Below are 64089 nucleotides of genomic sequence, written 5' to 3' on the forward strand. Positions count from 1 at the left end.
GAGAGCACATTTGAAATAACCACCCTCAGGGGTGGTGAGGATGAGACCAGCCCTACTGCCTTCTTTGCGAGATGATCTGTCGACGTTGAGGGACCAAGAGTGAGGGTCTTCTGGCTCGGTAGGGGGTGGCGGGAGTGGAGAAGCTGTGGTTGGAGTGGGATTAGTGAATTCCAGGATGAAATCGGCAACAGCCTGCCCTTTAATCACCGTTCGAGGCCGGTAGGAGATGTCAAATTGGCTGAGTTCGACCGACCATTGCATAAGTCTGCCGGAAAGCTCTAGTTGTTACATTATTTTCTTCAATGGTTGGTCAGTAAGGACCACTATGGAATGGGCTTGGAAGTAAGGACAGAGTCGTCTGGAGGTGGTGACCAAAGCCAAAGACATTTTTTCTAGCAATGGGTAATTTTGCTCCACGCCTCTGAGAGCCTGACTGATGTAGTAGACCGGTCGTTGAACAGAGCTGTCTTCCCTGATGAGTGATGCGCTAACTGTGGTGTTTTACACGGCTAAATAGAGGAAGAGGGGTTCGCCCGTGATTGCCTGAGAAAGTAGGGGGGGTTGGCCATGGACTGTTTCAACTGCTGAAAGGCCTCTTCGGATTCGGCCGTCTACGCAAAAGTTTGCCGAAGAACTTTGAAGAAGGGGAGGTACTTGTCCGTTACGCGGGAAATGAAGCGGTTGAGGGCGGTAACTCGGCCAGTAAGCCTCTGAACCTCCTTAACCGTTCTGGGTGACTGCATTTCAATTAAGGCCTTGATCTTTTTGGGGTTAACCTCGATGCCCCGCTAACTGACCATGAAGCCCAAGAACTTCCCAGATCCTACGCCGAAGGCGCATTTCTTCGGATTGAGCTTCATTTGATGCTTTCGTAGGATGGTGAAGGTCTCTCGCAGGTCAGCCAGATGATCAATGGAGAGCTTGCTCTTGACTAGCATGTCATCGACATATACTTCCATGTTTTGGCCTATCTGGTGATGAAAGACGGCATTGACCAACCGTTGGTAAGTGGCTCCGACATTTTTCAATCCAAATGGCATCACACGGTAATGGTAGGTCCCCCGATCGGTGATGAAGGAGGTGTGTTCCTGGTCAGGCGGGTGCATCAGAATTTGGTTGTATCCAGAGAAGGCATCCATGAAACTGAGCATTTGATGACCGGTTGTGGCGTCAACCAGCAGATCTATGCAAGGAAGAGGATAACTGTCTTTGAGGCAAGCTCGGTTGAGGTCAAAGTAGTCGACATAGAGTCGTTATTTACCATTGTTTTTATAAACCAGAACCACATTCGACAACCATCTGGGGTTGTCCACATTTGTGATAAACTGTGCCTTAAGGAGCTTATCTACTTCCGAAGTAATAAGGTTATTACGCTTCGGTTAAAAGATGTGCTGCTTCTGGCGGATGGGTCGGAAATGGGGCTCAATGCTGAGACGATGGGTGATGAAGGAGGGGTCAATACCTGGCATGTCGGAGTGGGTCCAGGCAAATACGTCGTTGTGCTCAATTAAGAGGGCGGTGATGTCGGCCTTGGCTTAGGAGGATAGTTGGTTGCCGATCTTGATAGTTTTTGCCGGGTTGGTGGGATCGATGAGGACCTCGACGAGCTCTTCCACTGGTTCCCCTCTGACCAGCTCGTCCTCGTCTCTGACGTCGAGTCCTTCAATGATCATAGCCTCATTGAGCTTGACTTCTTTAAGTGAGGCGACATAACATTCTCTGGCCACGGTCTGCTCGCCCCTCATTGTGTCGACTCTAAGATCGGTGGGGAACTTGATGGCAAGATAAAAAGTGGATGTGATAGCTTGGAAGGCGTTTAAGGCGGTGCGGCCAAGGATGATGTTGTAAGCAGAGGGGCAGTCGACAACAAGGAAGGTGAGTAATTTTGTGGTCTGCTGCGGGTATTCGCCGATTGTGATAGGAAGATCGATGGAGCCGATGGAGGTCACCTGGTCTCCAGTGAAACCGACTAATGGGGTTTGAGAGGAGACGGACTTTCTTCCCCGATCTTGAGTTGGCGAAAGGCATTTAGGAAGATGACGTCGGAAGAACTGCCATTGTCAATGAGAACCCGTCTGACTTTGTAGTTGGAGAGAAGGGCAGAGATGACGAGAGGGTCGTCATGAGGGTAACGGATGCCTATGCAGTCGGCCTCCGTGAAGGTGATGGGCTTCATCCACTATTTGGGCTGTTTGGAAGGGCGGTCCAACGTGGCAACTTCTTTGTCTGAGCCCTGCCTTATTTTTTTGAGTTCTGCCCGCTGGGCCGAGCGGGATGGTCCTCCACAAGCAAGCCCGCCAGCAATAACTCTGATTTCTTCAACAGGTGGGGCGGGGTTACCTTGTGCTCGAGGTTGCTATGGAGGGCGATCATGGCCAGTGTTAGGTTGTGCTGGTTGCCGGGGAGGAGTGCGCCGGCGGTTGTTTCTGATGGGTTCGGTCCTTTGCCTTTGCTGAGGGCGGGTGTCCGTGAACCGACTAAGACATCCCTGACGTATCAGGCCCTTGACCTGATCTTTGAGGTTAACACACTCCTCAGTATTATGACTGTGGTCCTGGTGAAACGGTAATATTTAGACTGGTCTCGTCGATTGGAAGGAGACCGTAATGGTTAGGGCCATTTCAGGGGGTAGTCTCGTTGGATCTGATTGAGGACTTGTTCCATAGGGAAATTAAGGGGTGTGTATCGTTTGAATCGGCCGGGCGGTCGGGCTAGTGCCGACCGGTCGGCTCTGGGGGGTCGGTCAGTATACTGAGGTGTTTGGTTATTGTATTGGGTGTTTCTAGTTTCTGAGTCCTTTCTTTTCTCTCTGGGGGTCGAGTTTTTGGCTGTAGGGTCCTGGCGAGCGGCTAGGGAATCTTTTGCATTCATGTATTTTTGGGCTTTGGAAATAAGGGTTGCCATGGAGGTCAGGGGGTTTTTTGAGAGGGAGAAAAGGAAATCAGATGATCATAGGTCGGCCATGAATGCCGTGAGGATGACCTTGTCATCATTTTCCGCTACCTGCAGGGCTTCGGTGTTGAAGCGGGTGACAAAGTTACGCAGCGACTCCCCCTCAGTCTGACGGATGTTGAGGAGATGGGTTGCCGGACGCTGCTGGCGCTGGGCTTCAATGAAATGGCTAAGAAATGAGTCACTAAGATGCTGGAAAGTGGAGACAGAGTCTGCTGGCAGTTGACTAAGCCAGAGTCGAGCCGACCCCTTGAGTGTCACGGGGAAAGCCCGACACATGATTTCATCGAGGAATGCATGGAGGATCATGAAGGTCCGGTAGGTCTCCAAGTGATCGACTGGGTTTGTTGTACCGTCAAAAGATTCGATGGTGGGCATTTTGAACTTAGGCGGTAGAGGTTTGTCCCGGATGGAGGCAACGAATGGCAAGTTGGCTGTGGTGGATGGTTTATTCGGTATGTTCTATAGGACTCCTTGGAGTTGGAGCTTCATGGCTCGGAGTTCTGCATCCCAAAAAGGGACATTGTCACCGCCGGAAAGGAACGGGGGCTGGACATTGCTGGCCTCTCCCTCGGGGGTGGGTGCATGGACCAATGGATGTGGGGCCCGGGGTGGTAGGTTCATATCGGGGGGGTGGTCGCAACCCCTCCAAGTTGGGGGGATGTGGCTGCTGGATAGTGTGGCTTGGGGCTCGTTCTTGGTAGGGTGGGATATCTGAAGGTGGTGGAGGAGGCATAGAAGGGTTTCTTTGGAGTAGAGTATTAATCAAGGCTTGGTTTTGCTCGGCTAGGCGGTTAATGCTGTTGGTGAGCTCGATGAAACACTGTGGTCGGTTGTTTGGATAGGGAGGGTCGGCTTGGTGGTCAGCAACATTGTGGTGAGAAGCCATGGATCTAGTCGTGACCATACACCTTGGTAGATGGCAGGAAAGGGTTATTGGGATAGGGTCTCCCACGACAATGAGCACAACTGGTGTACGGAGTTAAGCTGTTCCCACAGACGGGGCCAGTTGATAGTACTGCAGGTTCTAGATGGAACGGGTTAGACTGATCCACGCTTCTCAAACTGGTATCCGAGTGACCACGCCCACAGAGGAACCTACACAAGAGTTTAACGGGGAACGGGGAGTCCCCCAGCGAACCCTCCGACGAGCAAGTTAGAGAGAGAGGTGGAATGTAGAGATAGATTGGAGTTAGAAAGCTTAACCTTATTCCAGTTTTCGACGTCTGCTTATATCCTCTAGTAATCATTTCGTTGTCCCTTCTAACCTGTCACCTTGGCCGAAAGTCTATGCTCTAGCTTACCTTGTTCATGGTGAAGGCGTTTTGTCCTGACGGAGAGGGCTTAGCGCAATAAATGCTGTAAGGGGTTTCATTAATGGCGATGTGCAGTGGTAATAACTTTGCAGATCTTTGTCTGCTTATGTGGCTTACCCATCTCTTGTCATGTTTGTTGATGTCATTGGTTCTTATTGCTACGTGGGGCTTCAGCAATGTTGAGTTTTAGTATTTGAGTTATGTATTGGGCCCTAAATGGTGGCCTATAATTTTTATGGGTTTACCCATGTCAAATATATATTTTTTAAATCAATAGTTTAAAAAAAATTAAAAAAAATAATATTTAATTTATTGACATAGTCAAATCTTAATTTATTTTTTTAATAATTACTCTTCAAAATATTTATGTCACTTTACAATTGAAAAGTGCACGCCGCCATATGGGTGGGACTTAACCAAATTTTTATTTAATTTTTTTCCTCTAAGGAAAATGAAAAAGACGTTGTATTGACTTCAGAAAGGTTGGATTGAGCCTTCCACCTTGAGGCGGTCCTCCTCTCTAGTAGCCTTCTCTTCTCTAATCCCACCCCACCCCACCCCACCCCACCCCACCCCACAACCTAAACTACACTCCAAAATACACACACATTAGATCCCATCCTTAAATCTTGCTATTCGATGGCATAGTTGGTAATTTGCATATCTCCTCCTCTTTCTGCATCTGTATAAAATACTTTGGCCGCGCTTCTTTAGTAATAAATTATGTTAGATGGAAGGATGATTAGTGATGAGATTGTTAATATAAAAATTATTAGTGAAGAGATTAAGTAAACATGTGTTTGTTTTGATGATAGTATGGAAGATGGTTAGTGATGATATTGTTAAAAATTATTTTTATATTAAAAAAATTAAAACAAATATTAAAAAAATAGGTGCATTTGGTAATTTTTATATATATATAAAATAGACTTAATCCCTAACTATTTTCCTAATCATACATAAAACCCGGTTAAGCTAATCCCTTATTGAGGGGGGTTACTAAGCCCTTTTGACTATCAATCCATCCTCCCATTTTACTAAACCCCTTAAGTCCCACAGCCATGGTAGTCTAACCCGACTACTCAAATCGTGAAAACAAACATGGCTACTAGTTGTTGGTTATGTAAGACTTGCAAGTAGGTGCGCTGCGTTCACCGATCAAATCGATCTAATTTTATAATATGATTTTAGAAAAATTAAAATTATAATTGACCCGTTACATTTGCAAAATTAGACCCTACTGTTCTAGAAAAATTAAAATGGTAATTGAATGTTATATTTGTGAATTTAGATCATAATTGAACTGTAAAAATTTATGTAGTTTGGTTTGATTTGATTTTATAGTTCTATTCACTGTATTTGGTTTTAATTTTTTTAAAATTGAGTTTTTTATTTTTGTATTTTTTTATTTTTAGTGAACATTTTTTAAATTTTAAACAATTTTTTAACTTTTTTATATGTACCTTACTTAAATGTATCTAAAAAGTAAAATATTTGTTACAAATATTTTTAAAAATAATAAATATACAAAAATACGAAAATGAATTCTCATTTTTTTATTATATATATTTGGTATTTAATAAATTTTTAAAGATTTTTTTCACAAATATTATACTTTTTAAGTATATTTATGTTAGCTATATCTAAAAATTAAAAAAAAAAATTGCTTAAAATATTTTTAAAAAGGGAGCTTTTTTGATAAATCATTTTTCTAAGAGCTTTATTCCATCCAACCCATATTTTTTTTGACTATTCCATTAGGTCCTATTTGAAGTAAGAAGACCAAAATATCCTTTTCATTTACTTATGTTTCATTTAGTCTATATTACTTTCTTATGTTTCAATAAGTCCTATGGGTGATATAATTATCAAAATACCCCTAATGTGAATGTTCATATCATCAATGTGAATGTTCCTATTTGCGGTAAGAAGACCAAAATATCCTTTTCATCTACTTATGTTCCATTTAGTCCACATTATTTTCTTATGTTTCAATAAGTCCTATGGGTGACATAATTACCAAAATACCCCTAATGTGAATGTTCAGATCGTCAATGTGAATGTTTACACTGTCAATGTGAATGTTCACACCGTAAATATGAATGTTCTTGTTTGAAGTAAGAAGACCAAAATACCCTTTTCATCTACTTATGTTCCATTTAGTCCACATTATTTTCTTATGTTTCAATAAGTTCTATGGGTGACATAATTACCAAAATACCTCTAATGTGAATGTTCACATCCTATGGGTGACATAATTACCAAAATACCCCTAATGTGAATATTTACACCGTCAATGTGAATGTTCACACTATCAATGTAAATGTTCACACCGTCAATGTGAATGTTCCTATTTGAGGTAAGAAAACCAAAATACCATTTTCATCTACTTATGTTCCATTTAGTTCACATTATTTTTTTATATCTCAATAAGTCCTATGGGTGACATAATTACCAAAATACCCCTAATGTGAATGTTCACATCCTATGAGTGACATAATTACCAAAATACCCATAATGTGAATGTTCATATCATGAATGTGTAGGGGCTCGGCCCAGCCCGAGCCAGGGCCAACCGATGTAAAGCCTCGTGGGTGCTTGCCAAAATTCGGGCCGGGCTGGACCGGTCCACGAGCCAAAAAATTAGGCCTAGGCTCTAGCCCTAACACAAAGGTATTCAGGCTTTGGGTGCCCCGGTGGGTCGAGCCAAGAGGCTTGGGCCTAGACTTGGGCTTAGGTCGAGCTTGGGTGAGCCTCGCCATTTTTTTTTAATTCGTTTTAATTTTTTCTTCCAAAATTTTATTATTTTCCACAAAAAAGACACCGGGCCTCTGGCGAGCCGGGCCTTAAATGGGCCTTATGCAGGCCGAGCTTCAAAGTGATGGCCTAGGTCCTAGCCCAAGTTTTCGGGCTGGGCTCGGGCCCGGGCCCAAACGAGCTTGCCCCAGGCCGCGGGCCAATTTTACACTCCTATCAATGTGAATATTAACATGTCAATGTGAATATTCACATTGTCAACAAGTCGAACCCGCTCCGGGCCGCGGACCAATTTTACACTTTTATCAATGTTAATGTTAACATGTCAATGTGAATATTCACATTGTAAACGGGCCGGACCGGGCCCGCGGGCGGGTTTCGGGCCGCCTACGGGCCGCGGGTCAATTTTACACTCCTATCAACGTGAATGTTAATATGTTAATGTGAATATTCACATTGTCAACGGGCCGGGCCGGGCCCACCCCGGGTAGCCCACGAGCCGTAGGCGGGTTTCGAGCCGCCCACGGGCCGCTGGCCAATTTTACATTTCTATCAATGTGAATGTTAACATGTCAATGTGAATATTCACATTGTCAACGGACCGGGCCCGCCCCGGCTCGGGGACGAGCTTCGGACAGCTCGCGGGCCAATTTTACACTCCTATCAATGTGAATGTTAACATGTCAATATAAATATTCACATTGTAAACGGGCCGGGTCGGGCCGCGCCCGCGGGCGGGTTTCGGGCTGCCTACGGGACGCGGGTCAATTTTACACTCTTATCAACGTGAATGTTAATATGTTAATGTGAATATTCACATTGTCAACAGGCCGGGCCGGGCCCGCCCTGGGCAGCCCACGAGCCGTGGGTGGGTTTCGAACCGCTCAAGGGCTGCAGGCCAATTTTATACTTTTATGAATGTGAATGTTAACATGTCAATGTGAATATTCACATTGTCAACGGACCGGACCCTCCCCGGCTCGGGGGCGAGCTTCGGACTGCCCACGGGCCACGGGCCAATTTTACATTTTTACCAATGTGAATGTTAAAATATGAATATTTACAGCCCGTCCCGTCCCGCCCCGGGTAACGGGCGGGCTTCGAGCCGCGGGCCAATTTTATATTCCTATCAATGTGAATGTTAACATGTCAATGTGAATATTCATATTGTAAACGGGCCGGGTCGGGCCTGCGGGCGGGTTTCAAGCTGCCTACAGGCTGCGGGTCAATTTTACACTCCTATTAACGTGAATGTTAATATGTTAATGTGAATATTCACATTGTCAACGGGTCAGGCCGGGCCGGGCCCGCCATGGGCAGCTCACGGGCCACGGCGCGGGTTTCGGGCCACCCACGGGCCGCAGGCCAATTTTACACTTCTATCAATGTGAATGTTAACATGTCAATGTGAATATTCACATTGTCAACGGACCGGGCCCGCCCCAGCCCGAGGGCGATTTTCGGACCGCCCACAGGCCACGGGCCAATTTTACATTCTTACCAATGTAAATGTTAAAATATGAATATTTATATCATAAAATTACTAACTGTTCAAAAAATATTTGTAAGGGTATCAAAATTAAATATAAGGGTAAAAGAGTCTAAAAAAAAAGTGTAAATCAAGAAAAAAGACTTTATGGAATAAAACTATACATACATGGGACTAAATGAGTTAATAAATTTCTTCATGGACTTTTTAGGTTAAAACACTTCTAAATGAGATTTATCAATAAAAATCCTTTTGAAAAATTAGTGAAAACAAAAGACCATGATATTTTCTAAAAAGTTAATCATGAATCCTGAAACCAAACAAACTGATTAATTTTATATAACAATAAATATAATATATTTTTCATATTAGTAAACAAACCAAAAATAATTAGTTTGCATAAATTTTTTAGAGTTGATCAATTTCACAATCAATAATAATATTCAAGTCTAATAATAAACTTTTATGTTTCAATTTTTATACATAACAATTGCAAAAATAATAATAAACCAGTACATCACGGTGTGGTTGGATTTAAAACCACAACCATGACCACAACTGAGAGTGTAATTTTTGGTGAAAATTGGGCCGAGCTATGAGATGGACTTCATGGCCCAAAGTACGACGGACTGGGTAAAATGGGCCGAGAAGTTACTCCGGCCTAAGAGAAATAAAGTTACTTCAGCACAGGAATTGTGAAGCTATTTCGGTTTGGACGACTTGGAGTTAGTCCGGTCTCCGAGTTAGTCCGATCATGACGTATTCTGGATAGATCGGTCAAGGCCTTGCTGCTCGGTAGCTTGGTCCCAACATATCATGATTCATGCAAAGGAGAACCGAAATGAGAAGTAAAAGGAAGGACCGAACTAAGGATAGTTCGGCCTACTTTGTGGCTCAGCATGGCCAGTTTTACTTCGGTCAATTGGTAGTTCGGCCGCGGTAAAAACCATCCCACTTGGTTTAAGCAGTGGGGGTGTAAAAGGATAAGCATTATCCTTTAGAAGTATAAATCCTAGGAGGACTCTGCATGGAGGAATAAAAGTCCTACTAGGATTGTGCTACACGAAACTTATAAAAGCTCACAAGCATCACCTTGGAGGAGGTAACATAACACAACATACAATTTTGCTTCTTGAATACATTGAGCTTTGTCTATTTGTGAAGTTTTCTGACTTAGGCATCGGAGAGGTTTCCGGCACACACCCGCCGGCTAGCTCACGTTTGTGTTTTCAGGTGACAAAGCGACGTCGTACGGAGGAGCATGGACTTAGTCAACAGGATTATACGAGGAGAATTATTTCTTCCCCGTACAACAACCATGATATTGTAACCGGAAATCAGATCAATTTGGATAATTCCATCGTTTACATTGAATTCGGTTCAACTATTTTTTAAACTCCCCTAATCACAATAATGGGACCCGTTTCTGCTTATAAAATCATCACTAACCAAGAGGGAGATGGCAGAGAATGGTAATGGGTCTGGAAAATGAAAATTCCCCATAAATTAATAAAATGCTTCCTCTGGCTTATTTTAAGAGGCATATCGCTTACCAACCACCTACAGCTTGTGAGAAACATGGCATCTTCTTATATATGTCCCAGATGTGGGCTGGTCAGTGAGGATATGAGTTATCTCTTCAGAGACTCTACTAAATCCAAGGAAATCTGGGTTGAAGTTACGAACCATAACTGGTGGAAGCAAGGATGTGGAAGACCCTTGTTTGAATGGGTTTCCTTTAATATGAAAAACAAAATGCTATTTTGTGGTTTTAAATGGTACCTCATATTTATTGGCACTCTTTGGCATATTTGGAAGGATAGCAATAAAATGGTTTTTGAAAACATTTTGAACCCCATTCAAACTGGTCTAAAAAACGTAAGGTATTATGTTCAAGAGATTGACCAGGCTTTCCAATCCCCTTTCCACCCCCAACCCATCTCAACCTAGACTAATTAACTGGTGTTTCCCACATGCAGGTATACTCAAGCTTAATATAGATGGATGTTCTAAAGGTCACCAAGGTCAGATTGGATATGGCGGTCTGCTGCGTGATGAAGCTGGCACTTGGCTTTTGGGATATTATGGCAAGCTAGGTCATGGCTCAAGCTTGGAAGCTAAACTATAGGGCATTTACAGAAGCCTCGCCATCCTCTTTCAGAAAGGCACCATGGATGTGGAAATCAAAACAGATTCTGAACAAGCCATCATCCAAATCCAATATGGTCCAAGCCACGACTCACCTCATAAGGCCCTTATTGAAGATACAAAGTTTCCATTGAAAAGATGCAACTACTCCGTTAGTCACTCATTCAGAGAGGGAAACAGAGTTGTAGACAAGCTTGCAAGCATGGGAGTAGCCCAGAGCGAGCATATCATAGTTTTAGAGGACCCACCCAAGAAAGTGAGATCTCTGGTCATTGATGATATGATTGGAGTAAGTATTGCAAGGGGCTAATCTTCTTGATTTGTAATGCTACTTTAACTTCTGTATGCTTTTCTATTTCAGTTGAATAAAATAAAAAAAAGATAGAGCATCCTGTCTTGTTTGAATAATTTAAATTATTCATTTTATATAACATTTCGTATATATTATTCATAATAAAAAATTAGATTGATATGACAATTATGATATTTTTATTTTATTGTGTTCATTTTCAAAAAAATAAAATAAAATAGACAATAATTATATTTTTTGAGACCATACATCAATTTTTTTACAGACAAACTAATAATATGATTATCAAATTGATCTAATTATTACAATATGAATGATTTAGATTATTAAAATAAGACCAATGACAAGCATCACAAATATGAACATACCAATCAGTTTTATATTTTAATTGAGAGAAATCAAACCCAGAATTTGAAAAAAAAAAAAAAAAATTGACTGCAATAATAAATCAAATCTTTAACTTTCTAGTTATTTTAATTTAAACCATGAATTTTTTAAATGGTATAAATTCTAACCATCCGTAAACAATTTAACCATTCCCCCCTTTCACTACTATTGATAGCCATCTCCTAACCTTGCCATTGTCCATCGATATTCCTTTTTATTTATTTTTTTATTTTCCATCCATTTTTTCCCTTGCATAATTACTCCTCCCATTTCCCATCTCACTGTCACCCCTCTCATTTCTTTATTCTGCAATTTATTGCCCAACAATGATAGAGACCGCTAATTTTGAAACTTTAAAAAGATCATTAGTGACATGGCACTAAATAAAAAAAGAAAAACAATACAACATCAAACATTAAATCATTCATGGTGGGGCCTATTACCACATCATTAGTGGTTCTCCTTCATTGCCACTGCCGTTATCCAACACCACTGATAAAAAGTGATTTAAATTGTTTTTTTTGTTTGAGGGCTAAAAACCACAATGGGTTTTTTGACAAAAAAATAAAAAACCAGCTTTTAACTTTTTACTTTATTTTGAGTCACATCACTTTTTATATTTTTTATTAATAAAAAGACAAAATAAATTAAAAAAGCTAAGGTGCCGTTTGGTAACACTTACGTTTTCAGTTTTTTATTTATATTTACAAAAATTTTAAAAACTCAAATAAAAATTTGTTTGGTAAATTTTTGATTTATAAATCAGTGGTCTTAGTTTATAAATTTGGCCAAAAAATATAAACTAAAAAAATATATTTCCGTTTTGAGTTTTGAGTTTTTTTTTTTTTACCATCCAACACTAGCCACCACCCGCCGCCACCCACCACCCGCCCCCACCACTCACCACCCACCTGCCGCCACCATCCACCACTCACCACCACCAGCCACCCGCCACCACCAGCCACCAGCCACCTACCCGCCACCAGCCACCTACCCGCCACCAGCCACTAGCCACCCACCTGCCACCACCACCCACCACTACCATCACTCACCCGCCACCTACTTGCCACCACCCACCACCACCACCACCACCACCACCCACTCGCTACCACCCGCCATCGTCACCCACCCACCCGCCACCGCTCGTGTACCCACCTGCCACCACCCACCACCACCCGCCACCCATCTACAACAACCATCCGCCACCACCACCATCACCACTACCACCCACTCGCTACCACCCACAACCTGCCACCCGTCACCGCCACCGTCATCCTCACCCTCACCCTCACCCACCCACTCACCACTACCACCCGCCACCACCACCCACTCGCCACCACCCACCATCCGCCACCCACCTGCCACCATCACCCACCACCTGCTACCATCACCCATCCACCCACCGCCAGCACCCACAATCACCACTTTCCACCACCGTCTTCCGTCGCCACTTGCCACCACTTGCCATTTCTCACTCTTTTTTATATTTTTAAATTTTTTAAAACATTTTGTCAATTACTAAACGCGTTTGTAGTTTATGTTTTTCTAAAAATTAACAAAAAATAAACAAAAACCAGTTTATAAAATTTTTGTAAATATAAACTGAAAATGTAAACGTTACCAAACAGATCCTAAAAATTCAACTTTTTACTAAATTCTCAAAACACTCCAATATGTTAAACATAAAACTTAATAACATCAGTTGTCAGATCATAGTATGATTGAATTACATTTCTTCCTACCTTAATAATACAAAGAAACTCAAAAAGGGGACTTACGTGTAGGTCCTAATAAGTGGGCTTATTGTCTAATAGGTCCCATGATAATTAATGATATTTTTCATTAAACACTATTAAAAAAATGTCACTAATTGTTAATTTTTAGCGACAGTATGAAAATTTTGTCACAAAAAATATCACTAATTATAAGTTTTAGCGACAGTTTAAAAAAATTGTCATTAATTCACAACTTTTAGCGATAATTTAAAAAATTCGTCACAAAAAAACATTACTAATTGTAAGTTTTAAAGACAATTTATGAAAACTATGACAACAAAAAGTCACTAATTATCAATTTTTAGCGACATATGTAAAAAATCGTTAAAAAAAATAATTTTTAGTGACGATTTTATTAAAACTTATTTTTAATAGGTAATGAGAATTAAGTCTAACTATTAGGAGCCATTGATAATTTATTCTAATACTATATAATAGCATTAGTAATAATTATAATCCGCCATTCTGTTGCCTAGACCTGCCGGATCAGAGTCCGGATCCTCTCTAGCCAACTCTCTCCAGCCATCCTCCTGTCAAGGGCCAGGATTTGGCCACGTCACTTTGGCCAAAACCTGCAGCTCAGATCAGATGCTTGGTAATAAAATTAAAAAACAAAAAATGAATGTCATTTCATTTTTCTCAGCAACAGAGCTTCTCTCCCTTCCACTTTTTCCCTCCATATTCGAAGCTTTGGTGAATGACGATCGGCGATGAATCCAAGTCCGCGGCGAACATCGACCTTCTCTCCCTCTCTCCCTTTGTCTTACACCGAAGATTTGAGCCACTATTTGAGCTGCCTGTCGCTCTCTCTTTCCGATTTCATCCTGCCGATGTGTACCATCCATGAGGCATAGTGATCACAATTATTTTCAGATTCTTGGTTGCAAAAGAAAGGAAATTAAAATCTATGAGAATCTTCTCTTCTCTACAGAAGAGGTAAAACATAAAACACTGAAAAATAAATAAAACAGAAAAGTAAAAGAAAGGAAATGGAAGGGGTTGCAATTCAACACTGACCTCAGTATGCCATTGCAGAGGATTTTTTATTTTATTTTTTAAAAAAAACAAGACAACAAAATGCAAGCAGTAGAAAAATAAACAAATCAATCTAAAAGCAAAAGAAAAACAAATCTCAATAACAACTTTAAAAGGGGTGAAAAAAAACAAATCTCAATAACAACTTTATTTGGATGGAGGGCTGAGCCATAAACACAACAAAACTCTACAGTGGGAAGAACTTTGAGCAAACTTACAAGCTCAGCTTTCTTTTTGGTTTCCATTGTTACACTTGCATCCAAACAAGTTATAATTACACACAACAAAATTAAAGGGAGAGAGGGAGACACCGGCAGATGAAATCGTGGCTGAAATCTTCGGATTACGACAATGGGAGAGAGGGACAGTCGATGTCGATTTACCTATGATCGTCATTCACCACAGCTTCGAAGAGGAAGGGAAGAAGTGAATGGAAGGGAAGTTCTGCTGCTATGCTGAATGATATTTTTTTTTAATTGCCAAACTTGATCTAAGCTGCAAGTTTTGGCCAAAGTGACGTGGCCAAATTCTGACCCTTGACGGGAAGATGACGGGAGAGAATTGGCTGGAGAGGATCCGGACTCGCGGGATCATTTTGACATAAACTTGGCAATTAGTTTTGACAGTGATATACTTTATTCCATGGTCCGCAGCCCAACGAATACGTTCCAAACATGCATTGGTTTCAGCTACAGCAGTGAATTTTGTAAAGGATTAAATTATTTGAAGTGTTTCTATTTCGTTAGTCATAACCATAATCAATATATATATATTTTAAAATCAATAGTTAAAAAAAAAAAAAGGTTTATGAATGTAGTCAGATCTTAATTAATTTTTTTTTAATAATCACTCTTCAAAATATTTATGTGACTTTACAATTGAAAAGTACACACTGCCATATGGGTGGGACTTACCAAATTTTTATTTAATTTTTTTCCTCTAAGGAAAATGAGGAAGATGTTGTATTGACCTCAGAAAGGTTGGATTGGGCCTTCCACCTTGAGGCGGTCCTCCTCTCTAGTAGTAGTAGTCAGTCTTCTCTTCTCTAAACCACCCCCCAAACTGCACTCCAAAATACACACACATTAGATCCCATCTACCATCTTCAATATCCTCTGCACACACCTCAATCCAAACCCATACAAAAACCCATCACAAAACTCCATTGTTCTTCCCATTCCAATCGTCTTCTTCAACTACAAAACCCCATGGCCTCCTACATCGGCGCCAACACCCGCCGGGGAGGAGGGTGGGTCCGCTCTCTCCTCCCCACCTCCTCCGCCACCTCCTCCGCCTCCAAATCCAAACACTCTCGCAAGTACCGCAAACGCGCCGCCCTCAGAGACTTCATATTCGCCAACTTCTTCACTATCGGCCTCTTCCTCTCTCTACTCCTGTTCCTCATCGTCGTCTTCCGCTACGGCGTCCCCAAACCCTTCTCTTCCCATTTCCGCCGCCGCAATCACAGGCCCCGAAAGCCGATTTATCGGAAACCGCCGGCCTTGGCCGACCGCGATGTTGTTTCCGGGGCTGCTGTGGATATAACGACCAAGGATTTGTATGATAAGATCAAGTTCTCGGATGTCGATGGTGGGCCGTGGAAGCAAGGTTGGAGGGTGAATTATAAAGGGAATGAGTGGGATTCTGAGAAATTGAAGGTTTTTGTTGTCCCTCATTCGCATAATGATCCGGGTTGGAAGCTCACTGTTGAGGAATACTACGATCGACAGTCTCGCCATATTCTCGATACCATCGTCGAGACTCTTTCCAAGGTGATCCGAGTTTAGTTTATTGGTCTCAATTTGGCTGGGTCTGTTGTGAATTGAACTGGGTTATTTATTCCTTTTGGTTTGGAGCACAGGATAAGGAGCATTTCTTGCTATTTCGTTTGGGTTTATTCATTTTTTCTCAAAGCAAAAATATTGATAAACCATGATTTTGCTTCAATCAATGTTAATTAAAATGCTGGACAATCTGCTTTGTTCAATCAACCCGAATTCACATTTTTATTTTTACAATTCTTGTTGAATTTGAACAAATTAAAAACAATACTACTAGTTACATGAAGTTTGGTGTTCTACTGTTTTGAAGCCCTATCATTTTTTTAATATTAAAAAAAAAAATTCAGTTGTTCTAAGTAAATTAACTTGGATTGTTGCTTCTGTAACTGGCTTTACAGGAATTTTATATTCATGTAACTCATAAGACTTATATTTTGTTACAAATTCATAGAAGTAAGAAAATTGGTTAACTAATTGATAAGGGGAGACTTGTATACTTTACATTTTGAAGAACCTTTCTGTAGCCATCCACTTTGACAATCATATTTAAGAAACAAAAATTGATAAGTTATACAACGGTAGAAGGAAGAGGAAAGGATGTATAAAGTATTAGTTTTTTTTTTTTTTTTTTTTTTGTCAAATAAGTATTAGCTTCACAAAGGATATTTCAGTCATTTACTTTGAAAATGAAATACTTGTGCAGGATTATGGGTTAGAGAATATTTGAATTTGTTGGCCTTGAAAACAACTAATGGGGCTATAACGTATGAGTATTTATTGTTCTTTAACAGATGCCTGTTGCCAAGTGCTCCTTTTTGGGCGGAAAATCTTAATTATGACGCATGTAATTGAACTTAATTTGGGTTAATTAATAGTTCATTGATATTATTTTTTTCAGGTCTATGGTGAATTGTTTTTAATTTTGAATGCTGCATTGATTGAGATTCTTTATGAACTTGCTTTTTAGGACTCTCGCCGTAAATTTATATGGGAAGAGATGTCTTATTTGGAGAGATGGTGGAGGGATTCCTCAGATATTAAAAGAGAATCTTTCATCAATTTAGTGATGAATGGACAGTTAGAAATTGTTGGAGGTGGTTGGGTGATGAATGATGAGGTAAGATCCATTAAAATGTAGTTAATTTTAAGCTTCTTCTCCCCATATCCTTCCTCCACTTCAGTTGGTTTGAATGTCTCATCTTTTTTTCATTTTGGCTGCCTTCAAAATTTGTTTTGGTATGGATTTGGCTGTGATTTCATTTAAGTTTAGTTCTACTGGTATATGTTGTTTTATGCTAACTTAGATGCGTCATCATCTTGTAATGTCATGCTTATTGGGCACTAACAAATGTATGATTTTATCTCATGTTGGATTTCTCTATTGATCTTTTGGAAGAATTGGTTATCACTATAAAATTACTTGCTGTTTCACTTTCATATTGGTGGGAAATAAAACTAGCCTAGACAATTTAAACTGAAAGGCCGAATGGATGCGTTGAGTGACAACTCAATTGATCACAGTAAAAACAATGCTCAATTAGTACACATTAATGTGTGTTTTGGGGAGGAAAAAGATTGAGTACACACTTAACCTTTGGCATAATGCACAAAGTGATAATTTCAAGACTTGAATACATAACCTCAAGGTTATTTGGCCAAGTCTTAACCATTGAAATAAAAAATGGTTATTAGGCCATCACAGTGATGCACAAAAATAAAAAATGCAAGGCACTCAGCTGTCCCATATGAACACAGGGAAGTGAGGGCAAATGCCTATTGCTTCTTTAGCAATGTTGGTAAAAGCGTGCTTAAAGTGCAACAGTAGGGTAGCTTGTAGTAGTTAAAATGACGCACATGTACAAAAGTGCGTTTTTGTGCTTTTTATTTTTTGTTTAGTATTTAAAAATACATAATTTGTTAGTTTTAGTGTTTAGATCATAACAGGAATAATTTGACCTTTGATTTGTTTTATAAATACCAATGTTTTGGTACTCTTGTGAAAACTTCCATCACAAAAGCTATTAGATCTGGTCTTATCCTAGGATACGTAACTGGCCTTGAAAGGGTTTCAATTAATGCATGTCTTGGGATTTGTGGACTTGGAGTAATCGGTGTCCATCCGTGATTTTGACTTCTTAATCCTTTGATTTGAGTGGTCTGGTTCTTAGCTATGAAATTAAAGATTTCTCCCCATTGAAGACATGAAAATGGGATATATACGTTGCAGCTTGGTTACGAGCTGTCAAGTGATAATGCCTCTCTTGCTATATAATAGCAACTAAAAATCTATTAAAGCTTTATAAGTTACACATGAAGGGCAATTTGTTTCCTTACATTAGCATATGAATTCTTTGGAAGCACATTACTCACGAGGTTTCGGAAATTGACACTCATGATATTCTCTTGCACTGATGTGATAGCCTCCTAGCAACAAACGTTAAGGTTGCGTTTGGTAAAGTTTTGTAATTATGATTTGAGAATATGAGTTGTATTTTGAGTTTGTGAGGTTTGGAATTATGATTTGAGTGTGGAAAATTTGTTTGGTAGAGAGTTTTGAAAAGAGTTTTGATTTGAGTGGGGAATTGTTGATGTAGCATTTGATATTTGATACAAAAATTTACAACTCATAACCAAACATACAACTCAAAATTATTTTAAAGTACATAAAAAAATTTTAAAAATTCAGAAAATGTTTATTTCGATTATATAAAAATTAACATATCAAAAAAAAAAAAAAAATTCACTATTCCGGTCAACCGGCCGGACGACCGGTTAGGCAAAATTTGCCAAAAAAAAATTCCGAAAAGCGCGCCTGAGACAGAGTTCTCTGCAGAGTTTTCTGCAGAGTTTTGGAAAACTGATTCTAAAACTCCTAGCAAACATGATATTCAAATGTAGGTGTAGAATTATGTTTTCAAAACACAACCAAACGGAGCCTAAGTGTTTTATTTATGAAAAAACCTCTTCACTGTCTTTGTCTCTGTCTTTGTCTTCTCTGTCTTGAATTTTGATGTTTGGATTCCACACGAAACATATATCTCTTTAATCAATGTAACATGGAAGAACAATTTGTTGCGCATGGAAGTCAAAATCCCTAGATAGAATGAAGTTGTTTACTTATGTCAAGGGCTGAAGGAAATATTTTTCATTGATTCTCAAAGAAGTACATTGAACAAGCTTGACTTACATTTGTTTAATTTCATTTTTTGCAGGCTAATTCACATTATTTTGCTATTATGGAACAGGTACGGACCTCCCTCTTCATAAAATTTACATTGACATATGTTTTTAGTATCTAAATGGAATAGTTACATTTTCAGTATCTATATTTAATAGTTAATGCATTCAGCCTTCTACTGTACTTATGGTTTAAGGCCTTTTTTCTGTTTTACTGTAAAAAAACTATGCGTATAGATGCCTTATCTAAAGACTATGCAGATGATTATTCATAGTAGATTTCTTATCTTATGACCAGTAATGATTATGTCATTGTGATCTTTTTTATGCTGTTATTTGTTAATAATGTAAATAATCTCAAGCAGAGAAGGCTCAATTTTAATAAGATCCCAACAATAGAACTAAATACCTTTTAACACTGGGACTTTAGAGTGGTAATGCTTTCGCATAGTTCTCTAACATAATGGTATTGGTTTGGACTTCGACCCTTCTGATGAAAAAGTTAGCCCAGGGAAATTTGATCACTCACATCAGCATGTGCAATCATATACTGTTTCCTATATTTCCTGATGCATGGATTTTCACCACCTCTTTTCACTTGAGTGATGATAATAGGTCACTAAGGTTTATATATATATATATATATATATTTTAATATGAGAGTGCTCTCTAAATTTTGTTCCATTGATGTCTTAGATGATGGAGGGGAATATGTGGTTGAATGACACCATTGGGGTTGTTCCTAAAAATTCTTGGGCAATAGATCCTTTTGGTTATTCATCTACCATGGCGTATCTTCTGCGTCGCATGGGCTTTGAGAACATGCTTATACAGAGGACCCATTATGAGCTTAAAAAGGAACTATCTCTGCAAAAGAATTTGGAATACATATGGCGACAAAGCTGGGATGCTGAGGAAACAACTGACATTTTTGTCCACATGATGCCTTTCTATTCTTATGATGTTCCGCATACTTGTGGGCCAGAGCCTGCAGTTTGTTGCCAGTTTGACTTTGCAAGAATGCGTGGCTTTGTTTATGAACTCTGTCCTTGGGGAGAACATCCAGTAGAGACCAACCAGGAGAACGTGCGGGAGAGAGCACTCACACTGCTAGATCAGTATAAGAAGAAATCGACATTATACCGAACAAACACGCTTCTTGTTCCCCTTGGAGATGATTTTCGTTACATCAGCATCGATGAAGCAGAAGCACAGTTCAGAAACTATCAATTGTTATTTGATTATATCAATTCTAACCCCAGCTTGAATGCCGAGGCAAAGTTTGGAACTTTGGAAGATTATTTTCGAACACTTCGAGAGGAGGCTGACAGAATAAATTATTCACGTCCCAGTGAAATTGGATCTGGTCAGATTGGAGGTTTTCCTTCTCTATCAGGTGATTTCTTCACTTATGCTGATCGACAGCAGGACTATTGGAGTGGCTACTACGTATCTAGACCTTTCTTCAAGGCTGTGGACCGTGTATTGGAGCATACACTTCGTGGTGCTGAAATGATGTTAGCTTTCTTATTGGGACACTGCCAGAGATCATCGTGTGAAAAGTTGCCAACTGGTTTTGCCTACAAGTTGACAGCTGCAAGAAGAAACTTGGCTCTTTTTCAGCATCACGATGGAGTAACTGGTACTGCGAAGGATCATGTGGTTGAGGACTATGGAACTCGGATGCATACCTCTTTACAGGATTTGCAAATTTTCATGTCTAAAGCTATTGAAGTACTGCTTGGAATCCGCCACGAGAAATCTGATTCTCACCCAGCTCAGTTTGAGCCAGCACAAGTGAGATCTAAATACGATGCCCAACCAGTGAACAAAGCGATCAGTGCACACAAAGGAACTGCACAATCCATAGTCCTATTTAATCCTCTGGAGCAAACAGGAGATGAAGTTGTGATGGTTGTTGTCGACAGGCCGGACATGACCGTTTTGGACTCAAACTGGACATGTGTCAAAAGCCAAGTGTCTCCCGAATTGCAGCATGATAAAAGTAAGATTTTTACTGGGAGGCACCGAGTCCATTGGAAGGCTTCTGTTCCACCTCTGGGATTGCAAGTATATTACATTGCTAATGGGTTTGTTGGATGTGAAAAGGCCAAGCCAGCAAAACTCAGAATTTTCACAAAGGACAACCATTTACCTTGCCCCGCTCCATATGCATGCTCGAAATTAGAAGCTGACACTGCGGTAATCCAAAACCGGCATCAAACTCTTACTTTCGATGTCAATCTTGGCTTGTTGCAGAAAATAAGCCGTGAAGATGGTTCTGAAGATGTTGTTGGTGAAGAGATAGGTATGTATTCTAGTTCAGAAAGTGGGGCATATTTATTCAAACCCAATGGTGATGCTGATACTATTGTCAATGCTGGTGGGCAGTTGGTGGTATCTGAGGGTTCTTTTATGCAGGAAGTTTTTTCTTACCCGAAGACTTTGTGGGATAAAACTCCAATCTCACACAGTACCCGTATTTATAATGGCGATAACACTGTACAAGAATTTCTCATTGAGAAGGAATATCACGTTGAGCTTCTTGGCGGGGAGTTCAATAATAGAGAACTAATAGTTAGATACAAGACAGACATTGACAACAAAAGGATATTCTATTCTGATTTAAATGGATTTCAGATGAGTCGGAGAGAAACCTATGATAAGATTCCTTTGCAAGGAAATTACTACCCAATGCCCTCGCTCGCCTATATGCAAGGACCAAATGGTCACCGCTTTTCTGTTCATAGCAGGCAGTCATTGGGTGTGGCAAGCCTTAAAAATGGATGGCTAGAGATCATGCTTGACCGTCGATTGGTGAACGACGATGGGCGTGGTCTTGGGCAAGGAGTGATGGATAACCGACCAATGAATGTAATTTTCCATATCCTTGTGGAATCCAACATTTCCTCCACTCCAGATCCTGTTTCAAACCCCCGACCCCTAAGTCCCTCGTTGCTCTCTCATCGAGTTGGTGCCCACTTGAACTATCCATTACATGCATTTATTGCCAAGAAACCACAAGAAATATCTGTGCAGCCACCGCCAAGATCCTTCTCTCCTCTAGCTTTCAACTTGCCATGTGATTTGCATATTGTGAGTTTTAAGGTTCCTCGTCCATCAAAGTATTCTCAGCAACCCACTGGAGACCCTAGGTTTGTTCTAATTTTGCAGCGGTGGCATTTTGATTCTTCGTACTGTCAGAAAGGCAGGGCTCAATGTTCGAGTGTAGCTGATGAACCCATAAATCTGTTCGACATGTTCAAGGGTCTTGCAGTCTCGAATGCGCGAGCTACATCTTTGAATCTTCTGCATGAAGACGCGGAGATGCTTGGATACACTGAGCAAGGAGATGTTGCCCAAGAAGGGCACGTGCTAATTTCTCCCATGGAAATACAGGCTTACAAATTGGAAGTACGTCCTCACTAATGAGTTCAAAGTACCGATCCTGTTGCAGTTTCTTCAACTGGTGCCAAATGCTGGGTTAGTGGCGGTGAAGATGAGCCTGTGTTTGCTTTGAAACTGCCAATTTCAGGAATATCAGGATGACTCATCTGTATACTAATATTTAACGAAAGATAGAGCTGTTCCAGGTCTGTGACTATCTGTAAAAGTGACCAGCTCATCCAAATGATGTTTGCACAGCATTTGGTATGGACCTGTTGTTTTGTCAAGGAAATTAATTTTTCTGCGACTCCTTCCATATTGTATTTGGATAACTGGGATCTGGTGCCTGATAGAATGTGTTGACTGTTGTCATTAGAAAATTTTGCTTTATAAGGGTGATTTTGGTTTAGGACTAATTGATGTTTAAAATGCATATATACAATATTCGTATTGTTAGTGTGATTGATTTTGCAACAGTGTTTCCTGGAAACAATTTGTGATGTTTTTGCGCATGCCTAATCGCCTTTGGAAAAATTGTTGGTCCAAGTGGTCCAATAGAATTATTTGATTCCCTTGTGTTTGATTATATATCAATATCACCATGTTTTATTGATCAATATCTAGTGTCTATGTTCGGTTTACAATTGTTCCCTTTACAAGTTGTATTACATGAGATTCAAGCATAGATTACACAATTTATTATCTTGTACTACTAATTCTGCTTTGGGCTTCTTCAATTCAAGATCTTCACTACTCTAGTCTAGGGTGGAGGATACCACCCCCACAGCTCTTTGGAACTGTACTCCGTAACTTGTCTTAGGCTCAAGTAGTTTTCAAAGCCTCCTGCTATGTACTGTGAACTCAGATCATACGTAAAATTCCGTGTTGTACCCTTCTCCTAACTCAGTGACCAATACCACTACGCTTGTTGCCTCCACATGGGTTTTGTATCTTCGCCTCTTGGAAAATTGTTGACGCTAATCAAGCCCGAGGTAAAGTGGCAACAATCTCATGATTGTTCCAGATTTCCAATGGTTTAATCCCTTACTTTAGGAACATTGACCTAGGCTGCTGTGTAGTCTTCTCTTCGAATCAAGATCCTCTTTTTGAGGTTTCTACTTGACTTCCTACTTGCTAGGTCATTGGGCCCACTTTTAGACCTAATTTCGATAATTCAAACCGTTCACATTTTAAGATTTGTTGAGTATATCATATTTATAAAAAATCAAGTTGATCGGATATAAAAAAATATGTATTCGGATCATCGAACTAAAAACTATTTTTTTTTTAAATTTAATAAACAATTTTCCGAACACATGCTTTCTGATATCTGATCAATTTGATTTTTCACAAGTATGATTTACTTAACAAATCTTAAAATGTGACGGTTTGAATTATCAAAATTAAGCCTAAAAGTGGACCCAATAACCTAGCAAGTAGGAAGTCAAGTAAGAATATCAAGAGAGGATTCTGATTCTCTTCCTGTGTTTTCTGCTGCTTTGTCTAGTTGTCAGGCTTTCTTGTGGGGTTGATGTATGGCATGCTTCCTAACTTTGTAAGTTATCAAGTTGTTTGTGCTAGGGGGTGTTTGTTTGGGTTTTTTTGAGTCAATTTATAGCTTTTAACTTTAAAAAAGTTATTTTGGACTGTTTGATTAAACTTATTTTAAGCAGTTTCTAATTCTAACAACTTATTTTAATTCAGAAAAATTAATTCTGAAAAGCTACTCACCCCAGTTTTTGCTGTGAATATGTTAATTTACAGTTACTCTTAGATTTTTTTTTTTTTTGTTTTTTAAAAATAAAAAAAGACCCAAATGGATTATAAATTATTATTATTTTTTTTTTATGAGAAATTTAGACAAGTAGTGAATAATAAAAAATAAAAATTAATTGAAAAAATTACTTAACAGCTTATTTAACAAACGCTACTAAACAACTTAAATCTATAATCCAACAACTACACCAAACAAATTAACAGTTTCTGATTAAAGTCATAATTTATAATCTATTAAGTTGTAATCTATAATTTATTTTAACAATTACACCAAAAGTAACCATATAATCCTCTTTTTTGTTATCTTATTTTTATTTGCATTTGCTTAATCCCCATTATCATCATGGGCAATTTATTTTCTTTTCACAAACAATGCAATTCTGTTTTCAGTTCACAGGCTTCATTGAAGCTTGTACCACCCAAATATGGTATCAACTGATGGACATGTTAATCCTCATTATCAATATCATCATCGGCATTTCTTTTTCTTTTCACAAACAATACAATTATGTTTTCAGTTCAAACACTTAATTGAAGCTTAAAATCCCACTACTCAAATATGGCATCAAGTTGAAAAAGGGCTCTAATCATCACACCATCTCTCTTGTATGGAAAGACCAGTCAAACAACATTCCATGTAGGTGTAGTTTCAAGGCCAACACAAGAAGACAGAAATGACACAAGTAACACATCTAGATTAAGTAGAAATGCAGCATTTAAGTAATTGTATGTTGCTTTGAATTTGCCACTGAAAGCTAACTTATAACTGACAAAAACAGTAAAAGTATAGCGTACAGATCCACTGCATATTCATTACAAATTCCACTGTGCTGTCCAACGAAAAGTACCATCCTCAACGAGTAAAGATGCATGATGACATTTAAAAACAGCAAGCTTAAGTGTGATACAAATTGACGCTTCAAGATCTCAATCCATCTAGCTGCAACACATTCAAATCCATCTGAATTCAAGTACAAGCACGGTGATCTTGAGGAGCAGAGTGACAAACTTGTAACATTTTTGTAGAAGTTTGTCATAATCACATTCAATTCTCAAAATTGATAAGCTGCTATTTTGATCTGCTCCAAACACTTCAAGAAGGTGAAAACTAAGTTGGAAGCAAATCCCTTAATTACCCTTCGCACATTCTACCTGCACTGTCAAATCCTTGACTCCAGCATCATGTAATATATGTGACACCTGTGCCTTAGCAGAAGCCTTGTCTTTCTCCGTTGAGACGTGAAGATGAAGAGTGCCCACAACATCTGTGCTCGTGAAACTCCACACATGCAAATTTTGAATGCCACATACTCCCTTTATCTTCACAATATCATTTATAGCTTCCTTAAGATCCTGTTCGTGAGCCTTAGGGACTCTTTGAAGCAAAATTTCAGCAGAGTTCCTGAGCAGAGGTATTACAGAAGATACAATTAATACGGAGATAAATATTGAGCAGGCAGGGTCTGCAACAAGCCATCCCTTATACTTGATTAAGAGGGTTGAAATAACAACGCCAACACTTCCCAAGGTATCTGCCAAAACATGCAAGAAGATGCCTTCCATGTTGTGGTCAATGTGGTGGTGGTGGTGTTTTTGCACTTCTTCTTTGTGAGATGGTAGTTCTTTCTGTTGAGAAGTGCTATTTTTTGAAGACAGATGGACTTCCAAATCTGAACTATGAGCATGGTTGTGAAGATTTCCTTGAACATGTGAATCTCCCCCTGAGTGGACTTCAACAGAATGACTGTTGAAGCTTCTTGAAGAACTAACTGTGCTTTCGCGGAAATGCTGATCAGCATGCTGCTGCTTATGATCATGATGATGGTGATTCTCCTGGTGGTTGTGATCATGAGCATGGTCATGGTGATCGTGAACATGATCATGGTGATCGTGACCATGGCACTTGGCACCACTAGTTTTGCGGCATTCTGTATTGTCAGGACCGTGATGGTGATTACAGTCTTGGTGTACATGGGTATCACTGCATGAGTCATTATGGCCAGAACATGGTTTTTCATGGGAGTCATTGGAAACAACTATACATTCATGATCATGACCATGAGCTTTATGATCATGTCCATTGTGATCATGTGAATGATGATGGTGGTGGACGTTGGAGTTGGAGTTGGAGTGGGAGTGGGAACATGATCCTGTTCCACCATGGGCGTGATGATGCTCTTCGTGGAAAAAAATCAAACCGACCACATTCACAAGAAGCCCTCCAACAGAAACTGTCAAAAGACTATTAGTTGATATTTCTTGGGGGTCCAATATCCTCTCAAATGACTCCAACACAATTAGTGCTCCAACAAGAACCAAAAAAACAGCATTAACATATCCTGACAGAACCTCGAATCTCCCACGACCATAATTAAACTGGCTGTTTGCTGGCAGCCTCGAAATATAAGAAGCATATAATCCAATTGCAAGAGCTGCACAATCGAATAACATGTGACAAGCATCGGATATCAACCCAAGACTGTTGCTCATGAACCCGGCAACAAATTCCACAACCATGTAACCCGTGTTGATCAAAAGGAAAAGTGCAATCTTACGGGACTTTCTTTCACTCAGAATGTGGCGGATAGGCTTCATGATTAAGGTAGTAAACGAATCTGAACGCTCTAAACCCAATTCAAGATAACTTGAATACAGAGGATCCAATTCTCTAACAGCGATCCCAAGCAATAAACCACATATCAACAATCCCCAAAGTGAAAGCTCTGGAAAATAGAACAGCTCCAAAAGAAGAATACATATGAAAGTGACAAGAAATTCCCTCTGCAAATCTTTGGAATTTACTAACTTCTCATCACTGTAATTCTCACTCAAAAGTACCCCAAACACAACAGTATTAGCTAAGGGCCAACCTAAACTTCCAATAGAAATACTGTCTCCATCTGCTTCAAACAAAAACATACTAACAACAGCAGGAATGAAAAGCACAACTGTTGTGTAAAACAGCGAAATTAACCGAACCCGTTTTTGACCCAATTCCCTAACACTCACCCAATTCATAGAAACGCGTTCATAGCACCCTAAAAATCCAGAGAGAAAAGGCAGCAACATCGGCCAAATCCTAAAACAATTCTCACTAGGAACCACTGAAAACCCGAATTTAGCAACATTTACAGCAGAGAATGGAAAGCATTCGATTCGATCCCAACTGACCGATAACAAAAACAACCCAATAAACAATAAGAAAAACCCACGAACCTTAGATGATCGAATTCGATCCAGATGGCGATTTCGGCCCTCGAAGAAGAACCGAGCAGCGACGTTCCCGGACAATTCGGCGAGAATCATGGCCGCAGTGCCGCAGTACAGGAGGGCTTGGAATCTGATGAGGAAGACGATAGCAAGAAGGAGAGATTTGGAGAGAAGAAGCCTGTGCTGAGATGGGGAAATCGAGGAGAGAGAGAAGATGGGTTGTAGTTGTTGTTTTTGACGGGAAAAAGATGGAGAGAAGAGAGAGAAGGCAAAGGAGAAGAGGAAGGAAAGGAGGGAGACGAGGAAAGAGAAAGGAAAGATGGAGAAAGAGGAGGGGGAGGAGCGGAGGAAGGGGAGGAGAGAGTAGAGAGAGCGGAGAGAGAAGAGGAGGAGGAAGAGGAAAGAGAGAGAGGTTTTCTTGGTGGGTGATTTGTTGTTGATGTTGAGGATGGAGAGGCGGTGTTTGGAAGGAGTAGGGGTTGGGGTTGATGGAGGGTACGGGTATACAGGGTAGGATCTAGGGGTGGAGGTTGCGGTGGCGGCGGCGATGGTGGTGGGGATGGCGGTGCGTGAAGGGAGTGAGAGGCGGTGAGGGCGGTGGTGGTGGTGGTGGTGGTGATCGGCCATTGCTGACTGACTCTGTAATTTTGGGGAAATCCAAGAGAGAGAAGACCGCAATGCAACCCAGAGAGATAGATATTTGTTTGTTACTCAAAGCCCACTTGGTTAAAGAGGGGCCAACACTGGCTGGCTGTCTCTGGTCCCCTAGCTTGGGTCCAAGTCTACGTGCCTAGTTTTTATTCTATGACTGAAGTAATATAACCGTTGCCGAATCAGATTTTATTATTTTTTTTACCAGTGGATTTCTATTACATTGTTTAAGGATCTGTAATTAGGAGTTTTCAAATGGTCCAGGGATAAAAAAGAAAAATGCTTGAGAGCACTAATTAGTACTCCCACTAATTAGGTGGCAGTGGGTTTCGCCATTAATGATGTGATGTTTTGGTTTTGGAGTTGTATTTTTTTTTTTTTTAACTTTTTTAATGCATTAGTACTATTAGTGGTGGTGTTTTTAGTGGGATGAATCATTATTGGATAAAAAATTTCATATTATTCAATCCGACTAACCCGTCCCAGCTCGCTAGAGTGTCCAGCTCATCCTAATTCATAAAAGATGATTTAGGGTTTTGGATTGAGTTTTGTAATCTAAGTCCGTCCATAATCCCCGGTCCAAGAGTTTGTATAGATAAATCTAATGTTTAGTTTGATTTTTTTCCCCTCATTTTCAAGTGTTTTTTTTTTTAATCCGTTTCCCCCTCTACTTGTAGGTATTATATGTTACTTGATTGTTTTTTTAATTATATGAGATGTAAAAAGGTAAAAAAAAAAAAAATTCAAAATACTTGAATATCTTGGAAAGAAAACAAAAAAAATAACTAATGAAAATATTAAAAATATGTACAATTTAATAATATAAGTGTAATGGAAAATGTGTAGTCCAAATCAGTTTGATTTTGACCATAAGATTTGGGCTTGTGAGTGGGATACGATTTTAACTTTTTAAATAGGCTTGACTCATTGACTGGTTAAATTTCGAAAAATCCATTAAAATATGAGATTTGAACACAATAATTATGGGTTGAGTAAATCTAACATACCTTATTGATGACCCCTATTTATAATGAGTTTTTTAAAAAATAAAAAATAATGATAAATTCTTATGATACTCGCCAAAAAAAATAAAAATAATAGAGAGAATCTCAGTCGGTCATTAATCTTCTAACACTTGTCTTGTTATTTGTTAAATGTATGGTGTTTGAACCAATAAAAATTAATTTTTAGCACCACAAATTCTTCTCCAACCACACTAAACAAAATGTTAGACACCTAAAAAATTCTATCAAATGTGAGATATCCATATAAGATATTTGATAACATTTTTAGAATATCTGACATTACTCAAATAATTTTCTTGAAAATAAAGAATATAAGTCTAGGTATATAATTAAGATTGTTCTAGTGTAGCAGGTAACATGTAGTAGGCAAGTAGTCTTGACTCTTCTCTAAGTTGTAGAGAAATTGATTCATGCAATTTGAACTATTACAACAGGCAGATAACATTTCTCACCGTTTATACATATAATTTTTTTTTTAAATTTAGAAATACAAAAAAAGAAAAAAAAAATCATAAAATCAGATATAATGATAATTTCTACCTTTTTATAAGTTCTATACTTATCTAAAAAAAATTGTATCTGATTTGATAATTAATTTATATAAATAAAAGAATTGATTTTTTGTCGCTCCATTAATTTTTCTTAAAACAACGTCATGCAAATAAACTGTTTATACATATGATTTTTTGTTTGATCAATTCTTATACAAAATGTTTTCGCTCCTATTTTCATAAATTAAAAAGGAAACTCATAACCTTGAAAATTGTAGATAGATTTCCCAAGTTCCAAGACAACACGTGTCCCCTATTTTCGGAATACAAACGAAGTTTGAAAAATTCCAACATGTCTATGCCACCCGTAAGATGCACAACGAACGGTCTATTCTATTCTATTGTAAGCTCTCTCTCTCTCTCTCTCTCTCTCTCTCTCTGAGTTGGCTTCTTCAATCTCATACTCAGAGTTGTTCAAAAAAATCTCATGCTCACAGAGTCCTTATCATTCCCTCTAAATAACATCTCCATATCAATTAATAGCTTCTTCTAACAAGTTACTTTTAGAAAAGCCACGTTTTCAATAGGCTGACGAGCTTGAAATGAACAATACATATGCATTCTTTACTGTAAAAAAAGAAGGTAATGAGTAATGACTGACTTCTGTTCTTATTATGCTATGAATAATTAATATTTCAATTCAATGGGATGATTTTGTTGATGGGTATATCTTCATATTGCTTTTATGTTAAGTAGGAATTCATTCGGTTTGAACTGCTTGAAGTGAAGATTTACCAAGAAAGGGGAAGTTAATATTCGTGGTGGGGTGGGGACTTCATGGGCATGTGCTGCTAATGACTGAACCTGATCCAAACAGGCAAACCTTGAGGGTTTGATCAGGTAACCCCAAAATAACTTGTTTCTAGCATTATCTCATATCAACCATTTAATGATATAAAATTTTCAAAACACTTAAATATTAAGGTATAATTTAATGGTTATGAGTAAATTGAGACACGGGAGTAGAAAATTTTGAAAGCATGTGATCTCAATGCTTGCATACCTATGGTCATTGAAGTATATAAATAGAAGAATATTGCTGTATAATATGAGAAATTTAGCCAAAACTCCTTCATTGATCCCTTGTTTGGTTAAAAGGACATCTCAATTTATTTTGGGCAAATTACATATACCCCTTGAGGTTTGGCTAAATTACAGATACTTCCCTGAGGTTTGAGAAATTACGAATTCCCCCCTGAATGCTATATTTGCATAAGAAATTAGGGGGTAATTTGTTATGAAATATAAACCTCAGGGGGCAAATTGTTATGAAAATACAAACCTCAGGGGGCGGGATGTAATTTTCGAAACCTCAGGGGTATTTGTAATTTAGCCAAACCTCGAGGGGTATATGTAATTTGTCCATTTATTTTGTTTCATAAACTCTTGAGGAAAAAACACATAATTGAGTAAGGATAAAGTAAAATATCTTTTTTTTTTCTTGGACAATATTATCAGAGTAATATGTTACTGTGAATCAGAGTAATATGTTACTGTCAAACAAAGTAATTGTCAAACAGAGTAATATGTTACTATTACTGTTTATATCAATTTCGACGATAAAATTTTTTTTAAAAAGAATTTCATACTCAACATAGATTTTATTTGATAAATTTTGACGAAAGAATTCTAAAAATACTAATTTTATTAAAAATCGTCATCTATATCAAAAGTTATATTATTTTAAAATTTAATATTTTGATAATAGTGGTTAATGTTAGACTTTTTAAAAAAAATCTTGGGTAAACTTCACTTCACCCCCTTGTGATTTGGGCCGGGTGCAGTTTACTCCCTGACATTCAAAAAGCACTATATAACCCTCTGTAGTTGATGGAGTAAAACGCACAGTTAACTTTTCTATCTAAAATAATAGAATGTGAAAGTCACGCTCCTCTATAAATTGTGGGTCTGTTTTTACGACGAAAATATCCTTTTTATATCTTCAAATTTACAAAAGATGCATTCTATTTTGGAGAACCAGTAAAGCAAATGGACCAACCTACATCAACAATTGCTGGTTCAAAAAAAACCTACATCAACAATTGATTGGGTGCTTGATCCTTTTTCCTTGGGGACTCACTGAAGGCAACGGCTCAGGCTCATGATCCAAAACAAATTTATCCTTTGTTGCATTCCGAAATTCCTCCACAAGTAATCTCCGGATTTTCTGTATATTGATGTGTAAGTATGAAGCTGAAACAATTAGGCCGTGTTTGGATCAATAATTTGCAGAGGAAAAGAAAATGTGAAGCGAATGGTGAAAGAAATAGAATCTAAATTTTTGTCACATTTCCCTTTCACTTTCCTTTCAGCCTTTGAGGAGCCTCGTCAATGAAACGTTCCATAAAGAAAAGAACAAATAGGCCACAGTCATAGTCATTTCTCTGTTGTGGAACCTGGTGAGAGAATGAATAGAATAAGGCAGAAAAGGTACAAGTTAGAATAAAAAACTCAATGGAAATGTGAGAAATTCTCGACACCATGTGCTCGAAAAAGAAAACTACTGCCATTAATAAGAGGACGAGGAAGGATCAAGCACCCAATGCCATTATTACATATTATATCATTAAACTTAATGGGACAATCTTAATTCATTGAACTTAAGCTTTGATCCAAAAAATAGGGAACCCATAAAAGATTTGTGCTTATTATGGATTTTAATAAAGGTGTTGAAGAAGATGAAGATAAAGATGAGATTATATATGTATATATATGTATATGTATGTACACATATAACGTTTGAAATGGAGAGAGAGAAGAAGAAGATGAAGATGGAGAGAGAAAGAACTGGGTTTCTCCTAAAATAATATATATGAGAGTATAATTGTCAATTTATAACTTATGTTAACAAAAGTTAGTGTGCATTTTAGTCCATCAACCACATGGGGGTTATGTGATGATTTCCGAATGTTAGGGGATAAACCGCATCTGCCCCAAATCACAAGGGGATAAAGTAAAGTTTGTCCAAAAAACTTTTTATACTTGTTCTTAATGCATTAAAGTTTTATTATGAGGATGTTTTGACCGAATCTCTCTATAAATATAAGTTTTGTAGTACAACTTGAGGTTTGGAGTTGCGTTATCTCTAAGTCTCATATTCAACTCTAGTATTCTATAATTCAGGGTCACGTGCGGGTTCTATTTAAGATTTGTCCGACTTATATGAAAGGGACACTTTACGTGAGTTTCAGAATTAATCGGGATGTACATAAGCTGACTTAGATATCCGATCATGAAGAAAAAATATAAGTTTTGCAGAATTGTTATAAATAATGATGGCAGTTTCATTATTATTATTTTTTTAAATGAGATTGGTGCTTTCTTTTAACCTCCTACACTTTTTTGTGCTTTGATAAAATAAAAAATAAAAAGATTGTGAGAATACTGAAAAAAGAATTTAAATGCTTTTTTCTTTTTGAAAAACAAAGTGGCCCATTAGTAAGGTTCATAATTGTAAAAATGTCAGTTTCTATATATATAAATTTTGATTGTTTGTCATTTCTCTAAATAGAATTCAATTAGTTGCACTATACCTGTTTATTTCACTGGATATAAAATGGAGGATATAATATGACGTGAGATTTAGTCAGGATATATAATGAATAGGATATACGTATTTGATAATATATCCTCAATTCATGTTTGTTGACTTGATATATAAGATTAGATATATATTATCCATGTTTGTTTTACAAAATATATTGTGGGATATAAACAAGTAATTTCCAAGATTGCCCTCATAATATTATACTATATTATATAAATTAAATAATATTATATTATATCAAATTCAAAATTTATATTAAATTATATTATATTAAATTAAATTCAATAATATTTTATTATATTAAATTCAAAATTTGTATTAAATTATATTATATTAAATTAAATTCAATAATTATATTATATTAAATTCAAAATTTTATATTAAATTATATTATATTAAATTCAAAAATTTATATTTAATTATATTATATTAAATTAAATTCAATAATATTATATTATATTAAATTCAAAATTTGTATTAAATTATATTCAATAATATTTACATTATATTAAATTCAATAATATTAAATTAAATTCAATAATTATATTATATTAAATTCAAAAAATATATTAAATTATATTATGCTAGATAGACAAAAGGATAAATTGGATTTTTTAAATCATATCCCAACCAAGGGGATATGATATAATGGGGGTGATGGTATTGTATATCCTCTATTTTTGGGGGATATATAATCCCATGATATATTATATTCCCTTCAAAAAAAAATTACAAACATGAGATATGTGAATTTCACCGAAAATAATATCCAATCCCAATATTCATATCCTGAAATCAAACAGGGCCAAGTTCTTATCGAGCCTGCGAAATGCACAAAACGCAAAGGCTAGATTTGATAATTACAGAATCTATTAGTACAATAATTTACGCAAAATGCAGAAAAGCTATTGTGACATGACACAATCACGTATAATTACAGATATTACATATTAAACCTGATTTTATTTTGTATGGCACAAACCCACATTACTGCAATTATTTATGTAATTAAACCTGATTTTTTGCCTTCTCGTTTTGGCCAAGAAAAGTAGTCAAAAAAATTATTCTTAATTCGGTAATTTTTTTCAGAATAGCAATTCAACACATTAATATAGTATTTTTAGACTAATCAAAACAATAATTGCAAGATGTTTGGAGTCAAAGGTACCTTGATTAACTAGGATATACATGCATGTGATGTTTTTGAAAGTACACATTTCCCAATGAACTTGATGAATCCTGCAACAAATGAAAAATGATTTGGAAATCAAAATTAAAATTGAAGTCCATAAATATGCCTTTGTTTGTATTAAGAAAGATTATGGTGGTCTTACAATTCAAGTCAAATATTTTTATCAATTTTAGTTTTATTTTCAATTTACAAGCTATTATTGAAAGAAAATCCATCTTCATATTATTTAAATATTTTAAAAGATACAAGTTTAAAAGCAGTCAGTCATCCGTCATAATTCATAAAGTAGTCTTGGCAATTCAATAGGGTCCGTATACTTTTTGCATGATTTTTTAGGGCACTACTAGTAATCATTTTACCATATTTGCCAAACCCTAGGAAAGGAGAGGATGTTGGGTGGTTTAAAAGTATTGTTTCACCTCACTGGACGCTTGACATTTGTCAATTTGTCTCTTATTAAGTTAATAAAAAATATTGAATCTCATAATGCTAACCAATCATATTGAGTTAAGGCATCATATTGCAACGTCCCACTACCACTACATAATTTTTCCCAGTGAAGTCCCTACCAAATCGAATGCATATCTAGAGTTATCCAATATACAAGACCAGAATAAGTTGGGTATGCACCACAAAGTCTCATGCACAGTGTGTCCGCACTCTTGTCTGTTTTGTGTTCTTTGCCTGCGTGTCAACTCATCAACTTTTTGAAATGAAATATTATCTTGTCTACTTCATATTTCAAATCAATTCACACTGAAAAAATTTAAGAGTGAAAGACTCATTTTCATTAGATAATTAAGAGGCAAAAGCATTAGGATCTTTTTATTGAGTTGAGTTTTTCTCAGTTTGGATTTGTGTGATTTACGTAGGCGTCTCATTTTCATAATTTGAACTGTTGATTTCGTAAAATCATCTATGTATATTATCTATAAAATTTTATTACCTTTGTTTTTAAAAAATAACAATAAATATATTTTTAAAAATAAATCATCTCATAATAATTTTCTTCTTTTTTGAGCTACTTCCCTATATCATTAGCTAAGCAGTTGTGATAAGCTAACATACGGTCAGGTGAAGGCCCAATCCGAAAAGGCCACCCATCCCAAGTCTAATATCTATCTATCTATCTATCTATACTATTATAAAGTGAACATCTCTTATGGTGTCATGAAGCTTTACTCTCCTCATGCCATGTGGCAGTGTTTTTTATTTTACTCTCCTCATGCCATGTGGCAGTGTTTTTTATTTTTTTAAAAAAAGTTAAACAAAGAGATGGGTAAGGTTTGAACCCATGACCATGGGTTTAAGTATGAGGATTCATACCACTTAAGCTAAGTACACATTATAATATTAATTTCATTATTATTTTCTTTTATTCCTATTTATTTAAGTACACATTATAATATTAATTTCATTTTTATTTTCTTTTATTACTATTTATTTAAATTGCACACGCATCGCGTGTGCGCAGCCGCTAGTAATTTAAAATGAGAACTTGGGAAGAGTTGGCCGTTTTAGTGATTTTTTCTTTTTCATCTATAGTAAAAAAAAAATTAAAAAATTTTAAAAAATTGTATGCTTTTGAATTCTATTTAACTAGACGGATAGGAAACCTAAAAAATAAAAATTGAAAAAACTTCCAAAATGGACCAAAAAAGTAAAAAATAGTTGGGTTTTTTGCTTATTTTTTTTTTTTTTAAGTAAATCATTATTTAAAATTTTTCAATATTTCATTTCACTTTTTAGATTTGTTTGGCCAATATGGACTTAAAAAGTAAAAAAAATTGACATAATTTTATAAAAATTTACTAGAAACAAAAAATTTTAAGTGTGCCAAACTCAAGTAATGTAGGTGACCAAAAGAAACTTGGCTTTGCCATATGTTTTAGTGACAACACTGTTATGTTACTGGAAAGTTATTTGTAGTGGGTGTGTCAAATACGAAGTGATTTCCATCTCATAAAACCACCAAATTGATACAATGCATAATGCATAGAGTATCTGGTGTTATTGAAGTGTCAAAAGCAAATATTTGCTCCTTTTGATTTGCACCTTCCCATGTTGGAGATGATCTGCAATTCTGAAACATTACAAAGTAACTTTGAAAAGTCATCACAAAAAAAAAACAAAAAAACAAAAAAAAAAAAAAAACAAAAAAGCAAAAAAATAGCATAAGGTTTGCTTTAATTTAACAGATTATTTTTGAGTTTTATTTTTGTTTTTAGTGAATATGTTTTTAGAAAAAAAATAGGTGATAAGTCCACTTTTATGGATATATATGTTATTAATGATTGATTTATTTTCATTATAATAATATGATTAATGAAATATATCGGTGAAAAGTACAAATCATTGTTTTAAAAGTTTTTTTTTCTACTTTTATTTTTTTATTTATTATATTTCTTTCTCTATTCTTGCACACTACTATCAATCGCTGTCTATCGCCAACTTGTTGAAAAGGTCATACTGCAAAAGTCATCGACGGCCAACAATGGCTGACAAGTGGACACGTGGAAAGATTGACAGATATAAAAATAATATGATCTTTCAAATTGTTATTTTCTTTTTAAACAGAAATAAATAAAGTGCGAGTAATTACTCCAAAAGTTTCAAATTTAGATTTATGGCATCAATGACTTTATTTATTTATTTATTTATTATTATTTGTAAATTCATCTATCTAATTTGGATATATATAAAAATACAGTATTTATGAAGAAATCTAAAAAAAAATCACTAAAAATAAATAAAAAAATTGAGAAACTATTTTTTTAAATTTTTTTTTTTATCTTTAGTGATTTTTTTCCAGATTTTTTTTCTAAAATATTCTATTTTTTAAGTGCATTTAGATCTAAAATGTTAAAAATGTTTAAAAAAAAACACACCAAAAAAAAAAAAAATCTCCAAAACAATTTTTTGGTTTCAAAACCAAATAGAAGTCATTTTTTTTTTGGAACAACTTTTCAAACTATAATTTTATGTTGAATAACATCAACTTCATCATCAAACATATCTATGTTAGAGATTGACTATGGAGTAATTTGAAAAGTTGGTTAAAAATTAATTTTTTGACTTTTTTAATTATTTTATTCTTGTAAAAAATATAAGAAATGATGTGACCCAAAATAAATTAAAAGCTAAAAACTAACTTTTAGCTAACTTTTCAAATTGCCCCTATGTCTACAAACACAACCATAGAATAAAAAAAAGGAACAGAAAATGGATCTAGTGAATTGAACACCAAGTAAAATGAATATAAAATAAGAATTTTTTAACAAATTTGCTAAAACATATACATTTATATGTATATGTATGTAACTGATTTCAAACTGGTCAGACATAACTCCCTTTCAAAGAATCTCAAGGAGAATGCGCCCATAAATGTATTCGTCATATACTCTCTGCAGTTACAACAAACTCACATGTTGGAGTCCACTCAACATCATTCATGTGTTTAATCTGCACGTACAAAATTAGTTCCCAAAAAATAAAAAAATAAAAAGCAATGATATATCATCTTCACAAACGTGAGATGCGTGTGTGGCCATGTGAATGCGAGCCTTGACAGTTTATTTTCCTAGAACCGTTATATACTATCACTTAAATTTTATCATTTTTTATTTGTTAGAATACCACGTTTACTCTCTTTTTATTTTATTTTATTTTATTTTTTTTAATTTTTTTTTATTTTGTTAAAATTGAGTAAAGATTTAAATTGAAAGTTTCATCTAATATCAAATATTTTAACGTTAAACTTTTAATTTTTATCAAATAACTGGTCAATCGGGAGGACGACCAGGAAGCTGTCCAGATGGTTGACTAGCCTAGTGTAAATTTTCTTTAAATTTTTTCCAATTCAGTCGTTCATCCGGTTGACCGGCCGAACATTTATTCAGTCGTCTATCAATGGTCACTTGTGAGACTTGATGAAAGGTTAAATACTTTCTTAATTTGATGAAAAAAGTAAGATTCTCTTCATTTGAAGCCAATTTAGTGAAACGGTTGGAATATCGTTTTCCCTAAATTTTTATCAAAGTTAAATTTGATGACTCTTACAAAGATTCATTTGAAAAATATCAATTGTTATTGAAAAAAAAAAAATATTCATTGACTTGTATATATTTGTAATGTTATTATATGATATAAAAAAATAATACCGATAACAATGATGATTAAGGGATGTTCAAATTCTCCACCTAAATTTTTTTTTCTCTATCTGTGTTTCTTTATTTAAAATTATTTATTTATTATAAGATAGATAGTTTAAAGAATAAAACATAGAAAGACAAAAGATTCTAAGGTGGATCAAAATTTAAAGAATAAATTTTTTTGGGACCAATTTTGTTCTCAACAATGGAAATTTAACAAAATCAAGGCTTAGTCTAATACTCTACATTTCAGGTGTAATTTTTATTAGGTACTATCAATTTCGTAAGGATCATGTCCGTAGATTCTGCTCAAGATTTGTCCAATCTACAAAGAGAGAGTATTTTGCGTAAATTGATTCCGACACTTAGTAACAAAAAAAAAAAAAAAATGATATACAAGTCTACTTTTAAATCCACTTTTTTAGGCTTAGTAATGTGTCAAAATGATAATTAATTGATAATTAGAGAATATTTAATTATTAATTAATTATTTTTTTAATATATCACTGACTTTAGAAAATATGTATAACTTTTAGATATAAATAACAATGCTTAAAAAAAAAAAAATTGAAAATTTAAACCATTGAATCAGCACCTGTTCCTGTGATATTTTTGCATTGGGATAGTTTTTTTTTTTTGGTCCAGCCATCTGGTATCCGACCCTTCGGGCCGACTAATCCGGATTCGGGGCGTAGTTTTGGATGGTTAGACTCAAAGCCCCTCCCAATTGGTGATGCGGGGAATCGAACCGTAGTCCTTCCTACCAAGTCAAGCTCCAATCGCCACTTGACCACCAACCAATTGGTTTTGCATTGGGATAGTTGGCCTGTCCATGTGTATCATATTTGCCACGCGGCAATGTTACAAATTCTGTAACACGTAACATTAAATTAATCTTACGTATGAATATCAAATACTACTAAATTTTTTATAAAAAAATCCATCAAATCTAACACTAAGGCCCCGTTGGAGAACTTACCTTTTTAGTCAAAAAGTCAAAAAGTTACTAAATTAGTCAAAAAACCAACAACTCATACCAAAAAGTCAAAGATTCTTTTTTCTCTCTACATTTTGCACATCTTTTCGTAATTAGCCAAAAAAATTATCCCAAACATACAAGTTTTTTTTAGCTACTTTTTAGTTAAATAGCCAAAAAGTTACTAAATTAGCCTGTTCCCAAACGAGACCTAATTTGATAAAAAAACAAAGAATAAAGGTTGAGACTGCTTTTGGGGGTCACTTCCTTGACCCCTTTAGTTTTGATTGGTCATTTTTTTTTTTTCTTCTCACCCAATCTCCAACCTCCATAAGTGTGAAAAGATAGTGGGGATGAATGTTTTACGGGGGTCTAAATCAATGCCCAAAAACAAATTTGTAACCTACATTTCCTATGAATATTGCTACAACATAGGCATATGTACCCGTCTTGATTGACCCGCCGTGACGACACCACCAACTGATAAAAAAATAATCCATTGGCCCTTTTGTCTTTTATAAATCTGTTTTTATGCTTCAAAAAATAAAAACAACTTATGGTGATGTCCTAGTGTCCCATGAAATCAAAAGAATCAAACTTTGAGCTAATAAATTTTAAAATATACTTTAGTTTTAAAATTTTAAATTGTTCCATTTTGGTGTTAAAGTATGTAAATGTTACATTTTTGTCTATTTTATTATCATCATTTAAAACTAATAACAAGATGAGATGTATTTTTATAATTTTACAAAAATAAATAAATAATAGAATTAAAAGATTACGGACCAAAAATGCAAGAAATCATGTATTTCAGTGATTAAAATAAAGTAAAATGTATATTTTAAGAATGAAAACTTGGCGAAATAAAAACTTCCAGTCTGCGTATATTTGATTATTTTAATTTTGTTAAAACTTGATGTAAAATTTTGAAAATACCTCTCCTCGTTTGTTATTAATTTTGGAAGGTACTATCCTAAGGAATTAAAGTGTAATAAATTTCATATTTTGAAGATAAAAGTGAAACAATTAAAAAATTAAGAATCAAAGTGTAACATACCATATATATATATATTTGAGAACCACTAGTATAATTAACCCAGAAAGGAAAAAAGAAAAATGCAGTGATGGAATCGATCTAATAATAAAAAACAAGAGAAAAATGAAAAGTGGTATTTACGTGTTTGTTTGTTTGCTATGGGGAGACTGAGCCTCTTTAGAGTTTGAAAGCCATAGGAACAAACTTTCGTGGGGATATGTCATGAACATGATAGACTCTACTTTGGCTCTTTTTTATTTTCCATCACGACCACCCTCTTATATTGTTCTGTAAATTTCAGAGTTGCATTGCTCAGTAGTCATCAGTACATTGATTTTCTTTCTCATGGCTGGAGCACAGAGACCACAAGGACTCAACAAGCCATGTATTCTCCTCATAGGTGGTGGTTCTCCATTGAACTTCTTGTTTACATTTCAATAGTTTTTTGTTTTTCTTATCTCTTTTTCTGAATCTTTTAAAATTTTGACAGTGATATCTGGAATGGAGAGGTTTGCATACAAAGGGGTGGCATCAAATTTGGTGACATACCTCACTGATGTAGTGAAGATGAGCAACTCATCGGCGGCCAAGACAGTCAACAGTTGGTGTGGATTTACCTCTATGCTGCCACTGTTGGTAGCACCCCTTGCTGACTCTTACTGGGATCAGTATACTACTGTAGTAGTCTCTTCTTTGCTCTATGTTCTGGTCAGTTTACTCTGCTTCCCATTAATATTATTTTTACGGTAAATTACAAATATTTTGTAATTTTGGAAATTACAAATACTCCTTTGTGAGAATTTTTTTATTTAATAGAATTAATAAAAAAATTAAAATTTTTAACTACTTTCCTATATAATAAGAAAATTCATATTTTAAACAAATCTTAGCGAATGTATTTATAATTTATCCTTATTTTTAATAGGGAGTGGGATCCCGTTTGTTTAAAGAGTTAGAGTTGGGATTTGGATTAAGATGGAGGTGCGACCCACTATATGTTATGTTTGTTTTGAGAGATGGGGAGGGAACTCCTAATCCCTTGATATTAGGATGGGCCTTGGGGACAGTATTAGGATGGAGGCTTGGGACTTGGTATTAGAAAAATAGTCCGCCGGACTTTTTTATTTTATTTTATACATGTTGGGCTTTTTTTTAAACATTAGTGTTTAATTTTTTGTATTTTTTGTTAAGTAAAAATCATAGTTTTATTTTTTATTTTATTTTTTATTTTTTACATGTTGGGCATTTTTTTTGAACATTAATGTATAATGTTTTTGTATTTTTTAATTTGTTTTATTATTTTATATTTATTTTATATAAAAATAATTTAACAATCCCTATACAAATAACTATTATCAAAATAAACACAATTTTACTTAATCTCTCCACTATCAATCCTCTCACTATTAATTCTCTCACTACAAACTTTCTTTATTCTATCTATGAAAACAAACGGGTTTAAGTGATAAATTTCGAGTCCTGCTGCCTGCACTAAAAAAAATCTAAAGTTTAATCTGACAGTTGACGGTCCCACATTATGTGGAATGCCCCGTGTAAATTTTTTTTACTTATCCAATGATGTCATATGGTTAATATATTATTCCATTAGGATGGTGGTTGGAACCCGAGTCATCAAACACTCCTCTCATTTTAGTGTAATGTCGATTAAAAAAGTTCATAGCTAAAGATGATTAGGGGCAGTATCTAAATTGGACAATGATAGTCACTAATGAGAGAGTGAAAGAATAGGAGTCTAGTGGGTGTTATTAGTGATGCATAATTAACAGCTGATTTGGTTTCTTTTTCCCTTTTGGATGAATGGGATGCAACTTTTGTCCATAAAATTGCTCAGAAAATGATCCTATGGTCCAAATTCAACTTTTGTTTGATGGATTACATATGTAAAATCAATCTCAGCCACACATTAGCTTTTTTGTGCAATTTTCTGGGCAAAAACTCTGAGAATCAAGCATAACTGACAGGTGATTCAATTTTATTTTTTTTTTGGTCGACTTATGTGAAGATTCATGGGACGATGTAAAGAACCGAAAAAAGACTGGCCATAGAAATAAACTTCGATCTCTTGTCAAGTTTCAGAAATGTGGTTTGTAATTAATCATTTTGGGAATACAACATCATCTGACTCGGAATGAAGATACAAAAAAAAAAAAGGGTTAATTACACAAATAATTTTTGAAGTATGCAATTTGTTACCGTTCAAAAATCAATTGAATTTTTTATCTGCTTCCTTTCGTTTACAGGGACTTCTAGCATTAACATCAACCACATTCCAATGGTCTTGGATTCCCACCAGCAAAACCAGCTCCTCTTCATACCTGTTTTGGTCTCTCTACATGATTTCAATAGGCCAAGGAGGTTACAATCCATCTTTACAAGCCTTTGGAGCCGATCAACTCGAAAATGAGGAAGACGAATTGCCCTGCACCAAAAATGATCAGAAGTCCGACAAGAAAAGCTTGTTCTTCCAGTGGTGGTACTTCGGCGTTTGCAGTGGCAGCCTTCTAGGTGTCTCACTCATGTCCTATGTCCAAGAAATGTTAGGTTGGGGCATGGGATTTGCTATCCCCACAATTGCAATGGTTACATCAATTGCAATTTTCTCTAGTGGGAGCAGATTTTACACTTACAAACAGGTCAAGCGCGCCGATGTGAAGTCCTTGGAGAGTATAGTTCATGCCATCAAATCAACTGCCTCGAAAATGATGGATGGTTGGTGCACACATGCAAGCAAATCCGATGTGGCTGAGATGGAGTAAGTTTCAAGACTTCACAATTTAAAATTTAGAGAAAAGTTAGAAATTATGAAATTTTTTTCATGAAAATAATCATGAAAGATTTATGACCCTTGGATTACCTTGATTAGTGTGTGGTGCTTTATTTTAAGTATAATCCAATGATCACAAAACTTTCATGATTATTTTCATGAAAGATTTTTCATGATACGTAACATTGTTGTAAAATTTATTGGTAATTTTGGTACTAATGATAGGATTATCTATTTATAGGCTTCAAGAGAAACCACTTCGTCATGAAGACCTTGAACATGTCGATGAGGGCTTAGACGACACTGCCAACAATGGAATTCAACTTCTTGAAATTGCGAAAGTCGTATTTCATCTTTTGCCAATATGGATTATGCTTCTGATGTTTGCAGTGATTTTCCAACAGCCTCCAACATTCTTTACTAAACAAGGCATGACGATGAAAAGGAACATTGGAAGCAACTTCAAAATCCCCCCAGCCACACTACAAAGCGCAATCACAGTGTCGATAATTATTTTGATGCCTTTTTATGACACGTTCTTTATCCCCTTTGCTCGCATTATCACACGTAGTGAGAAAGGCATCGATGTGATGCAGAGGATGGGGATTGGAATGTTCCTGTCGGTCATAGCCATGGCAATTGCGGCACTTGTCGAAGCAAAGAGGCTTGAGATGAGTAGAAACACACAATCAGAAACAGTTGCACTGAGCATATTTTGGTTGCTACCACAGTACATTCTATTGGGTATTTCAGACATTTTCACTGTTGTTGGGATGCAAGAGTTCTTTTACAGTGAAGTTCCTGCAAGAATGAGAACTATGGGGATAGCACTATACACTAGTGTTTTTGGGGTAGGAAGCTTCTTGAGTGCGTTGTTAATCTCTCTTCTTGAGTTTATCTTAAGTTCAAGGGGAAGACAAAACTGGTTCTCTGACAACATGAAAGATGCCCGGCTAGACAAGTACTACTGGCTTCTAGCCGCGTTAAGTGCATTAAGCTTGCTAATATTTGTGATTTTGTGTAGATTTTACAAAAGTAGGGTATGAAATGAATTGGTTAATGTCAATCTCTCCTTTTGAGTTTTGGTGTACATGTTTGTGAAATGGATATTTTCCGACAGTTTCGCTACTGGGGAGCAAAAATAATACAAATCATGCATCAAGTACTTGAGAAATTAACAAATATTTAAATTTTGGATGACCATAAAAATATAAATAACATTTTAAATATGGTAATTGAAGATTCTTATTCAAAAGGATAAATTACAAATACACCCTTTAAGGTTTGCTTAAAATGCGGGCCGTCTCTTGTTATTTGAAAAATTACAAATATCTAATTTTTAGAATTTTTTATTTAACATAATTAATTGAAAAAATAAAATTTCTAACTTCTCTCATATACAATGATAAAATTATATGAATTAGTAATTGAAATAAATTTCTGACATCATTAAAAATTGTTAATTGACTTCTTGATTAATTAATAAAATGAACTATTTTTTATGAAATTAAAAACGTCAAGGGACGAGATGTAATTTTTAAAACTGCAAGAAACAAATCATTTTTTAAGAAAATCTCAAGAAATATATTTGTAATTTACCATATTCAAAATATACATACATCAAATGATAATGGTAAATTACAAGAAATATTTTTTACTCTAAAGTGAAAAACACAGGGTGATGAATGGAATATGGGGCAAAATAAATAGGGAGATTTGGTCAAAACTCCTTTATAATAAAATTTTATTGTATTAAGGATAAACACAAAAAGTTTTCTTTCAAAAGTCTAACAAATATCACTATTATCAAAATATTAAACTTTAAAATAATATAACTTTTGATGCAGATGTCAGTTTTTAATAAAATTAATATTTTTACAATTCTCTCATCAAGATCTATTAAATAAGATCTCTGTTGACTATAAAATTCTTTATAAAAAAAATTTATTACCGTTAAAATTGATATAAACAGTAACAGTAACATGTTACTCTTTTTGACAATTATTCTATTTGACAGTAACATGTTACTCTGGCAATATTGTTAAGAAAGAAAGGGGAAAAAAAAAGATATTTTACTTTGTCCTTACTCAATTATGTATTTTCTCCTTAGGGGGTTTATGAAAAAAAATAAATTGAGTTGTCTTTTTCACCAAATAAGGGTCAATCAAAGGGATTTTGACTAAAATTTTCAAATGAAAATAAAGAAAATTCTACATTTAGTTTGGACTAATTACATTTTTTTTTTTGAGTGGTGCTATTAGCACCCCATGAATTATTTTGGATCCCTCATTGCTTTAGACCTCCACTTATGAATTTTGAAACCCTTAAAATTTCCTTTTTCTCCCTAAATAATACCAAAATTATCCTTAAATATTCCACCCATTGAATGCAAACTCCTATACCCCTACACTCCAAAAAAAACCTCTCTTTCAAAAAAACCGAACAAAACCCACAAAGAAGAAGAAGAAGAGTTTCATTATTTTCAAAATCCACAAAGAAGAAGAATATTATCTCTACCGGTTTAACCATTGTCATAGTGAGTATGTGCTCTTTCTCTCTCTCTCTCTCATTGCTTCTTCAAAATTGAAACTACCGAACTTGAAAAAATAAAATTTCTGCGACTGTTAAGAATTTTAACCGTTGAAAGTGTTAACAAATTTCTATGTTCAGACCTGTATTCCCGAACAAATAATTTATGTTTGAGAATGTGTTCACGAACAAATAAGTAATGTTCGGGCACGTATTTCCGAACTTGAAAAAATGAAAACTTCTACAAGCGTTAACAATTTTGACTGTTCAATGTGTTAAGAAATTTCCATGTTCGGACTTGCATTCCCGAACATTACTTATTTGTTTGAGAACATATTCCCGAACAAATAAGAAATATTCGTGCCTGTATTCACGAAATTGAAAAAATGAAAACTTCTACAAGCATTAATAATTTTGACCGTTCAATGTATTAAGAAATTTTCATGTTTTAACCGTTCAATGTAGGTAATCAAATGGTTGTCACCGTTACCGCCGGAATATTGCCGCAAAGGGTTTTCAATGTTTTGAGATTGGGTAGGTTTTGAAGGTGGGATTTGAAAAAGATGGATGGGTGGTGATAGAAGTGTGTGCTCTCATAAATCCTAATTCATGATGTAATGGGTGTGTAGATTTAATTGTGAGATAAGGTGTCCCAAAATTAATGATGTCATTTGTAGTAATTTTATTTGAGGTTATTATTGTAATAAAAAAAAGACTAAAAATTAGGAAATCTAAAATAATTTATGGAGTAGCATTTTTTTTTCCCCTTATAAAGACAAAGCATTTTGTTTTTTTTCCCCTTATAAAGACAAAGTGTAAAATTGTTTGAGCGTTCAAAATCGTTTGGCTCGAAACCTAAAACGACGTCATTTTGGATTCTCTTATCGGTAACATGTAATAAAATTCTCTTACCGGTAAGATAATAAAAAACGATGTCATTTTAAATTCGGGACAAATTCGAACTTGAAAATTTCGGGCCCTGTAGCAGCTTTGGACAAAGTAAGGGTACTCGTCAAGGTAAATATATACTCGTGGGAAAATTACCCATTAGGGCTATCATTAAAAAATTATTACAAATTTATTAAAAAAATTATAATTATAGTTATTAATATTTATAAAATCTATCATTTATTTGTAATTTTTTTTAAAATCTATAATTAATTGAAATTTCTTCTATATTTATCCCATTTGTGCCATGTAATGAATGGTACAATGATTTTATTTTTTTGATAATTCAGTACGAAATCTATTGAATCGACTAATCTAAAATTTTTTTCACTGTGTACTTATGAGAATCTCACGCTATAAAAAATTAAAATTTTAGAGATCAAAATTTAGGAACAAAATTATTTTTTAAGGACCAAATAATTTTGTTCCAAAATGTGTGGTTATTATATTTTTAGCAACAAAAATTAGACATTAGTGATGAATTATTATTTTTTGTCTCAAAAAGTAAACCATTTGGAGACTAAATTATTTTGTCCCTAAAAGCCTATTTATTAGTGACAATTTCAAAATTTTGTCGCTGAAAACCTTATTTTTAACTTTTCGGGACGACTTTTTAGCGACTATCCTCACGAAGATAGGAATTGATTCCTAAATATCTTTTGCAACAAAATTTTCACTTTTAGAGATTAAAACATTTAATTTTTAAAATTCTTATATATTATAGCGTCAATTAAAGTCGAGCAATATATTCTAAAATTGAGCTTTCTTTGAACCCTCTATTTACTTTAGAAATTACTTGGGAGTTTTAATTCGTAAAGTATATAAATAAAAATCTATTTACTTCAGAAATTTAATAGAATCAATTGATAATTAAATAGTTTAACAATAATTTAGTGATAGAAAATAAAATTAACTCTATTCTAAATGTATTTGTAATTTATTTTAATTTTAATTTTAATGAGACAAAATAAAAAAAAATATAAGAACAATATTAGAAATTATTTAAAATGGTCTAAATAAATATATTTTTTAATTTTTATAAAAAAATATATAAAAAAATAAAAAGATAGGAGTCAAATAAATACACTTATATCAATCATTATGCTAAATAACTATTTATATATGTCGATCGTCTAGAAGTCATCCAGTAACAAACAGGTGTGGCTGAGGAGGGTGATAACTGAGCATGCACAAATTCGAACCGGAGAAACTCAAATTTGATGGATAATCATTTTTTAAAAAAGCAATGTTATAATTATAAATTTTTTTTTATAAAAATGATCATAAAAAATTCATAATCCTTATATTACATTTAAAATAAAATATCACACATTAATTAAAGTAATTCAAGAATTACAAATCATTCATAATCATTTTTATAAAAAAAAATTCATGATCTGTAATTTTATTTTTTATTTTTTAAATATAATAAATATGTTCCGAGTGTGTCTGGATTCGGGGAAAACGACCGACTTAACCTCCACGACGGCGTGAAGCAGAGGTCAAGAAGGGCTATCTGGTTTCCTCGGTTCCGTCACGTACGAGGTATGCAAACCTCACATCCGTGCTTGGTTCTCTCTCTCTCTCTCTCTCTCTCTCTCTCTCTCTATTATAGAAGCCCTATAACTGCTTATCTCCTGAAAACGTTACAATTCCATATAGACGACAATGAAGAAAAAACACTCGGGTACGAAAACCCCCAAAATCATGTGTATGTAATATGTTTAGGGTAACATACACATACACATACACATACACATACACATTCACTCTCCCTTCCCTTTAATATGCATTTTTGATGTTACTGTGTCATTGACTCTTTTTTTTTTTTTGGATGTTTTTTTGTATGTGGATAGTGAATTTCTGAATTATCATTTTTTTTTCTTCTTATTTTTTTTATCTTCTGCCTATTAATCTAACAATTAATCTCTTTTATTTCTGATTTTGACATATATTGGAGGGGGAGAAAAAGTATTGGAGAGAAAAATGATTAGCAGGGGAGATCGGAATTGTTTGATTGGAGTGTTTTATGTTGCTTTTCTAGTTGTTTTTGTTCTTGAGTGTTACATTTTAGGAGTGTATGTTTTCCTAGATTTTTGTGGGTCTTTATAATCCAAATACTTACTATTCCATGACAACTAAAACTAACTTACACTTGGCACTTTGCAAACTGATGTTTCAATATTTTTGTAAGCCATATGGCATGAATTATGTTAGTTGCCAAGGGTTTTGTAGAAAGTATAGCTGCTGTTATTAGGAAAGATGATAGGATTATGTTAGTTAAACTAGTTATTGAAGAGAATATAATGAACATTATTAGTACTTACGCCCTCCAAGTAGGATTAAATAATTAGATTAAGAGAGTTTTTTGGAACCAAATGGATGAGGTATTACTGGAAATACCCGTAGGAGAGAACCTAGTGTAAGTGGTGATTTCAATGGCCATGTAGGAGTAGATAAACTAGGTTATGAGAAGGTGCATGGTGGGTATGGTTTCGGTGATAGAAATGAGGCTGGAGAGAGTACTTTAGATTTTGCGTTGCTTTTGACCCAGTGGTGGCCAATACTATGTATAAGAAGAGAGAGGAACATTTAATAACCTTCAAGAGTGGGTTAATTAAGAGTCAAATAGATTACTTTCTAATAAAAAAAGGGGACCGTTGTGGGTACTTGTGTCAAGCCCAATACATGGCAAGCCTTACGAATGCCACATTACCAAAACTCCACTCGCGTGGTAGACCAATAAGACACCACGTGGGCATATCACATGTTTGATACATGGCGAACCTTATGGGTGCCATGTGCCAAGGCACTATGCAAAATCAAGACTATATTCTTAGCCTAAGTGGGAGCATATACACAAGTTCAAATATGTCCAAATATGAAGAGCTCTGCAACAGGCAGCACCATAGCTCGCAGGCCCTTGGTTCTTCATACCTCACTCCAAAACCAAACAACAATATAATCAGCCCCTAGTTTACTTGGACTTGGATTGATGAGCCCTGGCTCTCCTAAACATTGAGATAGGCCGCAACCCATTCTCCTACTTGGTTGCCTAAAAACGAGCCCCTAGCTCTCCTAAACACTGAAGTGGGCCCTAGCCCATTCACCTATTTGGTTTCTTAGGTTTGGAGCAAGACCTAGGCACTATTGGCTGGGATCATCAGAGGATATTGGACTGGTGGCTGAGGTCATGGGATCGCCTAGATGGTTGTCTTCTTGCTAAGATAACTCCATCTCGACCAAGCATGGAGAAGAGGCAATAATGACCTCACATTCATGTCACCCGATACATAAATGAAACGTTACTTTCCACCTATCATGAAACATTGCTCTTTGCCTATTGTCAAGCCACAGACGGCAGAAGGGCTTATATCACTTCTGGTAGAGTTAGGGAGAACTAGCCACATGTTCAACAGGTTGCTTGGGCTTCAATACTCTTGCGACCTCTATAGTGTTTCGTATATGCGGCAAGAAACTTCACTCCGCCACAACAATACTTCGTAATTATGACATACTAAGTCTCACACTTAAACACCCCCTCTCACATTCTACATTAGTGTTGAAGGTCCATCACTGCCAACCTCTTCCTCTCCAAGCTTGCCTTGGCCTCCTCCTCTCCACCTCTGGTGATCTCAGTCTGTTAAAGTGTCCGCCATCTTCCCGGATCTTTAACCACATGTATCACCTACAACCGTCTAAAATGCAGCAACTATAAGATGATTCTTGAAGAGAGTTTGACGTCTCAATATAGGATTTTGGTACTAGATTTATGCTTTAAAGGGCAATACTAAGCTCGGAAAGATAGTAGGCGCAGGACTAGATGGTGGGGAATTTATATAATTTATATTTTCTTCAAGATTCATAATAAGAGTTTAAGAATTTATGTTCGAGGCATAGGTGTTAGAGGCTTCATATTTGTGATTTAAGGTTTGGGGAATTCACATAGTAAAATTTTTAATAAAAACATTTTTTGTCTTAATTTTATTTTAATTTTTTAAATATATAGTTGTTGATGTTTCCCTTTATTATATAATTTAAGCAATTAGGGTTTTAGTGTTCCTCTTAGGGTGTATTCAAGATAGGAAACATAAATTATGTGAAAATTCCATTTTATATTTGGGAAAACAAGTTTGTTATTAGATTTCTAGAATGCTAACTGCGTTATAAAACTTTTTCCAATCTATAATGTAAATTAAATGTTCTTTTCCAAAACAATTTTAAAAAAAATCTAATTGCTCCACCATAATGCTAACTTCTTCAATCAATAATGTACTAAAATCATTCTAATTAAACTATAATGAAAAAATATATATTAAAGATTTAATTTATACAATTGTAAAAAAAATTTCCATGCCAAAATTAGTGTTTGCACATTCCGCATCACGCTTGAGCTCACTAAGGCCTTTCATTACTTGGCCCTTGTGACATCTTTTTAGATGTTGGAGAAAATAGAAGCCCTGGCCTATGGATTCTAAATTTTTGATTGGACAATGAAAGGTTTTGTCATGAAGAGAAGGAAAGTTGTATGAGAAAATAGACAATAAAATTAGGAGCCTTTACTAGTTTATGATGGCAATAACATTAGGAGCCTTTACTAGTTGATGATGGCAATAAGAGTTTTTTTGTTTTTGTTCGTACCAATACATTGATAACATCATTTGGTATACAACTTCTGCTATAAAAATTTGATCACCATAGTACTACTCTAATTATTTCTTAGGGGAACCAAACTATATAAGATGCGTATCCCTTTGATCTGTGTTACATGGACTCGCCGGTTTAAGGTAGAGTACCTATGTCGACACAACATGACACGGGTGTAGGTGCGAGATATGTGTTGGATTCGGCATGGTTTTATCGGACACGGCTGACATGAGAGGAGAAAGAATAAGGGTTGTTGAGAGAAACTTACAATAGACCAATGATAGCCAGAGGTCATAAGCCTTTTCGCCAGAGGTCGCAAGGCCTTGTTGCCGGAGGTCGCAAGCCTTGGTAGTTGGATTGGAGGTCGCAAGCCTCTGCTCTGTCATCGCAAGCCTTTTGCTGGAGGTCGCAAGCCTCGTCAGAAAACTAACATAGATGAGAAAGGGAACTGAGAGAGATATGAAAGAGAGATGAGAATGAGAGAAAGAGAATTTATTCTGAGAAATAATTCTTTTTTATTTGTGGTAAGAGAAGTTATTCTCAATTTCAAATCTGAGAGAAAGATTGTACATAGAGTAGATATGTTCTTGCTTCACATGGCTCGAGATAGTTGGTGTTGGACTTGGACAGTGTGTTATAATTATGATAAGAGGAGATGGATATATAATATATATATATATATATATATACATATATGAGTACTGTTATTCTGACTTAAAAATTAGATATATTCTTTTATATATATTAAAAGGAGGGTAAATCATAAATACATTTCTTAATATTTGATTAAAATACGAATCGTCCTTGTAATTTTGGAAATTACATTCTATCCCCTGAGGTTTTAATTTCATAACAAATCGCCTCTTTTATTAATAAATCATTAAATCATTTAACCGTTTTTAATGATGTTAGAAATATTTTTCAATGAATAATTTAGGTAATTTTATTATTGTATAGGAGTGCAATTATGAATTTCATTTTTTTAGTTAATTTTGTTAAATAAAAAATTCTAATAAGGGGGTATTTGTAATTTTTCAAATCACAAGGAGCAATCTGTACCTTAAGCAAACCTTAGAGGGTGCATTTGTAATTTACCCTTAAAAAGATGATTAGTTGATAATTAAATATTTCTTAATTATCAACCAATCATCTTCTTGACATATCACTAAATTTAGGGAGACTTATTTATAAGTCATTTTTCAGACACTTATGGTAGGTTAAGTGTCACGACCCAAACCCGCCCCTATGGGTTTAGCATCGGAATCGGCTAGTAATCGGTGATTACCAAAGGCCTGCTTAACAGAAATGACAATAATACAGAGTAAGGCGCTGGCGGAAGCCAAACAGTAATAGAAAGATGTCCAATGAGCTGTGACATTTTGTATGCAAAAAGACTTTTCTGAACATATTCACATACATAACCAAAGCATATTTACATAACGAGTGCACATAACATCCAGGTTAGGGATCGAGTCCCTCCAACATAACTGTACAGTCAAGTCTAAAACATTCATTACAAACAGAGACAGAAGGGTGAAACTGAGACACCCCAAAAATAGCCTTGGCTTGACAGATTTGGAACCTCGAAGTGAGGCACAGTGGTTGGCTTGACAAAACAAGAGTTAATCCGACGCTCCTAGCTCCGGTCCGGTGCCTGGACACCTACATATAAATATAAACAGTGAGCTAAAACCTAGTGAATAACAGCTGTGTAAAGAGGTTAAGAATGAATGTCCTTTCAGTAATTAAACGGTCATATCAGTCATTTAGAAACCAAAACAATCATATGTGGTACATCCAATAGCAAAACAGTGCAGTAGATCTTAACAGCCTGAACAATCAGTTGATGGCCATCGTAATAATAAACAGTAGTAGTTCCAATCATTGGAACCGATAGAGATCTCTGTAACAGTAGCAGTAACAGTAACAGTACAGTAATAGTAAGTTGCTATGGATGCCACAAGTACAATTCATAAAAATAGGACAAACATTCATTCAGTAAGCATTGTTATTTCAAAAAACAGTACAGTCAATCGTTCAGAAATAGATATAATTGAACGTATCTTTACAACATTGTTATTCACAGAGTGCTGGGTTATAGACAAGCTAACGAGTGTCCTCGGATGCCAACCCTACAGTTGCAAAACGAACACACACTTGGGATTAATAACTTAGCCCCTAACATGACCTGGTGTGGTTCTATAACATTATCCTCATTAAGATGCCTTAAGCATGGCCTAGGAATGCTTACGATGGGATGAGGATGCAAAATTACACTTTAAAACACTTTTCAAAATTTTGTTGAAACAGGGGTCTCGCTCGAGCGTGGCTTTCTTCGCTCGAGCGAGCTTACCAAAATAGAGGGGTTGCTCGAGCGTATACTTCCTCGCTCGAGCAGTTTGTAAAAATGCAAAAGTACTAGATGTTGAAAATCCCCGCTCGATGCTCGCTCGAGCGTAAGACACAACTCTTCGCTCGAGGGTAGGTCTCGTCGCTCGAGCGTGCATCTGCGTGCACAAAAACCTGAGAGCTTGCAATCTATGCTCGAGCCAGCATTCCGTCGCTCGAGTGGAGCTTTGAACAAAAAATGGTCACTCGAGCGTGGAATCCTTCACTCGAGCGAGGAAGTCAAAATCTGAAATTTCCAGATTTGCCTCCTAAGCTCAAACCAAGCATTCAACACCATAAAACTCAACCTTTTGGGCCAATTTTCTAGAAAGCACTTAAAAATCAACAATATAACATGTTTTGAAGATCAATTTGTAAAATCAAAGCCCAATGGTAAGTCAATTGAACACAATTTCAAAGAACTTCAAGAACAATGTAAGAACTTAACATGCATGAGTTCACATGAATTCCAATGCTCTAAAACATGACCAAAAGTAAGATTGAGCTCAAAATCAAGATGAATTCATGGACTATAACAAAAACATGAACATGCATGTAGAAATTTTCATAGAAAAGACCTTAAAACTCAATGACATGGACATGCATGCAACCATAGCTACTCAATACAACACTTTGAGCCAATTCTAGACTCTAATCATCAATTCCAAGCATGTAACAACTTAAATACATAAACCAAAGGATGAATATCCTACCTAGGTCTTGAATTTCAAGGTATGGAGGTGTAACAAGCCCGCGGGGGACCTCGCTACAGCTCGGACTCGACTTGTCGTCACGGTTCTAAGTCTGAACCAAAGAGTCCAAATCCGGCAAATCGTTTTGAGAAAACAGATTTTTGAAAGAAGTGCCAAACATGGACTGCTTTGCCAGATACAGAGTCGCCACCTAAATATTTTATTTTGGGAAATTTAGGAAACCCTGACTCGTTGCCAAAGGCCACGTGTCCGTCATCACCAAAGTTGCCTCGGCTCGGGAACTTGGGTACGATTGGGGAAGGTCACTTCGTGAGCACCCCCGCTCGTCCGGTCATAGACCGGCCTCTACTAACCATGATATCTATTTTTGAAAACATTGTATGTTCTTATTCCGGTTATTAGCCTAGGTTACTATGTGATGCGCACAGCATACAAGTATAGACTGGATCGTCTGAATTAGAACAAAACATTTCATGTTCGCTTTTTGAAAATGGTTTGCTACTCGCAGGTAGGCTTAAAACATTTGATGATTTATTCCAATTTTAGTAACTCAACCTTCACCCACAGGCATCCAGGCAGTTATATCACATAAGCATTTAGCCTCATGGTAAGCATGCTATTCATGGCAGTCACTCACACGCATGCAAGGATGCTAAAGCATAGAACTTACCGAGTACTCCAAGCCAAAATAGAAACTACATTAGAAATCATGCATGATCCTAAGTATACAAAAATGCCTAATGCAACACGTGCAAAAATGCAACTATAGCAGGCTCGGCTATTCTAAACATGGCATATGGAATGCTACAGCTAACATGTATTCAATCTGGAATTGAAAATACAATGTAGTTAGTATGATGCGCCGAGCCCGGTGCATGCAAAACAGATGAATGATGCAAACATGCTGTCATACTGTATGCTAATTGAAATATGCCCTAATCTAACCATCATAAGCGGATAAATAAAAGGGAGAAAGACGTGGGGTTGGAAGACATACAACACACACACGCACACTTATTACAGTTATGCCCTCGCGCAGAGGGTCCGAATAAATATACAGTCCCAAATAAAAGAATATTACAGTCCAAATATTACAGTCCAAATAATATACAAATTCCTAATTAATTAACAAATTAACTAAGAAAATAAATAAAACTGGCATGCAAGCCAGGGACTGCCTTGCTTCTGTTCCGGATGATGCATGTCCGGGTTGTCTTGCGCGGAAATCCACCGGGATGCCCCAATTAGCCTCTGTTTAGCAGTTATTCTTGGAAAGCATGCCAAGCTCCGAAAAGTTGCTGATTCTTCGTTTTGCTGCAACAGAGAGCAGGAAAGGGGCATAGCAATGTATTTTCACAAATATATGCATGCCTCGATCCTCGTGCCACCAATCACGCATACCGAGGCATGATGGCCGAGGAGTCGAATTGCACAATTTAATGTAGGATGAATGCACATGAAAACACAACAAAACCTAACTCCATCATGGATGATCCGGAGTGTCGGTGACTGGGGAATTGAGACACATTCCGTCACTCGGAGTACGAAATGCACCTCGTTTCCCGTGCCCGGGCTAACTCCTATCCCGAACACGATGCAATATGCATGACATGCATGAAATGCGACTAAGATACAATCCTAACATACACAATGCTATGAAAATGAAATACCTCGAAATGCGTGCACACAGGCACGCAAACCGAGAAAATGACAGAATGTGATCTAAGATACAACATAGTATGCACTATGCTGTAAAAATGAGATGCCTCGAAATGCGTGCACACGGGCACGCAAACCGAGAAAATGACAGAATGCGATCTAAGATACAACCTAGCATGCACTATGCTGTAAAAATGAGATGCCTCGAAATGCGTGCACACGGGCACGCAAACCGAGAAAATGACATACGCAATGCAAATGACATGAAAATATGATATGGGCTTACACTAACATGAGAGAGCCTCAGCCACACTCACATAAGAGGCCGATGGATGAAAATGAAGTGCCTCGAAATGCGTGCACACGGGCACGCAAACCGAGACAATGGCATATGCAATGCAATATGGCTAAAATGGCATATAGAATGCAACATGAACTTATACTAACATGAGAGAGCCTCAGCCACACTCACATAAGAGGCCGATGGATGAAAATGAAGTGCCTCGAAATACGTGCACACGGGCACGCAAACCGAGACAATGGCATACGCAATGCAATATGGCTAAAATGGCATATAGAATGCAACATGGACTTATACTAACATGAGAGAGCCTCAGCCACACTCACATAAGAGGCCGGTAGATGAAAATGAAGTGCCTCGAAATGCGTGCACACGGGCACACAAACCGAGGCAATGGTATATGCAATGCAATGGCATGAAAATGGCATATGCAAGCATGCTAATGGATTTTCAGCAATGAAATGTGGGAGAAAACAGCCCCGAAATGAGGCGAAAACACACCCGATGCATGGGATCTCTCCCGAAATGCAAAATTAGGCACATAGAATGAACTACAGCTATACCAAACATGCATAATTGGCACATGGAATGAAAAGACAGAAGCAAGGCAGCCCCAAAATAAGCATTTTACTAGTACAAAACATGGCCAAACAGCAAGCAAAGATAGGGCAAAATTAGCATGCGAAAATGGCCCTAAACATGAGATTATGAAGCAACTCACAACTGCTAACTCCAAATGGGTTAGGACCCTTCAACAACATTGAAGAGGGGCCCAAAATACGATGTTTTCCAGAACTATAAAAACCCCAGAAACAAACACAGGTATGGCTGCACTCCCATGCAAGAAAAAGGACCAAAAGGTGGCCAAAGAGGCAAGTGGTATATGCAAAGCCCAAACTAAAAAATTCCCTTCTACAACATTGAAGAGGGACCAAAAATAAGCATATTTACAGAACTGTAAAAACTCCAAAACAATATACAAACATGCTAGAAATGCAATGCAAAATAAGGCTCAAAAGAGGCTATAACATGAGGTATGCAAAATATTCTACAAACAGCCAAAGACCTTTAATGAAACATGAAGAATGGGCCAAAATGAAACTATTTTCAGAACTGTAAAATGGCCAAAAACAAAAGCATGATAGGCTAACAAAACATGCAAGAATGGGGACCAAAAGAGAGATATAACATGAAATGGCATATGGAGGTCCCAAACCATGAAAGGCCCTAAATTAAACATGAAGAATGGACCAAAATGAGACTATTTTCAGTGCTGTAAAATGGCCAAAAACCAAAGCACAATAGGCTGCCAAAGCATGCAAAAATGGGACCAAAAAGGGAGTATAAAGGCAAGTATAGCATGGAGGTCCCAAACAGTGTTGATCCCTTCTTCAATGTTGAAGAGGGGCTCAAAATAAGCCTATTTACAGTTTACATCATGCTCCAAAACAGATCACACACAAGCTAAAAAAAATCATGCAAGAAAACGGTATTTAAGAAGGGTATTGAAGCAAGTGCAATATGGGGGGCTCAAACAGGGTTGAGCCCTTAAGAGAAAGTGAAAATGAGCTCAAAACAAGGCCACTTTCAGTTATGGCCGGAGCTCAAAGCAAAAAGCATATATGGTTAAGAAAAGTTGCAAAAATAAGCCCAAAAAGGGTGAAATAGCAACTCACCCTTGTAGACCAATCTTTGGTTGCTTCTTGGACCAAGTTGCAGCACCTTTAGCCTTTGAGAAGCCCTCCTTGTTGGTGGAAATGGAGTGGTGGTGGTGGTGCTTGGTGGTGGTGAAGGAATGAAGTATAGAACTTTGATGTTTTTGAGGAAATGAGAAAGATAGAGGGAGGTTTGAATGTATATGCTTGAAGGCAATTTCTCTAACCCCTAATACAAGTGTTGGCCCTTGGTTATATGGACCAAAAAGAGGGGCAAAAGGTGGGGGAAAAAGGAGGCAAACTTTCCCCCACAAAATATCCCCCGGATATAGATATTTTCTAGGGGATAAAGCTATACAGCTGTAAAGTGAACAGTGTGAGGATCATGGCCAGCCAGGTATTTTTGTTGCAGGTGGCCGGCCGGCCACACCCCCTAGCCGGCCGGCTAGGGGTCAAAAGGGTCAAGTTGGTTTAGTGGCCGGCCACCACATAATGGTGTCCTCCTATGTGCCCTCAACACAACCCTGTGGTTAAAAGTCCAAGAAAGTGGCTCAAGGGTGTTCAACATTGGCTCGGGAGGAGGGGTTCAAAAGGGTCAAGCAACATTAGTGGCCGGCCACCAACTTTTAGGGTCCTCCCATGTGTGTACATCACAAGTATGTGGTTCAAAGTTCAAGAAAGTGGGCCCAAGGTGTTCAACATTAGCCCGGAAGGAGGGGTTCAAAAGGGTCAAGTAACATTAGTGGCCGGCCACCAACTTTTAGGGTCCTCCCATGTGTGTACATCACAAGTATGTGGTTCAAAGTTCAAGAAAGTGGGCCCAAGGTGTTCAACATTAGCCCGGAAGTGTGAAAAACGGGCGTCGGAGGGCGTCGGAGGATATATAACTGGTTGCTGCAACAATTACTGGCCTCCCACCCTTTAGTGACCTTCTCAGTGATAAAACAGAGGTGCCTGCCAAAAATGAACGAAAACCGTTGCAAAACGAATGTTCGGGGGCCAAAACGCGCAGTTCGAGGTCCCGAAAATGGACTGTTAAGCACCGAAAATGGCATTCGGCCACGAAGTGGGTTTCTCAGACCCCAGTGTCCCTCAAAAGGGAGTAGAAAGGAAGTATGCCAAAAATCAGAACAAACGGAGATGGTTAGGCGGTCCCGAACCGAGGCACACGGCCTGACGGCTCCGAAAACCGGGAACCGGACTCCGAAATGGGCAAAATGGCCTGCGGCCACAAAATGTAGCCCACGACCACTGAGAGATGGTCTACGGGACCTCTCCCTCCCCTCAGAAAAAGAAACAGCGAAAATCGAGCTTGGTTCGCAAACCGAGGCAAGGCACAGAAGAGGGTTCGGAAGTTCGGAGGCAGGGCTCACGGCCGCGACTCTGAAACTTCTGAACGAGCACATTATGCAACATCACCAAGCGCTCAATCGGTGACGTCTGAGTCTCAAGGTCGGTCAAAAATGGAGTGTCTACAAGAGGCCCAATTTTGCAATCTCCTCTTCAAGTCTTTTAAATTCAAGCAAGAATTCTAGATGAATTCAATTTTCTCCTATCTCCCTCTCTCTCTCACGGTTAGGCCTAGAAAGTGGCTAAAGAAAGGTGTATCAAAGTGCATAAATTAAGTCTCAACAATGAATTGAGGAAGTCCCACTCAATGGCAATAAGATAAATAACTAAGTTCAATGATTTAACATTAACAGTGCTAATTTAATTATCCCAAAATCAATTTTAATTAAACCCACTATCAAATCACATAAATTCTAATTAGCATAAAACACTAATCAATTTTTGATTCAGTCGCCGATAAGGCCTTCAATTTACAGTTCGAAATTAAAACACGAACAGATCATTCAGAAATCAAACAGATAGAAATGCATTTAAACCGATACACTCCGGCAATCAGTTCAGAATTTCAGCTTAATTAATTACTTATCATGCTTAATCACAGATTAGCACTAATCAGAGGTGAGGGTTGTCACAGTCTCCCCTCTTTACAAAGAGTTTGGTCCTCCAAACTCGGATTACCTTCATTTTGGAAGAACACTAGATTCAGAGGAAACAGTTCAGGATATCTCTTGATCATATCGTTTTTCCTTTCGCAAGTGGCATAGATGCCACCATGGTTTTGCCAATCCACCTTTACTAATCGGATTTCTTTATTTCTCAACTTTTTGATTCGTTGGTTTATAATCTGAATAGGCCGTTCTTCATAAGTGTAGTTGTCACCTAACACTACACGGGTAGGCTTAATAACATGGAAGGGATCCCGGAGATAATCTCTCAACATTGAATATGGAAGACATTATGCATATGCTCTATTTCAAGAGGAAGCGCTGCTTGATTCGCCACCGGATCAATCTTTTCAATGATTTCATACGGTCCAACATATCTCGGCGCTAGTTTACCCTTAACTCCAAAACAAGTCTGCCCTTTCATTGGTGTTACTTTAACAAAAACATGATCACCCACTTCATATTCCCTGTCTCGCCTTCGGACATCCGCATAACTTTTCTGTCGGCTTTGTGCGGTTTTCAATCTCTGTTGAATCAGTTTCACTTTTTCAGTGATTTTTTATACAATCTCGGGCCCAAGCAAGGGCCCATCTCCAACTTCTGCCCGGCAAATAGGAGATCGACATTTTCTGCCATATAAAGCCTCGAAAGGCGCCATACCAATGCTCGAGTGAAAACTGTTGTTGTAGGCGAATTCAGCTAAAGGTAAATGGCTTTCCTAATTTCCCTGGAAATCAAGAACACACATACGCAATAAATCCTCCAGAGTCTGGATGGTTCTTTCTGACTGACCATCTGTCTGAGGATGGTATGCACTACTCAGTCTCAATTCAGTACCCAATGCTGTCTAAAGACTTTGCCAGAATCTCGATGTAAATTTCGAGTCCCTATCAGAAACAATGGACACATGCACACCATGCAATCTAACAATCTCATCAATATAAATTGTAGCCAATTTGTACGCATTATAAATTGTTTTAACAGGTAAGAAGTGAGCAGATTTAGCCAATCTATCAACAATAACCCAAATTGAATCCATACATTTACTGGAGCGAGGTAAACCAACAATGAAATCCATAGTAATATGTTCTCATTTCCACTCTGGTATTGGTAAGGGTTGCAGTAAGCCTGCGGGTCGTTGATGTTCGGCTTTGACTTATTGGCAATGTAGACATTTCGACACAAAGTCGGCAATTTCTTTCTTCATTCCCGGCCACCAGAAATTAAGTTTCAAGTCTTGGTACATTTTCGTATTTCCCGGATGGATAGACAGTTTTGAGTTGTGGCCTTCCTGCAAAATTTGCCTTTTCAGTTCAGAATCACTTGGTACACACAACCTTCCCTGAAATTTCAATACATTGTTTTCAAATCTAAAGTCCAGCCTTGGTTTGGATTTCCGTTCATCAATGATCTTTTTCAGAAAGTCATCCTGCTGTTGTTTTTCTTTAATCGCCTCAATAAGTGCCGGTTGAGCAGAAATACCAGCTAATGTTCCACCTTGTTCACGCAAAACAATCTCAACTTCAAATTTTTCAAGGTCACATAGCAGTTTTTTCTGTCCGGTGAGCAAACAGGTTGAATTCCCAATTGATTTTCGACTGAGTGCATCAGCAACGGTGTTAGCTTTCCTCGGATGGTACAAAATTTACAGGTCATAGTCTATTATTAATTCTAACCATCTCCGCTGTCTCATGTTCAGTTCTTTTTGTGTGAAGAAGTATTTTAAACTATTGTGGTCTGTGTACACCTCACATGTTGCCCCATATAGGTAGTGACGCCAAAATTTCAATTCAAATACCACGGCAGCAAGTTCTAGGTCATGAGTCGGGTAGTTCTTTTCATATGGCCTCAGTTGTCGGGAAGCATACGCGATAACTTTTCCATTCTGCATTAATACAGATCCCAAACCCTTATAAGAAGCATCACTAAAAATAGTAAATCCATCCGTACCTGAGGGTAGGGTGAGAATCGGTGCAGTCACAAGTCGAGTCTTTAACTCTTGGAAGGCTGATTTTCTCCTGATCGGTCCAGTCAAATGATATTCCCTTCTAAGTCAACTGAGTCAATGATAAGGCAATTTTGGAAAAATCTTTCACAAACCTTCTGTAGTACCCGGCTAAACCCAAGAAACTGCGAACTTTAGTAACATTTGTCGGTCTAGGCTAATTCACCCCTGCTTCAATCTTCTGTGGGTCAACTGAGATGCCATCCTTTCTAATCACATGTCCCAAAAACATAACATTATCAAGCCAAAATTCGTATTTGGTTAGTTTTGCGTACAGTTTCTGTTCTCTTAGGGTCTGTAAAACAATTCTCAAATGATGTTCATGTTCCTCTTTACTCTTGGAATAAATCAAAATGTCATCTATGAAAACAACCACAAATTCATCGAGGAATGGTTTGAAAATTCTGTTCATAAGGTCCATAAATACAGCAGGTGCATTAGTAACTCCGAAAGGCATAACAAGGAATTCATAATGTCCGTACCTCGTTTGGAAGGCAGTCTTTTCAATGTTCTCTGCTTTTACCTTCAACTGATGGTATCCGAATCTAAGGTCAATTTTGGAGAATACTTGAGCACCTCGTAACTGATCAAATAAATCATCAATACGAGGCAATGGGTATCTATTTTTCACTGTTACCTTGTTTAGTTCACGATAGTCAATACAGAGTCTTAGTAAGTCATCTTTCTTTTTTATAAATAAAACTGGTGCGCCCCACGGTGAAGTACTGGGCCTGATGAACTTCTTATCCAACAACTCCTGCAGTTGAACTTTCAGTCTTTCAATTCGATAGGTGCCATTCTATAAGGAGCTTTGGAAACTGGCTATGTACGCGGTAACACTTCAATGGTGAACTCAATCTCTCTACCAATCAAATCCCTTGGCAAATCATCTGGAAAAACATCTGGGAATTCTCTGACTATAGGAATATTATCCACATTAGCTTTAGTATTAGTAGGTACAGTCAATATACAACATAAATACCCCTTACACCCCTTTCAAATTAATTTGAAAGCTTTCATGGATGAAATCAGAAATGGGGGAGGTACTACTCCAACTCCGTTAAACACAAATTCAGGTAAGCCAGGCGGACGGAAAACAACTTGTTTCGTTACACAGTCTATGGTAGCATGATATTTTGTTAACCAGTCTATTCCCAAAATTATATCAAAATGATCAATGTTCAAAGGCAGTAAGTCAATATACAAATGTACATCCCCAACAATAATCTCACATGCAGGATACATATAAGCACAAGTCATGGATCCCCCAATGGGTGAAGATACAACTAACAAATAGTTCATGGGTTCCAGTGGTCTATTTAATTTCCGTGAAAAAGCATGCGAGACATATGAATGTGTAGACCCCGAATCGATCAGAATATATGCATTTTGGGCACAAATTGAGAGTGTACCTGACACAACTATTTCGGTATTCTGCACATCTCCCGGTACAAGTGCAAACACCCGGCCTTGCCTTAAAGGCTCTTTTCCAGTAGCTCTGGGATTAGGTTTCGGTGCAACAGTTGATGCTACGGCGCTTGCTGTAGCTTTACTATGACCTTGAGAAGTGGAAAGGCAATCTTTGACCATGTGGCCCACCTTGCCACACCTGTAACAAGCACCAGAAATTTTATAGCAAACTCCTTGATGCCTTTTTCCACATTCGAAACAGGGTGGTATGGAACCACTTCCCTGACTAGAACTGTTTGTTGACCCTGTGTTCTGCTTTTTATTCGATGAATTGTTCCGGCCTTTCTTAAACTTAAAGCCCCGTCTCTTGCCGCGCCACTCAGTTGCTGGTGTTTTAGTCTGTTT

At 36.7% G+C, this 64089-nt stretch overlaps 3 protein-coding genes across 3 annotated transcripts; 2 read left to right on the plus strand and 1 right to left on the minus strand.

Annotated features, from left to right (window-relative positions):
* The first annotated feature begins 15060 nt into the window (after positions 1–15060).
* On the plus strand, positions 15061–22988 carry LOC114263477 (alpha-mannosidase 2-like). Its single transcript, XM_028204025.2, has 4 exons — positions 15061–15941; positions 16918–17067; positions 19163–19195; positions 19824–22988. Exons 1-4 carry the CDS (start codon positions 15378–15380, stop codon positions 22554–22556), a joined length of 3480 nt encoding a protein of 1159 aa, XP_028059826.2. The 5' UTR covers positions 15061–15377; the 3' UTR covers positions 22557–22988.
* A 1977-nt stretch (positions 22989–24965) lies between these two features.
* LOC114263478 (zinc transporter-like protein) lies at positions 24966–28294 on the minus strand. Its single transcript, XM_028204026.2, has one exon. The coding sequence runs from the start codon at positions 28125–28127 to the stop codon at positions 25419–25421; it is 2709 nt and encodes a 902-aa protein (XP_028059827.2). The 5' UTR covers positions 28128–28294; the 3' UTR covers positions 24966–25418.
* A 12392-nt stretch (positions 28295–40686) lies between these two features.
* On the plus strand, positions 40687–44480 carry LOC114263479 (protein NRT1/ PTR FAMILY 5.9). The gene is made up of 4 exons (XM_028204027.2): positions 40687–41029; positions 41120–41337; positions 42891–43402; positions 43656–44480. Exons 1-4 carry the CDS (start codon positions 40975–40977, stop codon positions 44458–44460), a joined length of 1590 nt encoding a protein of 529 aa, XP_028059828.1. The 5' UTR covers positions 40687–40974; the 3' UTR covers positions 44461–44480.
* The last annotated feature ends 19609 nt before the right edge of the window (positions 44481–64089 follow it).

The sequence above is a fragment of the Camellia sinensis genome, chromosome 1 (genome assembly GCF_055761805.1).
Source record: "Camellia sinensis isolate YWXY chromosome 1, ASM5576180v1, whole genome shotgun sequence".
In the NCBI taxonomy this organism is placed as follows: Eukaryota; Viridiplantae; Streptophyta; class Magnoliopsida; order Ericales; family Theaceae; genus Camellia; species Camellia sinensis.

Bases quoted from the DNA above. Each gene is read 5' to 3' on its own strand.
- LOC114263477 (XM_028204025.2), top strand. From the start codon at position 15,378: ATGGCCTCCTACATCGGCGCCAACACCCGCCGGGGAGGAGGGTGGGTC. The intron at 15,942-16,917 runs GTGATCCGAGTT...CTTGCTTTTTAG, and splicing joins TCGTCGAGACTCTTTCCAAG to GACTCTCGCCGTAAATTTAT. The intron at 19,196-19,823 runs GTACGGACCTCC...TTGATGTCTTAG, and splicing joins ATTTTGCTATTATGGAACAG to ATGATGGAGGGGAATATGTG.
- LOC114263478 (XM_028204026.2), bottom strand. From the start codon at position 28,127: ATGGCCGATCACCACCACCACCACCACCACCGCCCTCACCGCCTCTCA.
- LOC114263479 (XM_028204027.2), top strand. From the start codon at position 40,975: ATGGCTGGAGCACAGAGACCACAAGGACTCAACAAGCCATGTATTCTC. The intron at 41,338-42,890 runs GTCAGTTTACTC...TTTCGTTTACAG, and splicing joins CTTCTTTGCTCTATGTTCTG to GGACTTCTAGCATTAACATC. The intron at 43,403-43,655 runs GTAAGTTTCAAG...ATCTATTTATAG, and splicing joins TCCGATGTGGCTGAGATGGA to GCTTCAAGAGAAACCACTTC.